Source organism: Cupressus sempervirens, chromosome 2 (genome assembly GCF_028749045.1).
Source record: "Cupressus sempervirens isolate cs-2001-9-10 chromosome 2, ASM2874904v1, whole genome shotgun sequence".
Taxonomy (NCBI): domain Eukaryota; kingdom Viridiplantae; phylum Streptophyta; class Pinopsida; order Cupressales; family Cupressaceae; genus Cupressus; species Cupressus sempervirens.
Window position 1 is genome coordinate 583,869,474 of NC_143119.1, and position 72,089 is coordinate 583,941,562.

Consider the following 72,089-nt stretch of genomic DNA (forward strand, 5'->3'; position numbering starts at 1 on the left):
AAGGAAGTCTTTGCATGAAGGTAGAGTAAGAAGACATAAAGTATCCTGCTGCACTGATTCTGAAGCATCTATGGCAGAAATAGGATCAGTAGGAGCAACAAGAGGTGGAGGTGTGATCTGTTAGAATTATGTAGAATAATTGAGAGGGAGGGTGAATAAGTTATCCAAGGTCCAATGATATCCAATAAAACTTTTTTTACAAATCCTTAATCGTAAATAACTGAAATTATCATGCATGCAATTAAACATTAAAAAACCATGAAAAGTAAACATGCATCACACGATAACACTAAGGATTTGATAACCCATAGACCCTCCAAGAATAAGAAGGTAAAACTGGAGTGGGGATGATACCCACAAAATAACTACACAATTGATTTCAACCACTGCTAATGGTCTGCCCTGTTAAAGTCCTACCTTGTTAAAGGCTACATCACATTGTTAAATGTGACCTTGTTAAAGGATTTAAGAACATTTAACTTGGAATGTCACCCTGTTAAAGGATTTACATAGAGCTATTAGGCTAACCCAAGTCCATGGGATTTTCAATCAACTTCTCAAAAGAATCTTTCATCCTTCTCTAAGGATCTCCTATCCTCCTCGTAAGGATCTCTTATCCTTCTCCTAAAGATCTCTTTATCCTTCTCCTGAGGATCTCTTTATCCTTCTACTAGGGATCTTCTATTCTTTTCCTAAGGCTTATCCACCTAGCTGTTAAGCTAACCTAGCAATTTAGGGTTTCAATATCTAATACAATGTTAAGAAAGTATTAGAAGGGTTTTGGCCTAATACAAATTTGAAACCCTCACTGTGCAGATTTCATATCACTTCTTTAGTTCTCTTCTTTGCTTGGCTTTCCTACTTTGTAGTGCAGATAGCTTGTTCACCCTTCAAGATCTGTCTCCTTCAGTTCTTCCACTCGTTATACCAATGCTCTCCCTAGTCACTCGATCATTTCAAAGTCTTGATGCTCTATTCTTACTCCTCTAGGATTCTTTGCATGATTACACTTATGACCAACTCCCTCTCATGCATGCACACTTGATCAATGACCTATAACTCCTTATATAGAAGTTCTATTCTTAGTTTCCACTCAAATCTGCCTTTCCAACTTTATAGTTTCAATGGATTAGGTAGGATACAATGTATCTATCCCATATCTTGTTTCTATCTAGAAACTTCATAATAAATCCATTAGCATTCGCCAAAATTTTTTTTTACATAGTGTTCTATGCCACCAGCTCATCATTCTCATCTACTATTTGGTTCACAAAATTCTAGATAACTACCATGTTAGCTTAGATCTAGTGAATCTTTGACTTTTCAAAATAATGCAACAACTCGGCATCATTGATTTACTAATGCTCAACACCTTCTATGTTACTTAGCTTCTTAATGTTATTTACTAGTGCTTGACACATGTATCTTGCTTGGCACTTGAATCTTTCTTGGCACCTGAATCTTTATTGGCACTTGATATTCACTCAACACCTAAAGATTGCTCGACACTTGATATTCACTCAGCACCTAAAGACTACTCGACACTTGATATTCACTCAGCACTTGAAGACTACTTGGCACTTGATATTCACTCGGCACCTGAAGATCACTTAGTGCATAGTAAGTTGAACTTGTTCAACTTCAACTAAGAATCTTTTCAGCATTGACTAGAACTTAGTTAATCCTTACATCATATGTCTTAGTGTGTCCATCCTTTGTGTCTTAGAGTATGTCATCCATATACTATTTCATCAATGGCTTAGCTGATCCTTGTACTTCATTACAACATCATAACTTCAACCTTTCTCTAGGTACTCTAGTTACATCTTATTGATTGCCACCTCCTTGTCAATCAACCAATTGATAGTATTTGGATCACTAAAGCAATTGTCATTCTTGCAAGTAGCAAGTTTGACATCAATAACAAAACAATGATTGAAATGCTCTTTACCATTTCCATTTCTCTTCAATCATTTCCAACAATCTCCATCTTTGGCATTGATGGAAAACCAAACTTATTAAATGATTAAGCTAATCAACTTAGTTACCACCAAAATTTGAATCCTTTGTTTTGCTTCTCCCTTTGAGCTGTTGCATCCTTACTTTGTATTCTTGATCCTTTATATATATCTCCATATATATCTCTCTCTTACTTTGTATTGATTAGTATTGATCAGTTTCTCCTATATCTCCCTCTTTGACATAAATGCCAAAGATGTAGCATCTTTAACATGTTAAATAGAGGCTCTGTATCTTCATGTTTTTCTCCCTCTATCACCATGCTTGTGACTGATCTAGAGTTTATGCTTCTATTGTCATCCTCTGCATCATACTTCTAATATTTCAATGATCTATTCATGTTGATGCAAGACAACTTCTATGTTGCTTTAGATTGCTTGGATTAGGGGCATTACCCCCCACTTGCCTCTAAGCTATTCATAAGCATCCTTGGGCAATGGTTTGGTGAAGATATCTACAATTTGTTTCTTTGTGTGAATGTATTACATCTTTACTTATTTGTCTTCCACCAATTCTCTGACATAGTGAAACTTGATTGCAATATGCTTGATTTTTGCATGCATTATTGGATTCTTGGATATGTTTATAGCACTTGTATTATCACAATACAATATCACAAGTTTGGTTACCTCTTCTTTCATTCCTTTCAATAGATGTTTAAGCCACACAATGTTTGTGCAATTGATTGCTTTTGCCACATATTCTACTTCTATAGTGGACTGAGATGTGCATGTTTGTTTCTTACTAGTCCAAGTAACTATCATTTTTCCTAAGAATAATGCTCCTCCACTTGTGCTTTTTTTGTCATCAATGTTTCCTCCCCAATCTGTGTCTATGTATGCATTGAGCTCAAACTTCTCATTCTTTTTGTAATATAGGCCAAAATCATTAGTTCCTTTGAGATACCTCACTATCCCTTTTACTGCCATGAGATGATTTTCTCTAGGATTGGTAGAGAATCTAGCCACTATACCAACTGCTAGTGCTATGTCTGATCTACTATGTACAAGATATTTTAGTTTTCCAATCATGGATCTGTACATTGTTTGATTAACTTTAGTTGATTCATCATTTTTAGATAGCTTATGTCCAGTTGCCATTGGTGTGCTGACTAGTTTGGAGTCTTCCAATCCAACTTCTTGAGTATCTCCTTGATTTATTTTGATTGTGTCACAAATATACCATGTTTTAGTTGATGTACTTGCAATCCTACAAAGAATTTGATTTTTTCAAACATAGACATTTCATACTCATGTTTCATTTTGTCAACAAAGCTTTTGCACAGTACTTCCTTTCCTCCAAAAACTATATCATCCAAAAATATTTCAAATACAAGAATATCCTTACCTTCTTCTAATTTGATGTACATGTTGTTGTTATCATCAGTTTCTTCAAATCCTGTTTGCACCAAATACTTGTGAAGTCTCTCATACCAAGCTCTAGGGGCTTGCTTTTGTCCATATAGAGCTATATGTAGTTTACATACCTTATTTTTGTTCTTTTCATCAAAAAAAACCTTCTGGTTACTCTATGTAGAGTTCCTCTTCAAGTATACCATTCAGAAATGTAGACTTAATATCCATTTGATAAACTTTAAATCCTTTGAAGGCTGCATATGCCAGTAAGGTCCTTACTCCTTCCATTTTGGCAATTGGAGAAAAAGTTTCTCCATAATCTAGTCCTTCTTCTTGTGCATACCCTTTACAAACTAGCCTTGCCTTGTTCCTTGCGATTTCACCATTTTCATCTAATTTGTTTCTGAACACCCACTTGGTTCCAATCACATTCTTGTCAGCTGATCTTGAGACTAAGGTCCATGTCTTGTTCTTCTCAATTTGTTCTATTTCTTCTTTCATAGCATTATACTAGTCATCATCTATTATGGCTTCACTTAATATTTTTGGTTCCATTTTTCTAAGCAGACATGTTTCATTTCTAAGTCTATTCCTCATCATTGGTCTTGCCTCTTTGTTTCCAATAATTTGATCTGTAGGATGATTTCTTCTTACATACTTTACCAATACTGGTTCTTTCCTTGTTTGCATATTGTCTCTTTCAGAATCTAAATCTTTATGCATATTTTCATCAGGTATTTGTCCATTTTCTTCATGTTGGCTATTCTCAAAGTCTGAATGAACATTTTCTGTGTTTTGTAGCTCAGCTTCTAAATGTGTCTATTATTTAGCATTTACTATCTATGACTTGGCAGATACTGGATTCTGTTGCTGATTATCATTCTGAGTTGCAACTTCACCATCATTAGGTATACCTTCATAAAAGTATACAAAGGTCTTGTATTCCTTTGCTTTCTTTGTGTTTTCATTACTTTGAACTTTTTCAAGCTCATCAAATTTCACATTTGTGCTTTCTACTACTTTGTTAGTGTTACCATTCAAGCACTTATAAGCTTTGCTTCTAGTAGAATAACCAAGAAATGTGCCTTCCTCACTCTTTGCATCAACCTTTCCATTTCTAGATTCTTTATATATATAGCATTTGCATCCAAATATTTTGAAATGTTTTACATTAAGAGAATGCCCATACCATAATTCAAAAGGTGTTGTATTTGTACCTTTCTTGACTTGAACTCTATTGAGTGTGTAGACTGCAGTACTTACAACTTCTCTACAATACTTGAGTGCAACATTTTTCTCCATCATTAAGGTCCAAGAATAGTCAATAAATGATCTATTCCTTCTCTCTGCTATACCATTCTGAGGTGGAGTTCTAGGTGCTGATGTCTACCTTTTGATTCCTTTTTCATTGCAGAACTCTTCAAATTCTCTTGATGTGAATTCACCTCCTCTATTAGATCTGAGACATTTTAGGCTCTTTCCAATTTCTTTCTCAACTTTGTCCAAGTACCATTTGAACATTTGGAATGCATCTAATTTTTGTTTCAAGAACATGACTGTCATCATCCTTGAATAGTCATCTACAAATAGCATTATGTATCTATCACCTTTGTAGCTTTGTACTTCTATAGGACCACACAAGTTAGTATGAACTAGCTCTAATACTTCATTAGAAGTATAAGTCTTGCTTTTGAAAGTTGACTTGGTCATTTTCCTTAGTTGGCATTGTTTACACATGATGTTATCATGTTTCTTCAACCTTGGTAGTCCTCTGACTTTCTTCATTTTGCTGATGCTTATCAGATTGTCAAAATTTACATGACATAGCCTCTTATGCCATAACCATACATCATCAGTTTGAAAAAAAAGACAAGAAGCATCTTCCATGTCAAGGTAAAAAAAATTACTCTTAGTCTAATCACCTTTTCCTAATAGTCTTCCTTGAGAATCATAAATCTTAGCAACTCCTTTTTCAAATTCAACCTTATACCCTATGTTGCCTAACTATGAGACACTTAACAAGTTATAATTTAAGCCTTCAACATAGTATGCATTGTCACATGATATCTTTTCATTAAGCTTGATACTACCTTTCCCTTTGATCTGACATGGTGCATTGTTACCAAATCTAACACTATTTCCTTCATATTGAGTAAAGGAAATGAACTTACTTTTATCTCAAGTCATGTGATGAGAGCATCCACTGTCTATGATCCATCTATCATTCTTTTTCATGTAGGTTACCAAGGCAGTTGCTTCTTCTTCATTTGATTCATCCTTCATAGCCACATATACTACTTCATCATCATTTTCATTAGTCTTCTTCAACAATATAGCATCTTTTTCCTTTACCTTTGTAGTCCTTGTTTTCCTCTTTCTTGTTCTTGAAGTTTCCTCCATCCTTGTAATTTTTCTTTTGTCTGTATCTGGCTGCAATGTGACCAACTTCATTACAATTGAAACAAATGATTGGTAGCTTACCTTTGAATTTTCCTCTTCCTCTATGAAATCTTCTTTCTAGTAATGCCTCCAATTGGTCTACATCATCTTCATCAATGCTGCTATCACTGGCTGCATACTTTTCTTTTCCATTCTTTTTCTTTGTTTGCACCTCATCATTGTCTTTCACTTACATCTTAGCTTTAAATGTAGATTCAAAATTTTCTAGCTTGTAGTTGTCAAAGTTGGATAGCTCAAAGGTAGTGAGTCTTCCAATTATTCCTTCAAATGTCACTGTGTTTCCTGGTACACACCTTAGCTCTTGGATGGCTAATACTCTTATAGCATAGATAGGAAGCAAAGTTCTCAAGCATTTTTTGCATACTGTTTCTTCTGCTAACTGTCCTCCTAGAATTTTTATGGCACTGACTACTTCCTTCATTCTTGCACCATATTGAGTAGCATTCTCTCTTTCTTCCATTTTCATATCATCGAATTTTCCTCTTAGGCTTTCTCTTTTGGCTCTCTTGACATTTTCATCTCCTCGATAGATTCTTGATAATGTATTCCACATATGATGTGAAGTATCACATCCTTTGATGTCATCATACTCAGCATAGCTTAGTGCTGAAGCAATATCTAACATTGCTTGATTGTGCTCCTTCTTCTTGCTCATGTCATCTGTAGTGAGGGGTCCTGCAGGGTCTACATGATCAACTGTGATTAAGGTCTATGCATAGTTTCCTATTGATCCAAGGTGTAGCTTCATCAGACTTTTCCATGCAATGAAGTTGTATTTGTTTAGCTTGGGAACTTCTCTCTTGGATATCTTGATCTTCCTACTACTAGTACCTTGAAACAAGTTAGCAGACGGCTCGAATACCAATTGTTAGAATTATTTAGAATAACTGGGGGGGGGGGGGGGGGGGGGGGGCGGGGGGTGAATCAGTTATCCAAGGCCAAATGATGTCCAATAAAACTTTTTCTACAAATCCTTAATGGCACATAACTGAAATTATCATGCATGCAATTAAACATTAAACAACCATGAAAAGTAAATATGCATCACACCATAAAACTAAGGATTTGATAACCCAGAAACCCTCCAAGAATAAGAAGGTAAAACTGGAGTGGGGATGATACCCACAAAATAACTGTGTAATTGATTTCAACCACTTCTAATGGTCTGCCCTGTTAAAGGCCTACCCTGTTAAAGGATACAACACATTGTTAAATGTGACCTTGTTAAAGGATTTAAGAACATTCAACTTGGAATGTCACCCTATTAAAGGATTTACATAGAGTTGTTAGGCTCACCCAAGTCCATGGGATTTTTAGTCACCTTCTTAAAAGACTCTTTCATCCCTCTCTAAGGATCTCCTATCCTCCTCCTAAGGATCTCTTATCCTTCTCCTATGGATCTCTTTATCCTTCTCCTGAGGATATCTTTATCCTTCTCCTAGGGATCTTCTATTCTTTTCCTAAGGCTTATCCACCTAGCTATTAAGCTAACCTAGCAATATAGGGTTTCAATATCTAATACAATGGTAAGAAAGCATTAGAAGGGTTTTGACCTGATAAAAATTTGCAACCCTCACTGTGCAAATTTTAGGTCACTTCTTTAGTTCTCTTCTTTGCTTCGCTTTCCTCCTTTGTAGTGCAGACACTTGTTATGCCAATGCTCTCCTTGGTCACTCGATCATTTTAGAGTCTTGATGCTTTGTTCTTACTCCTCTAGGATTCTTCACATGATTACACTTATGATCAACTCCCTCTCATGCATGCACACTTGATCTCTGACCTATAACTCCTTATATAGAAGTTTTGTTCTTGAGTTCCCACTCAAATCTCCCTTTCCAACTTTAGGGTTTCAATGGATTAGGAAGGATACGATGTATCTATCCCATATCTTATTTCTATCTAGAAAATTCATGATAAATCCATTAGCATTCACCAAAAAAAAATTTACATAGTGTTCTGTGCGGCCAGCTCATCATTCTCATCTTCTATCTGGTTCACAAAATTCTACATAGCTACCATGTCGGCTTAGATCTAGCGAATCTTCAACTTTTCAAAATAATGCAGCAACTTGACATCATTGATTTGTTGATGCTTGAAACCTTTTGTGCTACTCAGCTTCTTAATGTTATTTACTGGTGCTCGACACATGTATCTTGCTCAGCACTTGAATCTTGCTCGGCACCTGATATTCACTCAGCACCTAAAGACTGCTCGGCACTTGATATTCACTCAGCACCTAAAGACTGGTCAGCACTTGATATTCACTCGGCACCTTAAGACTACTCACCACTTGATATTCACTCAGCACCTAAAGATCAGTCAGCACACACTAAGTTGAACTTGCTTGGCTTCAACTGAGAATCTATTTGGCATTGACTAGAACTAAGTTAATCCTTACATCATGTGTCTCAGTGTGTCCATCCTCTGTGTCTTAGAGTATGTCATCCATACACTATTTTATCAATGGCATAGCTGATCCTTGTACTTCATTACAACATCATAACTTCAACCTTTCTCTAGGTACTCTAGTTACATCTTATTGATTGCCACCTCCATGTCAATCAGCCAATTGATAGTATTTGGATCACTAAAGCAATTATCATTCCTGCAAGTGGAAATTTTGACATCAATGACAAAAAAATGATTGAAACGTTCTTTACCAATTCTATTTCTCTTCAGTCATTTCCAACATGATCTCATCGAAAGAGGAGTCAGCTATAATTGGAGGAAGAAGATCTTTTGGGAATAGAGGAATAGCTGGATCTCCATAATGCTCCCAAAGATACATCCATAAAACATATGGATCAGATGAATTAATTTTGAATGTCTTTTTTAGAACTTTATACTCCATATAGCAATAAAGAGTAGGAATAAGGAGGTCAACTTGATCAACAGTATACTCAAGATCTGGCACATATGGCAATACATTATGCTGAAAGAGATATCTAACCATAAATTGACTCCATTCCTTATAGTTATCTAGTGTCAAGTAGATCAAATCTGACTCTTCCATGATGGACCAATCAAAGAAACCTCCAAAAAAATCAAGGAACCCCCCTAAAAAAGATATTGTTGGCACTTGAAAGCCACTTGCCAATTTAGGGCCTATTTCTAAAAGTAGTATTTTTGTCTACAAAACCTATAATGTGATTACAGATCTAGAAAGTAGAAAAAAAAATATGCACTTTCAAAAAAAATGAAACCTTATTTGAAGTCCAGATGAGCCCGTACCAAGCATTTTAAGTGGCAAAATTTGAGATTTTAGAGTTGTAAAAAAAATCAAAAATAGAGATCTCAAACCACCTCCACCAATGTGTAGATCACAAAATCCTACCCCAAAACAAAAAAAAGTTCTTGCAAAAAGGATTCTGTATGAGGAAGATATCATTGTTTGAAAATCGTTGCTGCTATTATTTTTTCTGAATCGCCACCGCGCCTCTGAAAAATAAATCACTCCAAATTTTGCCTCAGATGTCTGATTTGAATGAAACAAAATCTAATCTGGAGGTTTTTGGACCTTCTAAATGTGACGCAAATATCAGATTTGCACTAGAAAGATTCAATCTTCACATGCAAAAAATCTCTCCTATGGCCGTATGGCCAAACAAAATTCAAAAATTAATGCAGATCTGAAAAAAAATAGTAGAGATGCAGATGAAAAAAAAGTAGATCTGAGAATTAAATGTACAGATCTAAAAAGATCCTACCAATTTTGCAAATTAGTCCTTCAAGTGCCAATTTACAAAAAGAATTTGTCTCACAATCGACTTTGACCTAGGGTAGGCAACTTTGTAGCCAATTTTCACCGATTTAGCATTCTGGATGCAATGGTGAGGTCAGATCTGATGTTGGACACTCCCAATTTTTGCAGAACTCCAAATTCGGGCTAAGGTGATGAAGAAAATGTGGTCTCGAATGGCTATGTGATGAGAAAGTCTCCAAGTTGCTCTGATACCATGTAAGAATTTTCCTAAGGAAAAAATTCACCCAGGAACTAAGAACTCAAACACAAGCACACAGTAGACCATAAATGGATATGATTGATTAATCAGAGTATGTCTGAATACATTGCTTTGTTCAGAATGTGATGTTCAAAACACTAGGAGCACCTGTATATAAAGGCCTCTTAAGAAGCATCTAGAATGTCTCTAGAAACAACCAAGAGCTAAGACAACTAAGCACCTTATCCAACATTCTAGATGAATGGATAAGAATGACAAAGTGTCATATGTGTGTAGAAGATTCATGTGTTGTAGACAACATGTGCTTAAAAGAGGTGCGGACCCCTGTGATGTCATCAAGACAACTCACAAGAGTGCACAAACTCCTAAGTGTCTCACTAATAAGATAATGCAAAATAATTAAATAATGCATTAACCTAAGTAAACTTAAGTAAGTGTAAATAGTAAATTCTTATTTACACCAACAGATTCAATATCCTTAAGCAATATCATAAATCTGTTTAACTTGAGAGTGAACTTCTTCTCATTTTGCTTCGAGAATTCCTTCACTTCCTGCTCACTGAGACTCGGCATGAGTTGCTTCAAAGTTTTTTCAAAGATTTCCTAGATAGTCTTCTTTACATTTTTCCATCTAGGTTTTACTACCTTCATAACTTCATTAGAAATTTGTTGTGAAAGCTCATCTAGTGAGTACTTCCATTTTCCCAATCTAGTCACAAGAGTATCCTCAATCTGCCTTTTTTCTTATTCATTCCTTGTTTCATTCTTGAGAAACTTAAAACATGCCATGTGAGTTCCTTCTTCCATCTGCTTCAATCTTTCTTGGAGTGTAGTTGTAGATATATTGAAGATAATCTATTTGGCTTCATCTTCACCTAACTTCAACTTCCTTTTGGATTTAGCTACCCTTCTTGTAAATACAATAGGGGAGGATTTGGTAGGTCTAGTTATAATGACCTTCCCCATCTTATTGGGAGGTTCTTCCCTCTTAGATTCAAATTCCTTTGCTTTATCCTCTTCATCATCATCTTGTACATCATCTCCTTTTCCTTCTATCAGCTTGAGAGGAGAACTTTCTTGCTCTATGTTTTTCATTAACTGTTCTATCCTCTTCCTTTCTTTGTTCATTGCTTAAGGTAGCTAGATCTCAAACTCAATTCTTTCCTTTGCTTCATCATATATTCTAAAATAGGTAGCTTTTGGATCCATAGGCTCATTCAACAAAGCTTCGACGATATCCTTAGTGTCATCAATGTTAACCTCATAGTCTAGAAATTTAACCCATGCCACTCTAGGTTTGACTGCTTGAATATAAATTTTGTCATAGTCAACCATGAAATAGATATCTTGCTCATAGTCTTTGACAAGATTCTTGGGTATCCTAAACCTATTTTGCATCTTTTCTTTGAATGTTTCAAAATAATTATCTATGATGCTATCAAAATTTCACCCATTTTTGCTATATATTCATTGATTTGATATAAAACTAGAACACTCTTCCTCCATACTATAGAACCATCAGAAGGGAAAAAATTTTCAACAAAGAAGAATAGACATATCAAAAGGGGACTGAGCTTACATGGGTTGTTCTTTGACACTCTAATGCTCCCCATGTTCTTATTGAATTGGTTCAACAACAACTCAGCAAGGTTGAAGGATAGATTATTCTTTACTACCTTGTATGCAAGATTAATAGCTTCACATGAAATGATGTTCAACTGACTAGAGCTGCAAATTTTGTGAGCAATCACATGTATGTTGAACTTCATCTCCATGTCTATTATGCCACTCAACTTCATGCCTCTTCTATCTCACTTGGCAAGATTTTGCTTAGCCAATTCAACCCAACCTAGGGTTATGGTCATCTTGTATTTGTTTAACATTGGTAGTCCAGTGATTCTACGAATCATTTTCTTCGTTAACTGAATGGGTTGATCCAACCATAATTTCTCATTATGAACATAGCTTCTAGGATAAGTCTAACCCTTTTAAATCCCTTGGCATATGTGAAATATGTATGAAACCCTTAATTTCCAAATGTTAATGTTTGGGCTTCAATACACCACCCACACATAATTCATTGAACGACTCATTCATTTCTAGAGTACCAAGTTCATGAATAGAATAGTGGTAAAATGAAAGGATATTGTGGATGAGTAATACCTTGCGTGGAATTTGAGACTAAGAACCAATTGGGTCAAGTGTATCTACAATCTCCAAATAACTTAAATGTAGATGTTTGGCACTCGACTCCTTAGATTAACATTTCAGAACCTTCCTTGACTTTTCTGCTAGATGATGCCATGCTCAGTATGGTTTCTAAAAATACAAGAAATCTTCAACAAAAAATACTCAAATCACTAGAGACCTCTAAATTCTCTCTTTATAGATATCTCTTAAAATTTGTAGTGAAATAATGTAATTGAGTTCTTTCTTTTAATGAATTTCTTCTTTTCAATCACCATTAATGCTTCCTACTTCATACGTGCTTGGTGATAGCCTTTCCTCCACTCTATTTATTCTTTAATGCTTAGGAGACATTCATATCTCAATAGAGTCACCAACAACTCAGTGTTTGCATCTAGTGTTTTAGTGTATCCCGACCTTTGTTGGTAAGGTCTTATGACCCAACCTAGTTTAGTAAGGTCTTGAATTTACCATCATTATTTGATGATACTTGTACATCTTGAATGTCAATTGGATCATTCTTCTTGCTATCTAGAACTGATGTTAGATGAATTCTTCTAAGTCATAGTTCTACTAATCTCCATAGGGAACTAAGTTGAAATGATTGTGTCACCAAACTCATTAACTTAGTTGTCATTCACTTGATAATTTTGGCTTGCATTTTTTGGAGATTTTGGTACCCATTGCTACCTTATTTATTTTTTGATATTTTTAGCTTTGGCTTTCTTTTCATCTCCAATTTTTTCTATGTTCATACAATTCTTAGCAAGATGTCCAAGTTCTATACAAATAAAACATCTCTTTGTAGTATCTCTTTTCCTCATACGATGTTTCACACAGTTTTCTTCAATGTGTCCAAAATCACCATAGTAGTGATATCTACACCATGTGTTGTTAATGTTTGGGCTTCAATACACCATCCACACATAATTCATTTAATGCCTCATTAATTTCTAGAGTACCAAGTTCATGAATAGAATAGTGGCAAAATGAAAGGATATCATGGATGAGTAATACCTTGTGTGGCATTTGAGACTGAGAACCAGTTGGGTCGAGTGCCTCTACGATCTCTAGAATTAACTTAAATGTAGGTGCTTGGCACTCGACTCCTCATATTAACATTTTAGAATCTTTCTTGACTTTGCTGCTAGATGATGCCATGCTCAGTAGGGTTTCTAAAAATACAAGAAAAATTCTACAAAAAATACTCAAATTGTTTGAGGGCTCTGAATTCTCACTTTACAAATATCTCTTAAAATTTGCAGTGAAATAGTGCAATTAAGTTCTTTCTTTTAATGAATTTCTTCTTTTCTATCACCATTAATGCTTCATACTTCATACTCCCCTGGTGATAGCCTTTCCTCCACTCTATTTATTCTTTAATGCTCGAGAGACATTCATATCTCGATAGAGTCACCAACAACTCAAATTTTGCATCCTGTATTTTAGTGTATTCCAACATCACTTGGTAAGGTCTTGCAACCCAACCTAGCTTAATAAGGTCTTGAATTTACCATCATTATTTGATGATACTTGTACATCTTGAATGTTGATTGGATTATTCTTCTTTCTATTTGGAACTAATGTTAGATGACTTCTTCTAAATCATAGTTCCACTAATCTCCATAGAGAACTAAGTTGAAATGGTTGTGCCACCCAACTCATTGACTTAGGTGTCATTCAATTCATGATTTTGGCTTGCATTCTTTGGAGATTTTGGTACCCATTGCTACCTTATTTGTTTTCTAATATTGTTAGCTTTGGCTTTCTTTTCATCTCCAATTTTTTCTGTTCAAATAATTCTTAGCAAGATGTCCAAGTTCTATAAAAATAAAACATCTCTTTGTAGTATATTTTTTCCTCATATGATGTTTCATATAGTTTTATCCAATGTGTCCAAACTCACCATAGTAGTGACATCCACACCATGTGTTGTAATCTCATCCAAATATTGCTTTCATATTTATTTTTTCTTGGTTCCACTTCTTGGTTTTGCACTCTGAAGATTTGCATCCTTATTTCTTGCAATTGTGACACTTTCCTTCAAAATTAGGTTTATTTGCGCATTCACTTTCTCTATGACCATGCTTGTTGCAACTATAACACTTTCCATTGAAATTTTCTTTACCATTGCTCCAACATTTGTTTTATGTATGACCTATATTAACAAACTGATTGCAAGTAGGCCTTTTGTTCTTTTAAGCTCCTTCCTGAGATGATTCACCTTCTTCTATATATCCTAATCCATCTTTGCCTTTGTGTCCATACTAACTTTTCTTATTCAATTGATTCATGCTTTCTTGATATTTCATCATTATTTCATTGGTTTTCTTTTTAGCATTGATATCATTCTATAGTCTTTCATCCTCTATCCTTAGATTGATAAACTCTTGATTTGCCTCACTGAGTTGATCAATAAAGTCTTCTTATCGAAGGGATAGTTGTTGAATTTCATTTTCATTTTCTTCTATCACTTCTTTGGCCTTTTTTTTATTCCATGACTTGACATAATATGAATGATTGGATACATTTCTCTCTTTTTCAATTTTTTAACTTTTTCTTGAAGATAGTATTTTTTCTCAACTAGGTCTTTGATCGTTGCATCATCTTCGTTTGAATTTGTTTCTAGACGTATATCTTCAATTTTACTTTCAATGTAGATAGTATCACCTATTTGTACTACAAGATCTTTCCTTCTTTTTAATGATTGAGAGAGTTGTAAGGAAACTTGGCAATAAAGAATATAACCGTTTCCACATAACCCATAATAGATCTTAAATAAACACGGAATTAAAATCCACATGCAAGAGAATAGACAACATACCCATAAAATGTGACACAAGATATACCCTGGGAAACCCTCATTGAGGGAAAAAACCCAGCCTCCAAAAGCATCCATCATCATGTATTATTCAGCAAAAATACCATTGCCATACAACCATGGAAGCCTTCATGGCCATAGCCACAACCGAGCAAACTATGTGAACAAGCATGAATCCACACATCCCATGCCATGCTTTCAACCTTCACAAATGCTCCCTTGGCTAACCTGTCAAGCCTTGTCCCGCTTGACTCTTGCCTTTTGTCTTCTCTTTGTCACTCTCACTCTCTCTACAACAACTACCCTTGTGGCTGCTTATATAGTAGCAAGTCCCACAAAACCACTAAGTGGTATTACATAAACCATGTGCTAAAACCATGTGCTACCTAACCCACTGAACCCACATTTAATATTGGGCATTTAATTCTTTTCCCCAATATTAAATAATTACATCAAATATTATCACAATGTTACAAAACAACTCATCAAAAATATTCCATGGGAATCTTTACATGTTGCACGTCCATCTAGGCACAACATCACATAATAAAATAAAATAATAAAATAACAATATTATGCAATGTGTGCAACACCCATTATCTCAACAATCTCCCACTTGTTGTATACATTGCATAGGGTCAATCCGTAGCCACATAAATGAACAAGGGAACAATCCCTCCCAGCACATCCACCATCATGGATCAAAATACACCAAGTGCTCCATCCTTGTACCCGCAACAAAATCAAAGTATCCAGCATATCGAACATGAATGATCTCACCTCCTATTATGCCACTTCCACTAGACATACATAGAAGCCATCCAAAGAGAAAACCACCCAACCTGTCACATTAGAAGATCATAAAATCCTGTACCAACTAAAATTCCAAGCACAAAAAACCTGATCCAAAGGTAATCACATGTATCTGTAGTTGTCAAAATATTCATAGCTGAAATAGCACCCACAGCAAGTGCCAAACCCATCCAACTATCCATACCTCAAAGGTATAACAAGTGAATCTCATATTACTGACATATCCAATCTGCAACCTGCAATCACAAGCCTCAAGAGCAATACCTGCCACATATATACCAAGAAGCTCCCACTACAAAAGATAATGTCAAATCTATAACCAATCCACTCAACACATCTCAAAGAAGTGAATCCATGTAGTATCAAGGACATCCACAATACATAATCTAATATTCTGCAAGAACAATTCTCATAACAAGTCTCCAATAGTCTCCCAAATTCTCCGCAACCAACAGAGGAAAGAGAAAGAAATAACCATGTCATCTCTCACATGAAATACATGAGCACAAACCAGTGATCACAATCTCCAACCAATCTCAAATCCAATGTAAGAAAAACTCAACATCCAGGAAGATAACCAAGACCAGAGAAACCATGCAAATCATAACCTGTATCATGTCCTTCTATACACACCTCTAGATGTAAATTGTGCAAGTATGATCTCCTCCATTAAACCCCAACAAGAAGCCTCAACAACACCCAAACCATACCATATAGCTAATCATGGATGTAAGCCTCTCACAAGAAGATCAAACTCAATAAAACCATTCCTAAACCAAGGAATAACCATTCCTAATCAAATGAAAATGCCCAATATAAAACCATCTCCAAAACTCAACCAGCATAACAACATATGCACAATGAGATAACCAATGCTAAACCATCTCTCAAATGAACCCTCCAGAACTAACTCATGTACCATAGCTCAAGATCCATATCCATGAAAGACAAGCATAAATATAATGCAACTGAGAGAAAACAATGGGCTATACCTCTCAAGTAGCAAACCGCCGAGTAGACCAAGAGTGGGGAATGAGAATGCTCATCAAGATACCCAAGTCTCCAACCAAGACTCATCTAAGAACAATCTCCTCTCAAGTCCATATCAGGTGACTGCCCCTCGAACTTCCTGCTGAAACCATCAACTGTCCCAACAAATACTTCTCTAATCCAAGAGAAATCAGCGTCACCACCATCTCTAAGTATCCATGAGCACCTGTAACCAATCAATCCATGCCAACTCCAAATGCAACATATCAATATCATGAAGTATCCAGCTTATGATTAGTGTACTCAATACCAAGAAACTAAACCAAGATCAATGTCAAAGTTCCAACCATGGCCTTAGGAACATAAACATGACACCATGATCTTACCATCTCAACTAAAGAGATAATATGCTCCATATGAACACACCATAACATGTCACAACTCTAAACGCGTATCAAGAGTATACCATGACATAATAATGAAACCATCCTCACACCAAGGATAACATGCCAAATAAAAGCATAAACCACACCTTTGCCAAGAACCCTGTGAGTCCTCAAGATGCAACCATCTCCACACACCATGAAGAAAACCATCTCCACATACCAGGAAGAACCATCTCCACATACCATGAAGATAACCAAGAACTCCATGAGTCCTCAAGATCTAACCATCTTCAAACACCATGAAGATAACCAAGAACTCCATGAGTCCTCAAGATCTAACCATCTTCACACACCATGAAGATAACAAGTGCACCATGCAAATGTCAAAGACGCTTCTGCAGCAACAGGATCTAAGACAAACCTCTAACATTTGCAAACACTCAATAAATATATCAATGCCAAAAACTCCCACTCAATCGTGGTACCAAGTCACCTATGGCATCATAAAATCCATCTCCTATATGAAGATCCAAACCAAACCAGGAACTAATCCTGCACTGTCACCCCATCACTGTCACAAGCTCCCACTAAACCATGTATCCAAGCTATCCATGACATCATGATGAAAAACCATCCTCTAACCATGAGAATCAACCAAGGCATCAAACCATCAAGGAACTCAAAGTGCACATCATGAGCTCCTCAAAAGAAACTAAATAACCATGATCCTCAACCAAGAAGATATACCACCATAACTATATCAGAAATTCAAGCTAATGAACATCAAGGATGTACCTATATAACCAATCATGTCATGCCAAAATCCATGACACCATGATCACATCCATGAACCGAGCATCTGGCTCTCAAAGTATGTCCAACCTGTTAGCATAGTCAACCATAATCCTCTGCCATGACTGTCCCTGGTAACAACATCTCATCCCTTCTACATGAAGATAAAATCATGTGACTTAGGGCATAGACAACCCAAATCCAAGCCACCAATCTGAATATGCATCAATAATGAAAGATCAATGGGCAAAGACAACCCATAATCAAGCTATAAATGCAACCTGTAAGTATAGACCGCTTACAACACTGCACAACTTGTAGACCCAACAAGTCATCATGCATATCCAAACCAAACACTGATAACCATATCATCATGAGACCAAACTTGAGTATACAATGACATCAAATCTTAAATTTCCAATGCCATAAACTCACAATGTTACCATAGTCAAAATATACCTATAAATTGTTTAGATCAATATATCACCAAATAAATCATGCCAAACCTGCACCAAATCTGAACCAATGTGTAGAGCTCTCCAAGAGCTTTCCGTTGACTACTCGAAGTCCAAAATCCGACTCCGTATGCCCAAGTTATGCCCTAATCCGTGCTCAAAATAAACAACATCTAACTTTAGGGCTCTGAAAACCTAACAAAATTTTAAAATCATAGAACCAAACCTACACCATCTTGTAGTGCTCTGAATTAGCTTTCCAACGCCTGTAAGAACTCTGAAATCTGATATTCTGAGAGAAAGTTATGGCCGTTTTACTAAGACAGTCTTTTTACCATTTTCAGTACGATTTTTTCATTTTTTTTATTTTTTTTTTCAGTGACGAAAATTCCGACGGGATTAAATTTGACGGCCATCATGGGCTGAAACCAAAAAACTCTTTCATTTCCTCTAAACATGGCCAAACTAGGGCATATTATAGATCAAAATTTATGGAAATGTTGACCCGGATCCAATGGTGAGGTCTGTTTTTACCCAGGAGGTCATTTTTGCAAGCTACCCCCCAAAACTCTCATTTAAATGAAGACATCCGAAAAACTTTTTTATCCAACAATTTCCCATGCCCAAATCTTTTAACATCCCATCATAACAGCAAATCCAAAACCCTCAGATCTGCAATCATTCATATATCTTGCCCTTTTCTTTTATCCTCTCATGCATTCCCATGGATTCAATCTAGGGTTACAATAATAAAACCATAGCTCTAATACCACTTGTAAGGCCCACTTGCCGTTGCACCAAAAGCCATGACTGTTAGTGAACATGGAACACCACATAATTAACCACCTGTGGGCAGGGGAGCGTGTCGCATCACCCAACAAGAGTTGCTCCTTTTCTTTCTTGAATTATCTAATGATTGATTCCTAATCCAACTTTCTATTCTCAATAGCCTTATCTAGCCTATATACCTCCATTGCCACTGATCTTATCTCAAGCTATTAAAATTTTGATGTGATAACCTATAGCTCTAATACCAATTGTTGGAAATATAAGGTAGGTAAGAATACTGAGAGGGGAGGGGTGAATAAAGAACCAATAAAACTTTATCTTACTTCACAAATCAATCCTTCATATAATATTCTGATCTAATTGAATGCATAAAAGAATGAAAGTAATAAAAGATTCAAAACACTTTGACACAAGATATGGTAAGCTATAAACCTTCCAAATAGAAATTAAAACTAGGTTGGGGATGATACTCACAAGCCTTAGTATTGTAGTATAAAGTTAACCTATTAAGGCTTACAATTAACCACTTTTGGTGATCTACCTTGTTAGGAGCAATAAAGGCTGTGAGATCCACTTCGTTAAAGGATTTACAAAGATACAATGAAGTATGCTTTTATTTTAGTGATTTAGCAAAAGACTATTATGTCTACCCTATTAAAGGATTTGACTAATGTACCTATTAGGATGAATTAGTGGCTAATATTTGATATATAACTCTGACTTGCTAAATGAGATTCCTTGTATGAAAATGATCACCTAACTATGATAGATAAATATTTGTTGTCCCTTATATTTCTTGTAGCCTTCTTCAATTCACACTAATGAACTTCATAATCTTCTTCAATCACATGTTTAGTTATGATACAATGCATTACATATATACTAATTCAAATAACAAATTACTAGAGTCAACCACAATACCAATCTCATTATAATTCACAAAGTTAGCCCAACTATTGTAATTTGGGATCACAAGACAAACTCAATGATGTTTCGATACACAACAAACACTCTCAATGCTCCACAAAATTTTGGCACTTAGTTGAATTTGAAGCTCATTCTATATTGATCACTTCCAAGTAGCTCAAACTTGGTCAACACTATGTTACTCAATGAAAACTATGTTAGTCAGTGAACACTATGTTACTCAATGAGAAATATGTTATGTAGTGAACAATGAGAAACTCAATAGCTACTAGTTCACTCAATTGACACTACATGACTTGGTCAACACTAGATTCACATTGTTAACACTTTGAGCTTGGTAGACATAGTAGAACTTGGTGAACACTATGATCTTCTTCACTTCTAGTGAATAGATTGGTAGCCTCTGCTACACTTAGTTTGCACTGTACATAGTCTTTGAAGCTTGGTAAACATTGTGTGGCTTGGAAAAAACTATAAACTAACTCAAGTGCTCAAGAGAACTACATTATGACTACTTGGCTTGGGAGAAACTAAAATACTTGGTTAACACTTTAGGATGAATGATAAGTTTGGTAGCAACTGTAGAGCTTGGTAGAAATGTAACCATTTGACTAAGTGTTGTGTCACTGATAGAAAAATTGACATAAATATCAACATAAGGATTTAGAAAATTCTTATACAATTTTGTAGGAATAGTATTTTGATGTAGTTGATGAGAAATTGAGTAAAAAATTTGTTCATAAACCATCCTATTTGAATTAATCATTTTTAGTAGAGGTAGAGAGTAAGTTGGTTTGAATTGATGGTGGAAAGAGAATTGGAAGTTATGTAGTTAAAAAAAGGTAGAGGACATAGAGAGTAAGCTATGGTCAAGTACGCAAGCATTTGTGTGATGGCAGTAAGCCATATGGAAGAAAACAAGTTTACTCATAAGCAGTGACAACTTTTTGAAGTAGAAGCAGATGCACATTTAATCCAAAGAAAGGTTTGAAATGATTTAAGGAGTGAGAGCAAGATTTTGAGTACCATTTGATCATGCAAATAGTTTAGAGTGATTTAAGAAAGATTTGAAAATGAATTCAAGTGTAAAGAAAGGCATTTGAGGTACAAATTGTAGAAGCCCTACAACGTGACATTTATGGCATTTTATAGAGCTCAAATTTGAACTTTTTAGTGTATACAACTAAGAATTATGGCAAGTCAAATAATATATAATGTAAGTGAGAGACTAAGGTATAACTTCAAGAAACATCAATTTTTCTTTCTTATATAATTTTTGCTAGGATCATATTCCCAAATCCTGTCGAATGTGCTTCATGTAGAAGATGTTCAAAGCTACATTCATTGTAAATTTGAGAGCATTGGAAATGAAGGCATATGTAAGGATTTAGGAGTTATTTTTAATAATGACCTAACCCTTAAATTTGAGTATGCACACCTAAATGACTTGAATTTAATTAAGTATATGTTCAACATGAATTTTGATGATCATGAGTGGACTAGGATTATCCAAAGTATAGTTTATGATGAGATATTTTTGATAGTTGATGTACCAATTAAAATTGACAATGATCTAATTCACAAGGTCATAGATCTAAGCAATGAGGGATGCAATCCTATGAATGATAGGAATGTAAGGAAGATAGTTAAGACAAACCTATATACTCAGTTTGATTGAAGAATCATGAAGGTAGACATGATTCATGAAAAATGAGTTAAGATGTTAAGTAAGATCTTAGGGTACAAGTTTAACCACAATTCTAGGGTAAGCTCAATGCTAGCAAGATTTATCCATGCAACATATGTTATGGAAATACAGAGAAGGAAAGTAATCTTATGTGAGATAGTCAGACACAACTATTGGACAATATTGCAAAGTTGAAGAAGACCAAGAATGCATTCTTTAGATTTGAGTCTTTGTTAACTCATATATTCCTCTATGCAACTATGTAGTTCCCTGGTATGACTAGTTGGGAAAGTGATGAATGTTATATGAAGTTGGCAACACAATGTTTGATTAGAATTGAACATGCATATTATATTAAATGAAATTTTATTAATTCTAATGACTTTTCAATTTGGAATTGTCCATTCAATTTCTAATGAAGATGTAGATAAAGTGACCTTTCAACTTTCATGAAGATGTATAAAGAGGCTCAAGTTGAATTCAATAATTTAGAAGGATATGGACATACATCTTGATTGCTAAGATTGCCAGTTTATATTAGATCTTATATACAAAGTTCATGGGTAGAAATCTCAACAATGGTACTGCGCAACTCCTATAGAGTTCATGGGCATACATCTCATTCATGGGATAGCCCAACTTTTATGAGCTCAATGGAAACACAAATCCTCCACAAGTTTATCCAAATTTGATTGATTTGTAGGCATACATCTCACTTATGAGATTGTCCACAATTGTATGAAATTTTACTTAATATTATGAATAAATTGAGTTCTTTATATTGTTTATTATGTGTTTACAATACTATTATTTCTTCCTTTGGTATTGTCCCCTAAATTGACAATATCAAGAACTCAATTTATTCATAATATTAAATAAAATTTTTTACAATTGTGGAGAATCTCATAAGTGAGATGTATGACTACAAATCAATCAAATTTGGACAAACTCATGGAGGAGTTGTGTGTCTGAGCTCATAAAAGGGTCAACCAAACCTCCAAGAAAAGGGTCAAGCAAACTACCAGTGGATCCAAGAAAAGAAGAAAGATATTACAAATTAGTAATTTTGAGGAATCTGAGGAGAGACTAATTGAGAAAGTAGCAGAAGAAGGAAGGACTTTAACAAGAAAGAAAGTATGGAAACCAAAGCTAGAGTGATACAGGAGAATCTTGGGTGTAAGAACAATCTTGCATCACCCAAAAATATTTTATTTTTAGTCTTTTATATTTTAATAAGAACTAGTAGACAGGGTGGTTACTATTTGTGGGAACTTGCTATTTTTAGTAAGTTTTTCATATGAGCTTAGAATGTTCTCATTTTCTACATGAAGGTTCATTTTATAGTTATAAGGTTACCATAAAAATCTTACTACTCCAACTTAAGTATCAGAGAAGTTATTGTAGATTTTTGGTAGAAAAATTGTAGAAAAATCTTTAGGTTCACCATTGGAGGCCTTAGAGTGTTTGGATGAGGTCCTAAAACTTGATAAAAGGGCACTTGCGCAGTTTCAAGCCTATAGATTAGGAGCTAGAATTTTTGAAAATTTGTTATAATAGCCAAATAGAGAAATGCTTCAAGAGTTATAGCCTTCCAAAGTTGGGCTACTTAAAATATCTAAAATAATTTGTTAAAGATGTATTTAGCCAACTCTATATGTATTGTTAGGGTTTGTTGGCTCTAGGTATTAAATTTGAGCATCTAGAACCTTCTTGGGTAGCATAAAACTACCTATTTAAGAAAGACTAGAACATTGTCTAGAATAGCTTTGGGTGGTAGTTCACAGCTTAGTCTCACAAGTTATTGTAATGAAGGTGCCCATGTGGGTTAGCATATCATACTTGTGAATTTTGATAATTCTACATTTGCGGCACAAATAAGAAGTCCATATTTTATTCTTGCATTTGCTATTGCTTCTTTGTTTCTGTTATGGTTTATGGTATTAAGGGGAGCACCCTTTATTAAGTGGTATCAGAGCTAGAGTTCTTGAGTGTGTGGACAGATTGCCAACTATGAGGCAGTTCACACCAAGACCATGGTTTGGGTTAAACCTATAGAAAGATCACCAATTGAGAGGTAGTTTGCACTAGGGTTTTAATGGAAGCACAAAAATGACTCCATGAAGAGAGTGTGGTAGAAAAGCTATAGGTGTTACACCTGAGGGTTTTGGAGCCCTCTAATGACAAATGCAAGCATTGGAAGAATAAATGCACAAAGGAATAAATATTCCCATAAGAGATGAAAGTAAGGATGAGGGTGAAGTAGAATAAAATACCAAAGCATAGGCAATTCTAAACCCAAAGGAAGAGAGACTTTTTAGGGCTATCTCCAAGATTGGAAAAGACCTAAGTTTGAGGTTCCCACATTTTCAAGAAATCTTAACCTAGAGGAGCTAATCAATTGGGTCAATGAATTGGAGGAGTACTTTGAGTATAAAGATATTGATGATCCTAATAGGGTCAAGTTTGCTAAAGAAAAACTAAAGGGAGATGAATCTAGTGGTAGGAGGTTTAGTTGGAGAAAAATAGAAAGGGAAAGGGAAAAAATCACCAAATGGGATCAGATGATAGCTAAACTGAAGAAAAAATTCATTCCCATGGATTATGAGCTTGATTTATGGAAGAAAATGCAAGGGTTGAAGCAAATAGGAAAATCAATTCAAGAGGATACCAAAGAGTTCTATCGAGTTCTCATTAGAACCAGCCATGTAGAAGCTAATACAAAGAAAGTGGCTTGTTATCTTAATGGGTTAAGGTCAAGTATTTAGGATGAGTTAGGTCTGGTTCAAATGACCAATATTGAGGAGGCATACTAATTTTATCTAAGAATTAAGGAGAAACTAAGAAAGAAGTTTTACAAGAAGAATAGTGAAAGAGGTTGTGGTTAAAGATCTGGCAAATGATCTTGTGGAGGTTGTAATGATGATTAGAAGAAAAAGGATGAGGTTGGAAGTGGTAGTTAGAACTAGAGGGGAAACAATTCCAATCGATTCCATGATCACAATAATAGAGATTAGAGAGGAAGAGGCAGAGGACAAGGATCTAGAAGAGGAGGCTTACGTGAGAAATGTTTTCACTATGGAGAAGAAGGGCATAGAGAATTTGAATGTTCCCAACACCAAAGAAGGATAGATCAAAGAACACAAGGCTAGGCTAGAGTTGAACATGTTGATGAAGATGCCAGATCATCACATTTTGAAGATACTAAAAGAGGAGAAGTCATAGTTAACAGAAGAGTCTTGTTGAGTGGTGAGAATGAACTTGATCAAACAAGGAACTTGTTTTGTACAAGGTGTAGATGTGAAGATAAGTGCTATGATGTAACCATTGATGGTGGAAGAACTAAAAATCTTGTTGACAATTGGCTATATGTAGTGATTTAATTTTTGTCATTAATGGAAACACATAATGTACTTACTTGTAGAAAACATTGGTAATAAAGATACTTATCTTTTGGTACTCAAAAAATTGTCTAAGTATGAAATTGGTTTACAATAGTACATTTTTTTATATGTGAAATACTTCTAATGTCATATTATGACTAGCAAAGTTAGATGGACATAGTATATAGGTTGATGATGATGTGTATAACCTTAGACATTAGTACAAACAATATGGAAAAGAGATTTTCATAATTTACCAGTGAAACAAAACAACAGATTAAAGGTAAAGGAATTATTTTGTTTAAAAATTAATTACTTGACCAATTAGGGCCAACATCCTAGATGTTTACTCTAAGTTGGAAAAGTATATTGTGGTCTTAGCCAACCTAGCAGCAATTTTTTAAAATGCACAATATTTATATAAAGGATTTCTTGCGAGATGAAGTGTGCAATTGTATTGTGATAAATAATATTTGAACTTTCTATGAAGTGTTATATTGAAAGTTTTTGATAACCTAGTTTCATGATCCAAGATTGAGCCGAAGTCACAAATCAATCAAGAAAGAGAATACAACATCTATATAACTAAGGACTAATTACTTGTAATTTGAAGTACATGTTTTGGTAGTGACCTCTTCATGCATCCACTATACTACAACTCCTAACAAGGTTGTAATTTCCTAACAGGGACTCTCTATACTAAATTTTTTCATTGACTCCTAGTAGGGTCCATCCTCTAACAAGTAACATAAATATCAATATATTAACTAGTGGGTATCATCCCAACAAGGGTTTTCCCTTGGCCAAGGTTTTGCTAGTTAACTAAATATGGTGTTATGAGTTATCTTTATGCATGGTTATTATTTTAGTTAAACATAACTTGTCTACTTTATTATGCATGGTTCAGAGTAATCAATAATATCCAATTGGAAAAAAAAAGTTTGTAGAGTACTGATTCACCCCCTCCCCCCCCCCCCCCCCCCCCCCTCTTAGTATTCCCTATTTCTAACAATTGGTATAAGAGCAAAATTACTCTCAAGAGGCTTAAAAACTTGAGTAAGATCCCTATGGATATGGAAAAGTTGATGAAGAACCTTGATGAGGAACTTGAACAAATTGATCTCCTTATTGAAGAAGGAGATAAGCTGAAGGATAGATACGAAGACTCCAAAGCATACATTGGACAACTAAAGGACAAGATTGAACATCTCAAATCCAAGCCTAAATCTACCAAATCTATTGGTGATGATGAATATTCCAAACTGAAAATAGAGTACAAGATCTTGAAGTATGAATTGAAGATTACCAATTTAAATTTGAGTTTGAAGAATGATCCTAGCAAAATTGAATCTGATTTGAAGATTGACAATTCAAATCTTAGAATGAGTCGAGGGAAGAAGACATCTAAATTTAAAACATTGAAAGAAAATCATGAAGAACTTCATAAGTACAACACTATTGTGAAAGGTGAAGTAACTCAGTGCAAGAAACAACTTGAAAAGCTTTACACTAGCAAAGAAAAGCTTAATGAATCTATGTCAATACAAAGACCTACCTATGATAAGACTAGTCTTGGTTATCTATTTAACATGTCTACAAAGAAAGCTAAAAATAAATTAGATCTGAAAGAGAAAGAAAAATATGATGATAAGATTGAATCCAGTTAATCTTCTAATAGATACAAAGAAGTTGGGCAAGAGAAAAATAACTAAGAAATTGGACGATCCTAAGAAAGTGGAATCTCCTAAGGAATCCAAGTATGAATTTAGAGGTAAATTTTTTTCAAGTAATGAGATAGGTCATATGAAAAGAGATTGTACAAATAAATCATTTAATCATGTTATGATTTTTTTCTATCATAATTTTCATGGTATTGGTCATAATGTAATTGGTTGTAGGAAACCTAAATATGATAATGATAGAAGAAATAGTAGAATGTCTAAAAATACTAACCCTACAAATAGAAGAAGATCTAATGAAAGAACATCAAGAGAAAGTAGACCTTATGAAGAAAGGAAGTAGATCATATGTTATAAGTGTAACAACTTTGGCCACATAGCCCAAAATTGTCGAGCACCTATTGATTAACAAAATCCTAGAAGCAAAACCCCAATATGGTAGTTATGCAACAACTTCAAACATGCAACAAATTACTATATAATAGACATAAGAAATAATGGAAGAAACTTTAGAAATGACAAAATGAACAATGAAAAAAACTTCGAAAATAGAAGCAAAAATGGAAGGAACTTCAGAAATGACAGAAAGAATCATGAAAGTAACTATAGAACTAAGAAAGACAATGAAGAACAAGCAAATATAGTTAGTGAACTTTAGAAAAACTTAATGAGGCATTTATAAGGGGATTATATATTTCAGAAGGAAATTTAGATGATTCTAATATAGGAAAATTGAAGTCAGTAATTGAGTTTGATTCAACCAAGTTGAATTAAGCTTGTTCATAGCACCAAAATTGGAAACTTCATTTAGAGATAAATCTATGAATAGTGAGGTTGAGAGAAGATGTATCTTAATGATTTTGGGCTCTAGTTAATCTCATTTCTAATTTGGAGCTTACTGAAACAAGTTATGAAGGAAATATGTGTTATTGTTATAATAGAGAAAGTTCACTCTATGAAAGAAAATAAAATCTATGTTTCTATATCAATATTGTGGAGCAAAGTTTTGTGGACTATTTTCATGATGAAAGGAAGATATGGTGAACCTCAAATAACATACAAAGATTGGAAAATTGATCTTGAGCAGATATTTGATTTCAGAGCAAAATAAACATCTTTTCTGATTGAGTGAAGTATGCAAATAATGCAAGTTCCAAATGAATAAAAGGAGTATGAACTTGATTATTTCTAATTGAAATAATCTTAGAAGCTTAGAGCACCCAAAAGAAATTTGGAAAAATTGATTTCATGCAAAACCCTACTCCAAAAAAAAGGTATTTTATTGTTCTCTACATAGAAATTATTTGATAAATTTATATTTGATGTAATCATGGATATGTCAATCGTTTTGAATGTTGAAAATGTCAAGAGATCCAAATTAAAGGTTGTTCATATGAAACTCCTAGATGAAAACCCTAATTAAGCCTTATCAAATACTCTAAACAACATAGTGTTATTGGAAAATGTAGAGAGCTATGCAATGAGTTTGAAACTATTGGAAGTGAGTTTATGAACAAGGATATAGAAATTGTTTTCAATCATGATATGACTATTAAGTCTAGATATGAGCATCTGAATGACTTAGACTTATTTAGATATCATTTTTAACATGAACTTGATACAGAAGAATGGACACATATCATATTAAGAAAAAATTAATAATGAAAAGATTTGGATGGGAGACAATATAGTCAACATATTTGCTGACCTTATTCATGAAGTCACTGGTCTTAGTAAACAAGGTAGTGTACCTATTGGTGAGAAATTAGTTAAGGAAAAGGTTGAAAGTTAGGAAGTTTACAATGGGAAAGCAATGTTTATCAACACCATCAAACAACATGATGTAAGATTCTTGAGAAAAATCTTTGAATATTATATATGTGCAAGTTCCAAGAATGATGAGTTGTCAGTAGGCTTCATTTATCCAACTTATAAGATATGTGTTGAGAAACAACAAGTGAATCTAAGTGAGATTCTTAGAATACAACTTCTTTATAACTTAGAGAAGATTAAGAGAGCTAGGAATGGTATATTTATATTCTAGTCTTTGATTAATCATATTTTCTTTCATGTACTTAAAAGATTTCCATTTTTATTAGTTACTGATATTACAAGCAACGAAAGATGCACTATGAATAAGTTAACAAATGTGTGCAGAAGGCATCCAAAAGAGAAAATCTTGGACAATGAAAATTTGACTATGAGGACATTTTAGAATGATTCTAAATTGCCATGTAATTGTTGATAGATTTAAGAATGATATATATTTTATGGTCAACACTAACCTAACATATATTGAAGTAGTATAACCTTAAGAAACATTTATTGAGCCCCTAGGTTATGAATTGAGTGATGATTAGCTATCAGTTATATTGATTTAATGTTGAAATATAATATTGATCAAGCATCGTGTAGATTTGGAACATATAAAGAGATAACCCATCTAGTGTACCAGGCACCATTAGTAAAGGCATCTCATAAGAAGATCGCATCTATAATAAAGAAAGTATTATTTGAGGCCAGTATGTCAAAAGAAGAGTCTAAATGGGTGAAACAAATGATCTCCAAACTGTAATAAACTAGTGAATAAGATGTGTTGTATGTGACACCTCTATTAGTTGGCCAAGCATCCAAGGTATCCATTGTAGAAATACCTATAGAATAAAGCATCCCATATGTTTTTGTATTAGCTAAGCAACCAAGTGAACCTAAGAGGAAATCTGAAAGGCTAGTAGAGACTCATAAGTCTAAAAAGAGTTAAGTAGAAAACTACTAGACCAGGAAAGAGGAAAAAGACAATTTTAACAATTGAAGACTCTAGTAATGAAGAGGAAGAAGAGGATCAAGAAGGTAAGAAGAAAGATAAAAGTCACTATTTTCAAGTAGTCAGCAAGTAAAACAAGGCAACCCTAGAAAACAAAGATAGAGAAGATTAACATAGCTATTGTTAATGAAGGGAACTGTTGGTCATATTTTCACTTTGTGCCTTTTTGAATATATGTTGAAGTGAATATTCTAGTTTTTCTTTGTAAAATTAGGGTTTGATGTTCTTAATTTTCTTAACCCTAGAAAACCCTATTTTCTATTTAAATTTGAAATGTGTTGTCGTAGAAAAACTTTTAAATTAAATGCCTCTTCTAGTGTAAATAATTATTATTTACACTTTACTTAAGTTTACTTAGGATAAATGCATTATTTTATTATTTATTAGGTTAGACATCTAGGAGTTTGCATACTCATATGAGCTTTTATAATGATAACACAGGAGTAAGCAACTCTATTTTAGCACATGGTTTCTACAACATAAATTTACGTGACACACCTTTGTAGGCCTATCCTCTCATCATTGCACTAACTCATATGCTTAATGGAGGATAACCCATTCCTAGTAGACATGTACTTAGTTGTGAGGCTTATCATATTGCTAACTCCTAAGCATTCTAGATGCATCTGAAAGTCCTTTATATATAGGCACCTCTAGTGTACTATACATCAATTACAATCAATTGAATATCATATTGTTAGTTTGATCATACTCTGTTGGTCTATTTGTGCTAGTTATTGTGCTTCTTGGTCTTGCATGAATTTTACCCTAAGGAAAATTCTTACATGGTATCAAATCCATATGAGCATCATTTCATAGCCATTGGAGACTGATCTTGCTTCACCTCTCTAAGGACACCTTCACGTAGATCTAGATTATCTACAATTATTGGGAGCATGTAGAGCCAAAGTAAACCTCAACATTGTGTTTAGAACATCAATTCAATGAAAGTTGACTATAAATTTGCCTATATTGGGCTATAGTCAAATTTGAGGAAATTTTGTTTGCAAACTAGCACCCAAAGGTCCAATTTGCAAATTTGGTATGATCACTCTAAATTTAATTTTCAAATCTGCATGTTTTATTATTTTGGTCTCTACAATTTCTCTACATTATTTTTTGGATCTAAGTAGTTTTTCTAGAAAAATTTTAGCCATTAGGCCATTAGGAGAGATTTTATACAGGTGAAGATTAGAGCTTGCTAGTGCCAATCAAATATTGGCATCATATTCAAAAGGTTAAAAAACCCCCCAACCCAATTTTTTTCACCAAAATTGGACATTTGAGGTGAAAATTAGAGTCATTTGATTTTTGGAGGTGCGATGGTGGCGATTCAAGAAAAATAATTAAAGAAGTGATTTCAAAATAGCGATATCTCCCTCATACAAACTCTTTTTTTCTAGCAATTTTTTGTTTTGTTTTGGGTTAGAATTTCATAATTTACACATTGATGTAGGATGTTTGAGCTCTCTATTCTTGAATTATTTTGCAAATCACAAATCCTAATTTTTGTAACTTGAAATGCTTAGTATGGGCTCATCTGGACACATAATCAGGTTCCATTTTTTTGAAAGTGCTTAATTTTTGATCTACTTTCTAGATCTACAATAAAATCATAGGCTTGTGTGGATAGAAATATCAATTTTAGAAAGATTTCTTTTCTTTGCATTGTCTTGCTTGAAAATTTTTTTATTTATGAGCTACATTGTTAAGGTCTAGATTTGAACTATAAAAGGAGGTTGTAAACAACACAATTAGAAGCCCACTAAGGCCTAAATTAGCAAGTGGCTATTGTAAATGCACTACCTATAAAGCTCCAAATCATACATTATGGGGAGTTGATTGATTATTTTTGTATTTTGGGGGATGCATTGGTTAATCTCATGGAGTCTTATCACATATGTCAATCTAGTTTAAGATCAAAGTTGACAATGAGGAACTATCCCAAATGGAGCACTTTGATGCTTGATCATCTAAGAGAACATCCAAAAATGTTTTCTTATCTCTCCTTGAAGATATTACCATGTAATCCTACTTGGAGACATCTTTCTACACTTCTTTTCTTTCTGTATCGAAGTATGATTGTGGAAACTTTTGCTCCTCTTAGTATGTCAAGTTTTCCTCATGAAATTTGGATGGCTCTTTGGGAAGCATATGAAGATCCTTGAGTCCCTCCATTTCTAAAGGAAATTCTATCTTTAGTCACTCTAGTTATGATACCTCCAACTCCAAATGAGATCCCACATCCTATTGCTCATGTTGCTACCACTGATCTAGTTCTAGCCATAGATGCTCCCAATTTAGTGTAGCAAGATATGCCATGTCTTCCTACTTTAGCTTCATGGTATGACTTCTTTCTAGACATTGTATGGTTGTTCATGGAGTCTCACATTGAAGATGTGGGAGACATCATTGATGACATCAATCTTCTCTTTGTTGAGGAGATTCCTTCTTCACTTATTGTGAGGGATCACTCTGACCTTCAACCACTTGAGTTGTGTTTTGAGACTGACATGATTGTGGATACTTATTTACAATAGATGGAGAAGGACTCTTTCACTTATGAGGAGTCATATCAGTCTTTGGATATTGTATTCTAGTTTCCTCAGACATCATATTTTCTGAAGGATTATTCCTACTAGTTGGGGAGTGTTCTCTACTACACCTATGGCACCATTTTTTCCTACATGGAGGAATAACATTCAGCTTTCATGGTACAACTTCTTTAATCATCAAGGACCTTCTTTCACAAGCCGACATTGCTTCTCTTCCTACATTTTCCTATCTGAATGCTTCATCATCTTTGGAGTTTGATTTAGTTTCATTTATTGACACAATACCTTGTTTTCCACCTTATTTTGGGCATCCACTAGATTGGTTCATGGTATCTACATTCATCAAGGACTTGTCAACATTTGAGCAACCTTTAGAGGCAACATCCACCACACATTATGTCTAAATCCCTCTTCCATCCCCCTATCAACAATGTGAAGCATATTTGCACCTCTATTTGGTGTATCTTCTTCCTAAAGGGAGAAATGTTGTTTGTCAACATTGGATTTTCTTCTATCTTCAGAGACTCATTATTACAAGATCCTTCTCTAAGGTGGGGATTTCATGGAGGGATTATCTATTGTATATGTTTGATGTATGTCATAATGGGGGGGTCTTTATTACTCCATCCATACATGCATCCTTATTTATTATACATAAATCTCTTTTTGGAGGAGGGTTTTTCCCATGAGATTTTCCCTCTTTCTCCATTTGTAGAGAGATTTCATTGCATTTCAGCATTGCATTTGTACTTGGGTACCTAACATGGTCTAGTAATTAGGACCCAGTATGCATTTCATCATAGATTTTGTGAGCTTAAGTACATTCCCCTAAGTTGCACTTAAGGGGGGTGTTAGTGTAAATAATTATTATTTACACTTTACTTAAGTTTACTTAGGATAAATGCATTATTTTATTATTTAGTAGGTTAGACACCTAGAATTTTGCATACTCATATGAGTTGTCATGTTGACAACACAATTTTTTGCACTCTTAATTAAGAGCATGGTGTCTACAACATAAATTTACATGACACACCTTTGTAGGCCTATCCTCTCATCATCGCACTAACTCCTGTGCTTAATGAAGGATAACCCACTCCTAGTGGACATGAGCTTAGTTGTGAGCCTTATCATATTGCTAACTCCTAGAAATTCTAAATGCATCTTAGAGGCCTTTATATACAGGCACCTCTAGTGTACTATACATCAATTACAACCAATTGAATACCATATTTTTATTCTGATCATACACAGTTGGTCTATTTGTGCTAGTTATTATGCTTCTTGGTCTTTGGTGAATTTTTCCCTAAGGAAAATTCTTACATGGTATTAGAGCTATACCAAATTCTTATAGCCTCTTCATATTATTTTCTAGCCAGAGAAATCATTTTAGTTTCCCCTTTATATTCCGAAGAATATTTTTAAGGTGAGTTGCATTAATTCCTAAAGTTTGCAAAATAATCTTTACCTTTAGATCTCTCCAAGATCGACGATGGTTACCTTGTCTCTATGAGAAATATTGTACGTTCTACTACTAGTGACATGGAAACCAAAGGATAGTTACAAGTGGGGCCCAGTTGGTGAGTCAACAGTGATTTCAAGATGAGTTGTATATGCCATCATATCTCCTTGAAATCAATGGTGGTCACATTGTCACTACTAGAAATTATAGGAACTTTATTGATTGTAACATAGTGACTATTCGTGAAAAGAGAATATAGTGGGTCGAAGCTTAAAAGGAGTGTTGTAAAGATTACATGTCATTAATGGCCATGTCATCATATCAAAATGAAGTGATGTAATGTGATACTATAGATCCATACTCAAGGAAATGTACTTGCTAATTTGTACCATTAGATCTCTCCAAGATCGATGGTAGAAAACTTGTCACTATGAAAATTTTCTTGAACTTTAATGTTAGTGACATGGTGACCAAAGGTAAGTTATGTGGACCCATCACATTTAAAAAAAAATTATCATAGATTGTTTATCTTTAGATCAAGGCATCATCAATGATGGTTTCTATGTAGCCATGAGAAATTGCTTGATGTTTATGCTTAGTGACATAGCGAGAGCATGAGACATGTCCAAAATCACAAGTAGGTCCAGTGTAATGTGCTAGTAGTGAAAAGAAAGGCTTGTGTAGATGGATTTAATTGGTTTGACTGCCAACATGGAAGGAAGAAGCTTAGTCATCAAAGTTTTAATACCTCAATCATCATATTTTTCACAAATTAATGACTTATTTTTAAATTTGGAAGGTGATTCCACCCTATTTTTTTCTTATGATCCATTTATGATAATTAAATCTCCCCATGCAAAGTAAAACTAGAGATATATTATAGGATTTCATAAATTCTTCTCCCCACAAATGAATTTCTAAATTTTAGTGAGCCAAGAACCTATTGAATAATTGTTCCCACCTGGTTGAATTGCAAAAGAATTTTCTACATCCAAAATTTATTATGGTATTGAGAAATAAGATGACAGAGAGCCAAGTAAGTATCTTAATCTATCATGCAATTCAAAGCATTTTGGTATTCTATATTACCATCAAATATGTCTCCAAAGAAGGGTTTCTCCAAAAAAGTAGAATATGCTCGTAAGAATATACATGATGATTTTTTGGAATAGTTAACTAAGTCCAAAAATGAGTCAACTCAAATTAAAAATATAATCCCTATGAACCTAGGATAAATATTACAGATGGTTTATATGATAAAGGGAATTGTGTTGAGGATGCTATTACCTCAAAATTAGGACTCCAAATTTTTAGGAAATGGTTCTTAGAAAGGAAGTTTTCTTCCTCCATGGAAATATTTGGAATTTTGAGTTGGGTAAATTAGTAGTCCATGGGATCTTCATGGATTCAAAACTTCTTACAACCATTGCCCAAAATTATGACCCCATAGATAGTATAGTAAGGAGAGTAGATGGGGAACCTCTGATAAGGATTAATGCTAAAGAAATCTAAGAGGTTTTTGGTTTAGAGCTAGTCATACAATAGCATGAACCCATTTATTTTTAGGGTTTGGAAAAAGAACATTTTTCTAAAAGGGATCATGGTCAGGCAAGGTGCATTGAGAGAACACCTAGCCACAATTGCAAATTTGACCTTTGTTACAACCTCAATTGAAGAGCCTTTTAAGAAGGAATTTTTACTACTATGACCATAGATATATACATGACTTTTTGTAGGATTTTTGTTGAAGATGAAAAAAAATTATGCCAATAAAGTTCATGTATATGATGACACAGATCTCTTCTTTTGGTGTGGATAGTATCTTTTATTTTGCATTTTATATAGTAGAGGAGATTCATATAGGATTACATGGGATTTCAAAGAGCAAGGTGGAGAAAACATTTGGCCATTATTCATTGTTGATGTACATGTTCTTATATAAGGGGTTACCTACTTTGAAAAAGAGATGATTCTAAATAGAGAATATGAGGGAGAAGCTCTACTAGTCCAATTGTGGAGTGTAGATATGACCTAGGATGCAGATGAGGCTAGCTTTGTTAGATATGATAGATACTTTACATCTAGATTGAGAAACCTCATATTAAGGGACAATTCTAGAATTCCCAAGGCATTGCTAGATTTTATCAGGCCTATGGGCAATCCTTTTGGTCTGAAGGTATCCCACAATTGGGTAGATATTATACCCTACCCTATTTCTACAATTTTTATAGTATATGGTTTCTAAGGGACTCCCCAAGTACTTTCTTACCAAGTGACTTTAAAATGCTATAGGAAATAGGTGGATTGGAGGAAGCACAATTGGCAAGTAGGTCTAGGGGCTCAAATTTCCCCACTTGTATTATTGCTCACCAATTCATAATCACTAAGGGTGGTTGGGTCCTCCTGTATAAATTTTTGGACTAGTATAAAATGGTTGTCTCCCATGCCCATTTTTGTGATAGTGAGGGATTTTTTGATGTATTTAGATGAAGTGCTAAGATTGGTGCAAAGGATCATCAAACCTACTTCCTTGAAGACATAATAATGAATGAGTTATCTTTGCAAGAGAAATGGATCAAAAAGGAGAAGTGAAGAGTTTACTCTAGGGTTTTAGAATTCATTAATTGTTTTGATAAGAATTATGAGCCTCTAGATGATGCAAAAATAGAGGCATATAAATTAAATAAATTGATGATTACTTGTCTGAGATTATGGAACTTATAAATGAGAAGAAATTAATATTTATTAATTCTTATCCTGATAAGGCTCGAGAGTTCATGAGAAGGTTGTCTTTCACCCTTATAGTAGGATCAGGGAAATTAGTTGTTCAAAGAAGACTTAGCTACAATATAATTTAGAATAAAAGACCCACATTGGATAAAGGGAAAAAAATAATAGGGTCAACCAATGTTATTCTAGAGGAGAGGCCTAATGAGCCTATGCCAAAGAGGTATAATGTAGAAAAGAAACAAGTGTCTCAAATAGAGGAGTATTCACCCACTCAATCCCCATTACACATAGGAGATGAATAGCTCACTAAGAAGCAAGTGGAATAGTTTAGATACCAAGGGAAATTTTTCATTACTAAATCAAAATTTGAAGAGGAAAATCCTCAGAAACCTCCTATGCCAAGCCTTGATTTGACTATTGCTAATTACAAGGGAAGGGAGTTGGACCCTATTGTGGGACAAGCTAGCCATGAATTTATTTCTAATGACAATTTTGTTGAGTCTAGAGCCTTCTATCAATTTTCTTGAAGGACAAACATTGGAATTTTTGAAGAGAGATGTAGTAAAAAGAAAATAGAGCATTCTAAAATGGAGGAGGTAGATCTATAGAATCAAATAAAGGAGGAAATTGTGTAGGAATTTAAGAGCTTAACCCTAGAAGAAGGAAGGAGAATGATAAAATCATCTAGTAATGGGGACACAACCCAAGCACAGAATGGACACAACAAAAAAGGGGAAATTATATTAACTAAGAAAATAAGCTAGTACAAATAGTACAGGGAAAATAAACTTCAAAACATGCCCTAAGGACTTACAATAGCATAAATCTGGAGACAATTTCTCCTTTCAATACCTCCTCTCAAACTCCACTCCGAACTGCCTTTTACAATGCCAAAAATCTCCTTAAATAGACCCCGGAGGGTTAAGGACTAGGATTACATTCTAGAAAGTGCTAGTAGGCATCCACCAACCAAATAGAAGGTTCCAAAAGCTGCATTAGAAGTTGACGCAAATCTAGAAGAATCTAGAAATGGTAACCGAACTTCCAGGAGGCATAACTTTTGAACTGTAGCTCCGATTGACAAACCGTTTACATTTTTGGAAAGCTCTCAAAGTGCTCTATAGCCCTAAGGAAAAGCTTCACTTGTCCCCCATTTTTCAGCCCTATTTGAGGTCATTTAATGCCCCTAACTTGACTTTGAAGCATTCTTAGGAGGTCTCCACAACCAGAAAATAACTGCAATAACTTCAAACCGTGGGGCCTTTTGACCTGATTCTTTTTCTAGAATTCTCTAAATTACCATTACATTCATTTAGCCAATTTACACCTCCTAGTTCACCAAAATGATGGCTCAATGACATACTCCTATTTTTTCAAGATTTACACAAACACTGATAGTGGAACTGTGAGAGTTGGAACCTTTATTTGACCCAAATGGGTATCCAAAAATGAAAACACATGAAACAAAAACTAAGTCTAAGTATTTTTTTTTTGGGTGACATAGGATTGCCCTTATACCTCTGGATGCTCCTACATCAGACACCCAGAGTAGATTGAAAAGTGACCCTGTCAGTTTATGAATGGTAGAGGAAATCCCAAATGGGAAACTTCAGCTGCTAAAATCCAAGTTGAGTCCTCGATCGGCTGTCCTTTCCACTTCACCAAATACTCTTCATACTACCTATTTCTAGTACTCCTACCCACATGATGATCTAGAATGTCTTCTATCTCCTCCTTCTTAGAAGCAAGAATTAGACATGGCTCTAACACTGGCTCGTCATCTGCACCATCATCATTATACTCTGTTAAGTCTGCAATGTTGAAAATAGGAGAAATGTGAATACCATCTGGCAGCTCCACCTCATATGCATTTCTTGAGTCATGTTTCTTCAAAATTTTGCAGGGGCCAAATTTCTTCATTTTTAGCTTGTTGTAAGTACCGACTGGAAATCTCTCTTTTCTTAAGTGCACCATGACTAAATCTCCTACTTGGAATTCCTTATGTCTTCTCCTTTGATCAGCCCTAACTTTATACTCTTGATTCATCTTGGTAATGTGTGCTTGAACCTCCTCATGTAGACGCTTGATATGTTCAGCAAATTCCTCAACTTCAGCACTTGTCCTCTCCCCTTGTTCTATCTTCCTCAACTTTGGTACAGTCCTTGGGCTACTCCCATATACAATTTGGAATGGTGATTTTCTAGTACTCCTATTTACAGAGTTATTATAAGCAAACTCTGCCTGTGGTAGAATCAAATCCCATCCCTTGCACTTATCCCCAACTAAATATCTCAGCAAATTGCCCAGACTTCAATTTACCACTTCTGTTTGGCCGCCAGTCTGCGGGTGATGCGTGGAACTAAATTTTAGGTCTGTTCTCAACTTCTTCCACAATGTCCTCTAGAAATACCCCACAAATTTAGTATCTCTATCAGAAACTATACTCCTTGGGAGACCATGTAGTCTCACCACCTCTCTGAAGAACAAGTCTGCAATATGGACAACATCATGAGTTTTGTAGCATGGAATGAAATGTGCCATTTTGGAGAACCTATCAACCACCACAAATACTGAGTCATTATCCCTTCGTGTCCTTGGCAATCCAAGAACAAAATCCATACTTATGTCCTCCCATGGCTTTGATGGAATAGGCAATGGCTAATATAGTCCAGTATTGTGGCTAAATCCCTTAGCAACTTGACAAACTTGACAACTCTGTACAAACCTTTTTCACATCCTGTGACATTTGAGGCCAAAAATAAGGTTCTCTCAGAATGGAAATGGTCTTATCTTGACCAAAATGTTCTGCCATCCCTCCACTGTGTTTCTCCTTAATCAAATTTTCCCTCATGGAACTCCTTGGAATGCACAATTGACTACCCTTGAACAACATGCCATCTTAAATCAAATAGTCTAACCACTTGGTTCTATCTACAGCAACAAGCTCTTTACAAGCTTTCCATGCTTTAGCAAAATCAAGATCCTCAGGGTACAAATTCTTGAGTTCATCAAACCCAACTACTTCAACCTACATTACTGTAAGCAACAACTGTCTCCTACTTAGTGCATCTGCAACCCTGTTAGATTTTCCAGTTCTATGCTTCAACACAAATGTATAGCTCTGCAAGAACTCTACCCACTTCATATGCCTCTGATTCAATTTACCTTGGCTATTTAGGTACTGTAATGCCTGATGATCAGTATACAAAACAAATTCCTTTGGCAATAAATAATGCCTCCATTTCTTTAAGGCCTAAACTATTGCATAGAACTCTTGATCATAAATAGAATACTTCTTCTTTGCATCATTCAATTTTTCACTAAAATATGCAATAGGCTTACCTTCTTGGCTTAATACAGCCCCAATAGCACTGCCACTAGCATCATAATCCACCTGGAACATTTTTCTAAAATTTGGAAGTGCCAACATAGGCTGTTCTGTCACCTTCTTCTTCAGCAATTCAAAACTTCTCGTAGCTGCTACAGTCCATTTGAACTCTTTTCTATCCCCTCTTATTGTATCAGTTAGGGGTGCACATATGCCACTGAAATTCTTAATAGACTTCCTGTAAAGACTAACTAGACCATGAAATGATCTTACCTTAGTAGCAAACCTTGGAGTAGGCCATTCCAAGATGGCTTTTACCTTCTCTGGATCCATTTTGAGACCTTCAGGTGATATAACAAACCCCAAATAGACTAACTCCCTTTTTGCAAAGATACACTTCTTTAGATTAATTAATAGTTTCTCTTCCCTTAGCCTTTCAAGGACATTATGAATATGCAATAAATGTTCTTCCAAAGTCTTGCTGAAAATTAAAATATCATCCAAATAAACAATAACAAATTTTCCCAAGAACTTCTTAAGTACCTCATTCATGAGCCGCATGAAGGTGCTTGGGGCGTTCGTCAATCCAAAGGGCATGACTAACCACTCATAAAGACCCTCCTTGGTCTTGAAGGCTGTTTTCCACTCATCTCCTTCTTGAATCCATATCTGGTGATAACCACTCTTCAAATATATCTTTGTGAAGTATTGAGCTCCACTCAAGCAGTCGATAAGATCATCCATCCTTGGCAACAGAAACTGGTAGTTGATGATTATTATATTTATAGCTTGAGAATCTATACACATCCTCCACTCTCCATCCTTCTTTGGTGCAAGTACTATAGGTACTGTACATGGACTTAGGCTCTCCCGAATCAAGCCCTTCCTCAACAGCTCCTGAACTTGTCTGTTTAGCTCCTCTATTTTAGTAGGAGTCATCTTGTGAGCAGCCTTGTTAGGCAAACTAGCTCCTGGGATTAAATCTATTTGATGACTGATTTGCCTTACTGGTGGCAATCTATCTAGAAGATTATTAGAGATAATATTTCCAAACTCACCTAGTAAATCTAAAACTTCAAGTGGTATTTCACTACTACCTTCTTTATCTTTCCTAGGAATCAAAGCATAGCACATACATTGATGTTTCATGCCATCTAAAAACTTCCTTCCATCAATAAGACAAATCCTAGCACTGCTACATACCTTTTCGCCTTCCTTTTTCATGGGCTTCAATTTGTGGCAAACTCCATCCTTTGTTAGAGAGTATGTGTTTGCGTGAACATCATGTATTGCATGCCTATCAAACTGCCATGGTCTACCCGACAATAGATGGCAAACATCCATCAGAATAACATCACAGAGAACTTCATCATGGTAATCCCCAATTTTAAATTTTACTAAACATTGTTCTCTTACTAGGACCTTATGATCATCTTTTACCCAAGCAATCTGATAGGGCTGGGGATGTTTCTCACTCTTGAGCTTCAGCTTAGAGACCATCTCTTCTGATACCAAGTTATCAGTGCTACCACCATCAATGATCACCTCACAGCATTTATCCTCACACTTGCATCAGTATGGAACAAACTCCTCCATTGTCCTGGTTCAATCTCACCACTTAGTAGGATTCTTTCATTTACCAAGGTCTCTCCTCTTTTTGCATCCTCTGAATGTGATGATTGTTCATCCTCATCCACATGAGCAACCCTAGCTTGGCCCTCAGCTCTCCTATCTATCCTTCCTTGTTGTTGGGGGCATTCAAGGCACGATGACCTTCTTCATTGCAATGGAAATAGGTACCACAGAAGCCTCCTCTTCCTTTTCCACGTCCTCTACCTCTTCCTCTCTGATTTCCAAAGTCTTGGTCATGGGAGCGATTGAAAACCTCATTCCTCTAGTTCTAGCTAGTACCCTCATCTTCATTTTTCTTTTGGGTTTCATTATGGCCTCCAGATGACCTACCGCTTCCCCTTCCTCCTTGACCATGCCCTCTTTGTCTTCCTTCAAACCTTTTATTCAACTTCTCTTCAACTCATAGGGAAAATTGGTATGCCTCTTCAACGCTGGTCATTCTTACCAGACTTAATTCCTCCTAGATGTTAGGTCACAACCCACTGATATAATGAGCAACCTTCTCCTTATTTGCTTCTGCATGCCCTACTCTAATCAAGAGTCAGTAAAACTCCTCTGTATATTCTTGGACTGATCTTCCTACTTGCTTTAACCCATGCATCTTCTTAAACAAATCAAGCTTGTAGTCCATAGGAATGAACTACTTCTTCAATTTGTCCACCATGTGATCCCACCTTGTGATCTTCTCCTTTCCTCTTCTGTTTCTTTCCAATTTTACCTCTTGCCACCAGATTTTGGCATGTTCTTTTAGTTTGGCCTTTGCAAACTTAACCCTATCTGGGTCCCTGATATTCTCATACTCAAAGTATTCTTCCAGTTCATTGATCCAATTGATAAACTCATCTGATTTCAGATTTCCTGAAAATCCCACTTCAATTGTAGGTCTTTTCCAAAACTTAGTAATGGCCCTAAAAAGCCTTTGCTCTGCATGATTCAGAACTTCCCCATCAAATTCCCCTTCTGGTCCAATTTCATCTTCTTCATTGTCATCTTCACTTTCATCACTTGTGGCCACAATTGTTCCTCTACGGAGCTCCTCCTACAATGCTTGTACCTGCCTTTGGAGGGCTCTAACCTCCTCAGGATTAATAGCTCTAGCCCTTCCACCATGCTCTCTTCATGGAGGCATCTTCTTAACTCAAACCCACAACCACATAGTCTTGGTGCAAACTGCCTCACAGTCGGTGCTCTGTCTACACACTCAGGAAAACCAGCTCTGATACCACTTGATGGGGACACAATCCAAGCACAGAATGGACACAACAGAAAAGGGGAAATTATATTAACTAAGAAAATAAGCTAGTACAAATAGTACAAGGAAAATAAACTTCAAAACATTCCCTAAGGGCTTACAATAGCATTAATCTAGATATGATTTCTCCTTTCAGTACCTCCTCTCAAACTCCACTTTGAACTGCCTTTTACAATGCCAGAAATCTCCTTAAATAGACCCCGAAGGGTTAAGGACTAGGAGTACATTCTAGAAAGTGCTAGTAGGCATCCATCGACCAAATAGAAGGTTCCAAAAGCTGCGTTAGAAGTCAACGCAAATCTAGAAGAATCTAGAAATGGTAACCGAACTTTTGGGAGGCATAACTTTTGAACCGTAGCTCCGATTGAAAAACCATTTACATTTTTGGAAAGCTCTTGAAGCGCTCTATAGCCCTATGGATAGCTTCACTCATCCCCCATTTTTTGTCCCTATTCAAGGTCATTTGATGCCCCTAACCTAACTTTGAAGCATTCTTAGGAGGTCTCCACAACCCGAAAAAATTGTAATAACTTTCAAACTATGGGGCCTTTTGACCTAATTCCTTTTTTGGAATGCTCTAAATTACATTACATTCATCTAGCCAATTTACACCTCCTAGTTCATCAAAATGATGGCTCAATTACATACTCCTATTTTTTTGGGATTTACACAAACACTGATAGTGGAACTGTGAGAGTTGGAACCTTTATTTGACCCAAATGGGTATCCAAAAATAAAAACACATGAAACAGAAACTAAGTCTAAGTATTTTTTTTTTGGGTGACACAGGATTGCCCTTATACCTCTGGATGCTCCTGCATCATCTAGGGTTCTATTGCTATCCAACTGGGATATCATAGATACAATGGTCTTTAATTCTATTACCAAGAAATTAAGTGCAAATGAGAAGGAAAATAAAGAAATGAAAGGTGCTAAGTTTAGTGAGGATCATGCTACACTGGTAATCTAGTCAATGAGAAAAGGATCCAGAACTAGCTCTTCCTAACATAATGATATTAGCCTAATAGGAAATTTAATTGGAAGAGAGTTGAAGAAAGTACAAGTGAAGAGGTTGCAAAACTAGGTGTTGGATGAGCCAACTTTACCTTAACCACTACTCTAAGGGATAAAGGAGAAAGGTTAGAGTTGCAGAATAAATATGAGAAAGTTTTAGCTACCTATAATAAAGAAGTTTTAAAGAGAATTGAACTAGAAAATAAATTGATGGGACACCAAGGGAAATCTAGTAGGCCTAGGATCACTTATCCTTATCCACCAATGGAGCCTTTTAAATCCACTCCTCTTATTGAGATTCTAGACACACCATAGAGACATTAGTATTACATTGCAGATGATTTTGAAGAACAAAAGTGTAAACTGTGGGCATTACATGTAGAGTTAGATATCCAATATGAGGATAGGTTAAGGAAAGTCATCATATATTTAGTCAATAAGATTTATTGGTCAACTTTCTATGAGTAGCTAGCAAAGGTAATAAATATATGGGATGACCTGAAAGTAAATGATGATGCCCTAAAGCCAATTGTCAGCAAAGCGAGTAGAAAGAATAGAAGTGTTACTCTTCTATTTTTTTTGTTACCAAATTTTCCTATGAGTATATAGAAAAGACTTATAATTTGACCACTAATCTCTTAGAGTTTGATGATAAAATAATTGTACTACAAAAGAGGATCATAACTTATCTTGACAAGTATAAGAGTATTAATGTTGAACTCTTCCCACATGCCATAGATAAAAAGGATAAGTTGAAGAATAAGGAGGAATGGGCTCATGAATTGAATGACCTATTATGCCTTCAAATGAATAAAGTAATAAATGAAAAAGGAAATACATGGTGGGCAGCTACAACTAAAGAAGTTGTAAAGGTGCAATTATTTTATGATTCCTTGAAAATAGATTTTGTTGAGATTGACAAAATTGGAGAATATGTGATCAAAAAATAACATGATATTCTGAAATTTAATTAGCCAGATGATACACTTTTTGACAAGTGGATGGCAGGTTTTGTTCATGCAAAACAATTAGAATGTGGTGAAACTAATGATGATGAAATGGAACAAGATGAAGTACAAATAATTGACACATTAGTAAAATTAGAAGAGGTCAAGGGTAAGCAACCAATTGTAGCTACCAAAACAAAGGCCCAAAATAATTATTTGGCAATAGGACAACCAATGGTGACTATTAATCTGTCAGTGCAAGATGACATGGATGGAATACCTTGGGATTAACTCAGCTTGCAAGTACCAAAACAAGGCCCATCACATGCAAGAAAAATGATCACACACTCCAAGGAAGAACAACAACAATAAAGCCAATCATAAACTCCTCTTAGCAACAAATGATGTAGTAGAAAGTGGTCCCACCAAAGAATATTCATGATGATAGATATTTTACTGCATCATTTTTGTCTTTTGTGATAGTAACATTGTAAATATCTTTCTGTCTTAAGGACAATATTAGTATCCTCTATGCCTAAATCTTATTGCACCTCACACTATATAAGTGAGATTCCAAGGCTAGAGAAAGCCCCAAGTCATTGTATAACTTTAGTTTTATTAAGCTTTGTTTAGTCCAATCCTTGATATAAGTTTTATTATGTACTTTCTCTATAAAAATTTGACAATACATTAATGTTATAGGATCATAGTGTCTTATATTGAGGTTTTTTGAGTTCTATTTCAACATAATATTATTTTCAAATAGAATTAATCCAAAGATGAACTTTCCTCATATCTTTTCTCTCTAAATCTTTTCTCCATTTTTATTATCTTGCTATTGTGAGATTGTATGAGAAAAGCTCGTTCAATTGAATGCAACTAGGATAGGTTGTATATCAGTTCACTATTGTTGTTAATTCAATGAATCAAGTAAATTCTTTAGCGAACATAATAGGATCACTAGGTAGTAAGAAGGATACGTATAAGAATGAGTTTTAGTGAGAATTGCTAATAATGATTGTAATGTAGTTAATTAGTTCATGAAATTGAGTAGACTCTAAATCCCGATGGATGAGGCACTGATCAATTAGTTAAGTTTACATATGAATAAATCATGGATAAGCATCAAGCATAATTTTGAAAATCAAAATCAATTTTACTTTAAATGTATGAAGAATGTCATAGTTGGTCAGTACTTGTTTACATCTAAGCTTTGAGTCTTAGTTAATTACTATTGCCCAAAATTATTTGTAGATCTGAGAAGACTTATGACTAATGTACTATAGGGGGTGAGAATTTTAATAAAATTTCATAAAATAAATGAAATGTGAAAATAGTCCCAAGTTTTGCATCTCTTATTCCTCAGGTACACCTGCCTTGGTTTTGCAGAGCTAGAAGAGTAGAAAATCATTTATGATTTTGTCACAGTTGGGACCAAATATGGGGGTCATCTAGCTAACCCTTAGGTTATTTGATCTTTACCATCTAGGTATTAAGTATTTTTGTTGCTTAGTAGTGTAAAAACATCAACGAGAACTTTGTACAAATGAGTAAGTTTTGTGATTTGTACAATGATACAGAGAAAGAACGTATTGATATCTCTACCATAAGATATATGATTCTCAATAACTTAAAACTTGAGAGCATTAAAGGCATGATGAATCAAAAGGTCTATGAAAAACTTGTAGCTAAGAAGGCACTAGTTCATGAAGAAGACATGGGACTTTAGAAGTCAATGGTAAGAACTATGTGCAAGATAGATGATGACAATGAAATCAAGAAACTGGTGAAGAAACAAGCATCCTACTTGCAAAGTAAGACATGACCATTTCTATTCATGGGAGGAGAAAAGAATATTATTAGAATAAAAACTATAGAAACCATCAATCAAATGATGAGTTAGTTAAAGACAAAACCTTCAACTATAGAGAAAACTTTAGAAGTATTAGTAAGTGGTGATACTATGTAGATTGATTAGACAAATTTTACTTTTAACATTGATGAAGATTCCTTCAATCAGCCTGAGCCCCATTTTGAAGATATTCAAAATTAGTTGAGATTTATTGAAGAAGAGAAAAGACAACTTGAAGAAGAAAAGAAGAAGATTGAAGAAGCCAAGCTAAAACTAATTGAAGAGAAAAAGAAGAAGAAAGAAGATAAAACAAGGAAAGAGGAATAAAAAGAGAAGGAGGAAAGAGAAAAGAAAGAAAGAGAAGAGGTGGAAGAAGAAGAGAGAAATTCAAAGAAGGCAATAGAGAAGAAATTAATGGAATATGAGGTGAAAGCATCTAGCTCATCCTCTCCATGTATATCTCTTGCAAACCTTATAGGTGATGATGATGATCAATCTAACTTGATCTCATCCTTAACAAAATTATTTGAGAAGAACAAAAATGTCAAAAGTATACAAAGAGCACTAATGGAGGTGACTGATAAATTGCATAGCACCCTCTCAACCAAACACACTAAAGTAGACCCCAAATAGAGAGTTGAAGCAATTGTAAAATATTTTTGATGATGAATTGACAAATTTGTTGAATGTTGTTGAGTCTAAGGCTCAAATTTCACATCATGCTAATCTTTTTAGCACCATTTACCAGAATATTTAGAATGATTTGTTGAGTCTTGATACTTTTATCAAGGAACTCTCAAGATGTCAACAAGTTGTTAAGTTACTATACATCAATTTTACTTTATCTCATAATTTGACCAAAGAAGTGGATAGAAAGATTCAAGTGAAGTTGAGTAAGATGGAAGCTCTAACTAGTCAAATATGACAACCCTCTTGCAGAGTTGATGAATTGGAGGGTCAAGTTGTTGGTGTTCATATAGACAATAGGAAATTAGAACTTGAAAAGGAACTAATAGTGAGAAGACTATTAGAATTTAGAGAGTCTATTTCTCTAAAGATATCAGCTATGGACAGACAGTTGGAAGAATGTGTCAAATGAAAAGACACGTATGCAAACTTCACCTACTCCAACCTTAATGTAGTTGAGATTACATCATATGCCTTTGTGCAATACTCACTACTACTGAAGAAGCAAAGGAAACATGGGAGAAAGGTATGAACAATTTGAAGGAAAATTTTGATGATTGTATGAAGATTCTAATACCTGACAATATTTTGATAGTAGTCAAACAATTTTTTTGATAGTTTTTGGATTTTATGACCTTTTTTATTGATGTCAAAGGAGGATAAGTTGTAGAAGAAAATTTTGTAGTAAGTTATGTATATAGCAATCATATTCAAAGGGGGAACAATTTAGTAATTGAGCATTTGAAATGTTAATAGTATAAGTATTGTAAGTTTGTGTTCAGTTTTTGACAGTTAGTCAATTTTCCTTACTTTGTTGTCATTAATGCCAAAGGGGGAGATAGTTCACAATTTTCTATATGTAGTGATGTGATTGTTGTTATTAATGGAAACACATGATGGACCTACTTGCAAAAAACCTTGATGATAAAGATACTTAGCTTTTCGTGCTAAGAAAATTGTGTAAGTATGAAATTATATTACAACAGTACATTGTTTTATATGTGAAATGTTTCTAAAATCACATTTTGACAAGTGAAGTTAAATGGAGATAGTATACATGTTGATGATGATGTGTATAGCCTTAGACATAAGTACAGACGGTACAGAAAAGAGATATTCATGATTTACTAGTAAAATAAAACAACAAAATTAAAGGTAAAGGAATTATTTTGTTTATAAAATAATTACTTGACCGATTAGGGCCTACATCCTAGCATAAATTTTTGAAAAGACATGATATTTATACAAATGATATCTTGTAAGAAGAAGTGTGTAATTATATTGTGATAAATAATATGTGAACTTTCTATGAGGTGATATATGCAAAGTTTTTGATAACCTAATTTCATGATCTAAGATCAAGCTAAAGTCAGAGATTAATCAAGAAAGAGGATACACCATCTATATAACTAAGGACTAATTACTTTTTTAGGTGGTGAGCTCTTCTTGCATCCATTATACTACAACTCCTAACAGGGTTGGGATCTCCTAATAGGGATTCAAAGTCTCCTAATAGGGACTCTCTGTACTAAATTTTCTCATTGTCTCCTAACAGGGTCCATCCTCTAACAAGGAACATATATCAGTATACTATCTAGTGGGTATCATCCCCACCAAGGTTATCCCTTGGCTAAGGTTTCCCTAGTTAACAATATATGTGTTATGAGTTCTCTTTATACATGGTTATTATTATTTTTCAACATTACTAGTTTACTTTCTTCTACATGGTTCAAAGTAATTAATAATATCTAGTAGGTGAAAAAGTTTGTAGAATATTGATTCACCCCCCTCCCCTCAGTATTTGCTATTTATAAAAAATATGGTGTCAGAAACAATGGTCCCAAAGTTGAAGCTTAAGAGATATAAATACCCATGTCCATACTGTATTACTTGGGTATAAGATGACCACAAGGTCATAGTCAATGAGTAGTGCTTAGTGAAGTTCAAGATTGGAAAATACTAGGATGAGGTACTATGTGATATCATACCTATGGACATATGTCATATGTTTCTAGGTAGCCTATGGTAGTTTGAAAGATATGTTGTACATGATAGGTGACAAAATACATACACTCTAATCAAGGATGGATTAAAGCATAAGTTAAAGCCATTGAAGGAGAAAGAAGGAAAGTTATGTAGTGTTGTTAGAATATGTTTTGTTTATGAAAAATACTTTATCAAAGGTATGAAGCATGAGCATATGTGTTTTTCTATAATTCGAAAATATAGTAAAGAAGAAGTAGAGGAGGTACTTGTAGAAGTTGTAGATATGTTGGGAGAGTTTTCTAATATTGTATCAGATAATGTACCTAATGGATTTCCCCCAATGAGGAAGATCATCCACTAGATAGATTTGGTTTTAGGAGCTAGTTTTCCAAACAAGGCAGTGCATAGAATGACACCAGTAGAAAGTGAAGAGTTGAATAGACAAATTCACGAGTTGTTGTAGAAGGGGTTGATTTGAGAGAGTTTGAGTCCATGTGTTGTACTAGCCATACTAGCACCAAAGAATCATGGAGAATGGAGGATGTGCATAGATTCTCATGCTATCAACAAGATTGCAATCAAATATAGATTTCCATTGCCAAGGATGGATGATATTATGGACTATTTGAGTGGGGTTAAATATTTCAGTAAGATAGATCTAAAGAGTGGGTACCATCATATTCGTACCAAAGTAGGTGATGAGTGGAAGACTGATTTCAAGAGAAAATAAGGACTATAAAATTGGTTATTCATGCCTTTTGGGCTAACCAATGCACCAAAAACTTTCATGTGGCTCATGAATTAGGTAATGAAGGAGTTTCTGGGTAGGTTTTCCATTGTTTACCTAGAAGATATCTTTATCTTTAGTAAAACATTAGAGGAGCATTTGATCCATATTCACAAGGTGTTTGATAAGTTGAGGGAAGAAAATTTGTTGATAAATGTGAAGAAGAGCAATTTTTTAAAGAGGGAGTTGGTGTACTTGGGATTTGTAGTTTCAATAGAAGGTCTAGAAATGGACCTAAATAAAGTGAATGCTATCCTTGAATGGCCTACTTCAAAGAGTGCAACTGGGGTAAGATCTTTTCATGGACTAAATAGTTTTTTCAAAAAGTTCATAAGAGGTTTTAGCAATATTTGTGGACCCTTGGTTGAAACAATGAGAGGGGATAGGAAAGAATTTAAGTGGACTACAAGAGTAGATAAGACTTTTAATCTATTGAAATAGAAAGTTATTAAGTAGCTTTTTTTAGCACTTTATTATTTTAACAAGATGTTTCAAGTAGACTATGATGCTAGTGGTATTTCAATAGGAGCTATTTTGAGCCAAAAAGGTAGACTTGTTGCTTATTTTAGTGAGAAGATAAACGATGTTCTAAATTGAAGTGATGGACTTACAGAAGTTCTAAATTGTAGATTGGGAAACTTATTGAGATACTTGGTTGGTGATAAACAAAAGGACTAGGATCTAATCCTACCACAAGAAGAATTTTCTTATAATAATTCTATCAACAGGAGTATTGGTAAGTCAAAATTCTAGATTATATATGAGAGTAGTCTTAGAGATGCATTGGAATCATGGTAGTTGGATACAGGAGAAATATGTAGTGCTAAAGTAGAAGATTTTGCTAAAAATTTGAAGAACATCCATGAGGAGGTGAGGAAACACATTATAAAGATGAATACATATACAAGGCTAAAGAAGATGCGAAAACGAGGTATAAGAAATTTTATATTGGAGAAGAAGTCATGGTTCATTTGCAAAAGGAGAATGGGTACATATAATAAGCAGTGAAAGATAGTAAAAAGGCATGATTTTGGAAATGCCTATGAAGTGGAGTTGCCTACTAAATTTAATATTTCACTAGTATTTAACATTTAAGACTTGACAAAGTATTATAAAGGAGATGATGGAGATGAAGTTTCAGAAGCATAGTGGAGTATTCCTGCAGCTAGTTTGAGTACATAGGAGATTGAGGAGATACTAGACAATCATGTTGGAAAAATTACAAGGAACAGAATTTATGAAGAATACCTTGTTAAAGGGAAAGGAAGGCTAGTAGAGGCTTCATCATGGCTAGCAAGAGAGGAGGTTAACCATCTTGATTTTTCTCTAAACAACTGAGATGTGATGGAGTCACTTCTCAAATTAACCTGGGTGTCTAATGCAAGAGCATCTTGAGTGTAAGAGTAATCTTGCATCACCCAAAAGCATTTCCTTTTTAGTGTTTTCTATTTTAATAAGGACTAGTAGATAGGGTGGTTACTATTCATGAGAACTTTCCATTTTTAGTAAGTTTTTCATTTGAGCTCAGAATGTTCTCATTTTATACATGAAGGTTCATTTTGGTGGCCTTAGAGTCCCCAGATGAGGTCCAAAAACTAAGTAGAAGGGCACTTGCATAGTTTCAAGCCTATAGATCAAAAGCTGGCATTTCCTAAAAGCTGTTATAATAGCTTATTAGAGCAATGGTTTGAGAGTTATGGCCTTCCAAAGTTGGGCCACCTAAAATATCTAAAATAATTTATCAAACATGTATTTAGCTGACTCTATATTTACTCTTATGGTATGTTGGACCTAGGTATTAGGTTTGGGCATCTAGAACCTTCTTGGGCGACATGAAATTTCCTATTTAAAAAAGGCCTAAACATTGTCTCGAACAACTTTGGGTGGTAGTTCATAGCTTACTCTTGCAAATTACTGTAATGAAGGCACCCATATGGGTTAGCATATTGTACTTATTAATTTTGTAAGTCCATATTTTGTTCTCACATTTTTTGTTGTTTCTTTATTTTTGTTATGGTTTACGATATTAAGGTGAGCACCCTTCATCATAGAGAATATGACTATGGAGATTATTAATGATGATATTTTTGTACAATTGAATAAGTATTATAGCTTGGATAACAATAGGGATAGAAGAAAACTAGAGAATGCTATTGTAAGGAATATTATCTTGAGAAATAGAATATTTGATAACATACAAAGTAAGATCCCCAAAGATCTTCACAATAGGCTACTAGACAGAAATAGTGGAGTCATAGAAGAAGACACTAAGCTAAAAGAGATCATGATTAACAAATTGTGTGAAGTGAACACAAAGGAAGATTTGATTAGAATTTTGAAGGGCATTGAACCCTTGTTGAGGAACAAAAGAAGAGACATTCTTCTAATGGGATAAATTATGAAGAGGTTAGGAAAAAAATTGAGGAAGCCATAGTGAAATTCATGACTTCTATACCTCAACTCATAAAGGAGAGTGTGCATCCACAATCATACAGTCAAGTCTACATGGAAGCCAATACACCATCTTATGGCAAAGAATATGTTGAGTTGATACAACAAGCACACTCTCCTCCTCACATAGACATGGGTACTAAATCCATTCAAATGGATACTAAAGAGAACCCCTTTGCAACATATGAAACTTGTAATGCCCCACCCAAACATCCTTGGAAACAAGGATATAATTTTTTCTTGAACAAGTATGAATGCAAATAACATAAAACATACAAGGATCACAAAGATCACAATGAAAGACTAACCAAACATCTTGACATGAATGGATCTCCAAATGCTACTACTAACCAAAATGACTAGCAATAGAAGATGTAAAATTGAATTCAAATCAAAACATTTTGAATTCAAAATGTGACACCAAAGGATTGAAGAGCACATAAGAGGGTAGCCAAAAAACTTCTTGAAAAGTTTAGGTCAAACCGAAAAGTGCCCACTATCCACCCGGATAGGTTTTTTCAAATATTAGGTGATACCTTAAATCAACATTGAACAATACTTTCTAGTATCATAGGACTTTTCTCAAGAAGGGGTGCGACAATTTTAGGGTTTGGGTGACACTTCTCAAGAGGGAATGCAAAACTTTACTAGTATCATATGATGCTTCTTCAAAGGGGGTGTGATACTTTCTAGTATAACACAACATTTCTTCTTAAGATGTGTAATACTTTCTAGTATCACACAATAGATCTCCTTTGGGCATGCAAAACTTTATAGTGTCACCCCATGCTGAAACATAGTCACCTAGGAAATACAAGAAAACACTCTAAGGACAACCTAAAGAGATGAATAGAGTTTAGAACCTCCACATTGGGGAGTACTGGTTCCATAATTTGAGGCATAAACATTCAAACACAAAACTGGACCATCCAACAAGAAGAAAATGTAAAGTACAAAAGGTAACATCATAGTATACTTAAAACAATATTGCAATAACTAAAAACAACATCACAATGTGCGAAACAACCAAACTAAGGACGCAGTTCCTCCCAACTATAATAGCATCATAAGACCATCATGGTCCCTATCCATCTCCCATGCATAACATCCCAAGCTACAAAATAGATCGTCATTACTATCATAAGAAGGATGTCACTACTAAGACATTCTACAACATAAGCAAAAGGAAATCTAACATGCTACAAGTTAAGCATAAGATAATCCTACTAATTTAGATAAAATCATCTATCATATGCTAATCATCATAATAAGGAAATGAATCAATAAATAAAACCATCTAAACATGGTATACAAGCATACCAATGAAAGCATACTCCAGAACCCAAAGCACCAAGTGAAAATGTCCAGTAATGGTTGCACTAAGACAAGAGACTGACTCTATACACTGGTCCCTAGAAATGGTATAGGTAGCTACACCTCCCAACCATGTGGATCCCATAGGTCCACTCATTTCATACTAATGTAAATAATGATCCAACCATAAACACACCAAAGGAAACAACCATGGCTATTGCATACACCAAACAATAATGATGACAAAATCCAAGACCATGCAACAATGCAAGTACAATAGATCCTAGTCTGACAATCTATGGGTAACTATGTAGGGACTATGGTGGAGAGTCGGTAACTTAGAATTATTGAAGTTGTAGTACACAAGTAACCATTCTCCTCAATACACCCTGGGAGGCTAACATACTATAATAAATAACCATTCCCCTTAGCACCACCCTCAAGAGGTTGACCATAATTTCATATCTTCTTTATTATCTATCAATTAATTAAGTTATCACTTATTAGAAACTTCTACATGTACACCACATGGGGATATTGCACAAGTTATGAGAGAAGCCCCTCCATCACCTTACCCTACATACCAATGCTCATCACAAGATGAGTGCCCATAGACATGCATATTCCTAACCCAACCCCACATGAACATAACTCAACCAAAATACAATGGGAGGTCAAGCCTTGCAAGTCACTTAAAAAATGCACATGCATGTGCTCGTGTGTGGCACACCACCGTCATGAAGATTAAACACAAGGGTTGAATGAGAACACAAGCAAAAAAATAACACTAAACCAAATAACAAGCGCGACATGCATCCCAATGAAACATAAAAGTGCAATAGTGATCTAATTGACATCCAAACACATCATCTAGATCCACAACCAGCATCATGCCAAGAAAACCTAAGAAAATAAGGAAATACACAAAATGAGGTAAAAACCCCCAAAATTGGAAAACTTCAAAATTAAAACCCATTTGGTCCTTGGGCACAAAAACCCTAAAAGTCCAATAATATTTAGGTTTGGACACTTTATGCAAAAATGGCTAGCATAATGGTGTGAAACTCTAAATCCCATCCCAAAAAATGGAAAAATATTCATACGTAACTAACCAAGTAGAACTAGAAAATAGAAATAGAGGGGAACACTAGTTCTTAGCCTCCTAACAAAATGCTACCAAAAATAGTACCTGAAAAAAAATTGAAACAAGAAAATGGGAAAGCCCTACTTGACAAAAAAAAGGGGTAGAAACTAAAACCCACATAATAAAATAAAACACTTGCCAAAACTACCACAAATCACAGCACAACAAGGTCTACTTGAGCCAAATCCAATGAGAATAATCTCACAAAATTCCCATGCTCAAGTCTCTTAGAATGAGTAGAAAACCAATCCTTCAAAAGGAGGATTTAGAAAAGCTCTTCAATTTCTAAATTTCTAAATTGAAAATTGAAACTACAAATCCCTTTTACAATACTCATTCACTTTTCAAGTCAATAGTTGATTAGGGAAAATAGCTAGTTAGACTAGCTAGACTCCGAATTAACCTAGATGAAAATAGGTTATTCCTCATAATGGGAATTCACCTAAGGAAAAGCTACTAGAAATTAAATTTGAGAAGATTTAAAACCCAAAATCATAGAAAATCACTTAAGAACTTTCATGATAATGTGAACCTCTAAATGCATAGACAAGCTCACTGGTCAAATCACATAATGCAGATGATTTTGGATTTAATAATCACCAAAAGGTTTAATTTAAACAATTAATTAAGGATACGTCAACCATACAGGGATGAAATTAGTAAAATATGAATAGCTAAATCACTAACTCCATGTGCCACTACCAGGGATATAAATACCACACACTATAACACATGTTCAAGTGCACTTTCATATAATAACATAGCTGAAGCAATAATCCATTAAATGTCTAATTAAGCCATTTACACCACTCATGTTTGCATAAAGCATAAAGAGTCAAGAATGAAGTAAATCACCATACCATAAAATCCATCACATGACATAACCAGAAAACATGTATCCAAATACCAGATAATCAAATATCATCATAAATCTATTATCATCTCAAAATATTATCAACATGCAAACATAATAAACTAAACAAAATAGTAGTAAAGCATCTACGACACTAAATCAAAGTATAACATTTGACCCTTAGATCATCTCAAAATACAAATAATAAGAGTATCAAGTATCTCTCGAATCAAAATAACCAAGGTACAAATTGCAAACATGAGAGGCACAATAGAACTACCATTATTGGAAATATTACTACTTATACTAGTTATGATGAACAAGATGGAGAAGAAGAAGGAAAAAGGAATGAAGAAAAGAAAAGGTTAGAGGAAAGGAAGAAATGGAAAGAAGAAGAGAAGAGGAAAGAAGAGAAAAGGAAGAAATAGGAAAAAGTAAAGAGAGAAAAAGAGGAAAGAAAGAAGAAGTAAGTGGAAGAGGAAAGGAAGAAAGAAGAAGAAAATTATGAATTAAAGAAGAGATGGAAGATTGTGATGCAAGAGTCGACATTCTTTCCCAATCTAAAACATGTGCAAATAGAATTTGGGAAGATAAAATTTTAGCATGAAGTTGATATACCATATGTTGCACCAATAGTTGAAACTATTGTAACATCAACAGCTAGCCCATCATCAGTAGTCAAACTATTACTCATACTATTTGATGATGATGATGATGATGATAAAAGATTAATGAGCTCTTTGAGAAAATTATTTTAAAAGAACAACTCAATTAAGTCTTTGGAGAGAGTACTAAAAGAAGCCTTTGATAGGATGTAGAGGGTAGTTCAAACTACTCTTACAAATCTAGACTTGCAGACTAAGAAAAAAGAGTTGGAGTAGTCTTTTGATGAAGAATTCACAACCTTGTCTAAAATTTCTTTTGTACAAGCAAAAGCTAAGCATGATGCATCACTATTTGATATAGTATGCACTAATGTGAGAAATGATATGGGTAAGTGCACCAAGTTTTGGTGCCAAAAAGATGAGACTTTTTTTTTCTAGTTTTGAAAAGCATGTATGCACTATAGTGTGTATGCGCTATAGCATGTACATGCTTTTCAAAACAAATTTTTTTATAAAGTGTGAATGCACTATTAATACTTAAATTTAAAAAGCTTTAAATAGCATGTGCACACTATAGCACACATGCACTATTCAAAGCTTTTCATTCTACCAAGGCTAAGGTTTGGTTTTTCCTTAGGGATCCAACCCAAAGGTTTGGAGTCTGTAAACTAGTTTGAGACATGTTTTGTTGCAAACATACAAAAAATGATTTATTTTTCTTGTGTGCTCTCCTTCAAGTTTTCTCATGGTTTAGCATCAATAAAATCAGGTTACATGACATTGTAGGTCTTTGTGTTAGCTATATAATCATATAATTTATTTTTTATTTAAACTATTTCAAGCCTTTCATCTATAATTTCTTTTGAATGTATGTCCATTTTTTGTCAAAAACCAACATGTACTAATTGGGTTGTAGATTTTAGCTCATTCATCAAATTTTGCAACAACGAAGTTTTTTAGAAACTAGACTCCATTCTACACACTTTGAAAAAAAGAAGTTTTGATTTTAGATTAGTTTTCAATTATTTCTAGGGGGAGCATATAGATATTTCACATTTTTGGGATGCATCTAATTAAAAAATTCATTAAAAAAATACACATTATAAAATTAACCAAAAAATTTGGGATAAACTACGTAGTGTTAGGTAACTTTTGACTAGAGCGATTAAAGAATTTCAAAAAGAAAGTTAAAATTTTAGGGGGGCCACACTTTGTACTATGTTATATTTTTTTGGAATAAACAGTACCACTTTCTGTGGCCCCCTTGTTTGAGGACCTAAATCTAAACCATTTTGAAAAAAAATTAGTAGTTTAGAAACTAGATTCAAAGGACTGCTACTTTTATTTTTGTAATATCTTAAAATTTTGAGCATAACTATCTTCAAATTCTTGTTGAAGTTTAGAAATTGTTGATTTTAGAAAAAAAGCGTCCACTAATACCCCCCTTTTGGCACCACAACTTGGTGCACTTACCCATAAAAAACCACTACATGTATGCATCAAGGATTTGGGGAAGAACATTGATAAAGGTAAGAAGTTGTATGGACAGTGCACACTGTCATATAATTACCTATCAAATTTTGAGAATAAGATCAAGGGACAAATGAGTGAGCTTCATACACTCACAGCTAGATTGCAAAAAATTGAAGTGAGCATTGAAGATAGTGGAACATAAATGGAGAAGATTCACAATTCTATTAGAGGGATTGAAGGTGATAAGGAATAAGTAATCAAAATGTTCTCTAGTCATAAAGAAATCCTTTCATGCAAAATCAAAATTTTGTAAAGGAAATTGGAGGAGTGTCTTGTAGCTAAGGCCTCCTATTACAAGTTTTCCTATACTGATTTGAGAATGGTGGAAGTGGCATCCTATGAACTTTACACACTCATCATTATATATGACATTGTCAAGGAGAATTGCAAGAAAGATCTAGAGCGATTAAAAATTGGTTTTGCAAATTGTTTTTCTAGAATGACAAGCTGATCAGTGTAAGGCAACATAGTTTTATATACAATTTTTGACACCTTTTCCATTGATGTCAAAGAGAGAGATGTATATGTAAGAAAATTTTTATATGTTTTGTGTTTAAAGGAGAACAATATATGTATATGTAAGGAGGAGTAAAATTATAGATCATTGTAAGGAGTGATAAGGAATGTAATGATCCATAAAAATATGAATAAATTTTTTTTTTTTTAAAGGCAATTTTTGTATAGTTACTTTTTGTATAAATTTTTTTATGACATCATTTTGGGACAGCCAATTTTCCCAAATGTTGCCATTAATGCCAAAGGGGGACATTGTTGGAAATATGGCTAGATAGATGCTCGATGTATTGTCATTTATGACAATATGTATTTAGTATTTCATTTAAGCAATCAAAGATAGAAAATTGTCTAAGTGTTAGACAAATTGCAATAGTATAGAAAAAGATATGACATGTATGGACATTAGAGATAAAGTTAAGACGTGTAGGTGAGGATCAGTAGATAACAACATGGTGATGATGTATGTCAGTGCACAGATCTATATGGATGATACAACACAAGTTACAGCTGATTTATCAGTTCTGGTATTTAATATAATAGAATAGGGCATAATAGAGAATTTGATTTAATGACTTAAGAATGAAAATCCTAATATATGATCAGAGCAAGTGTGAGATATAGCAATAAGAGACTATTGTATGTATACCTACTCTTGTGAAGAAACTTAATTGTATAATTGCATTTTAGGACAGTGGGCTCTCCTTGCATATATTGTATTTGATCTACCAACTCCTAACAGGGTTGAAGAAACTCCTAATAGGCTTGAGGCTTTTAATAGGGCCTAGTCCTATAACAAGGACTTGAGAAACTATATGTATTTCATTGAATTTTAATAGGTTCAATATCATTAACAAGATTCTTTTTTTAGTGCATCATCTTGTGGGTACCATTCCCATCATGGTTTTCCCTTGGTTAGGGTTTCCCTAGTTAACGAATAATAGTGTTATGAGTTCTCTTTGTGTATGGCTATATTTATTGTTCAACAATGTTGATTTACTTTCATATGTAAGTTATAAATTATTAACAATATTTAGTGGTGGGAAAATTTTTGTAGAATATTTATTCACCCTACCCCCTCAGTAATATCTATTTCTAATAGGTGTGACATAAATGAGAACATCAAAATCATTCTAATTGTAGTTTCATACACAATCAAACTCTTATTTCAAAATTTCTTTCTTTCTTGTACCATAATCCATATTATTCTATCAACTCCTAACAGGCTTGAAGAAACTCCTAACAGGCTTGAGGCTTTTAACAGGGCCTAGTCCTATAACAAGGACTTGTGAAACTATATGTATTTCATATATTTTTAATAGGTTCAATATCCTTAACACGATTCTTTTTTTAGTAGATCATCTTGTGGGTACCATTCCCATCATGGTTTTCCCTTGGCTAGGGTTTCCCATCATGGCTATATTTATTGTTCAATAGCATTGATTTACTTTCATATGCTAGTTATAAAGTGTTAACAACATTCAGTGGTGGGAAAATTTTTGTAGAATACTGATTCACCCTACCCCCTCAATATTATCTATTTCTAATAGGTGTGACATAAAAGAGAACATAACAATCATTCCAACTATAGTTTCATACACAATCAAACTCTTATTTCAAAATACCTTTCTTTCTTGTACCATAATCCATATTATTCTATCCTTCTAAGATATCTCAATATTCTCTTTACTGCAGTGATGTGTGTCTCCTTAGGATTCGTTGAAAGTCTTTCTACTTGATGTAGGACACTACTATATTTAGGCTTAAATTATGATTATAGAATGTCACAATTGAGATAGCCACCCATTACCCAAGCACTAGTACCATGAATTGGCTCTTGTCAAATAGGCATTAGACTGTCTATCACAATTGTGATGGAAAAAGTTGTCATAAATTGGAAGATGGCAAGAGAAAGGGTTCAACTTCATGTCATCAAAATTGTGACATTATACTATTTCAAATATTACATCTTAAGATTTCAATCTACCATCCCAATTGTGATGATTGTGCTATAGGATCAATAGCTATCTATTGGAGTAGGTGATTAGAAGAGTGACGACTATGCAAAAATAGTGATATGGGAGTGATGGGTATACTGGATTATTAAAAAAAAATTGTGACAAATGTTGAATAAGTATTCCCCAATTCTCCACAAGGACATCACAAAGAGGCTCAAATTCAATATGATACTCTACAAAGTAAGAGAAGGATATTTTCTTGGACACAATATGTTTCTTCATTGCAAAAAGAAGTATGACCATTACAACATGTGACTCTGAGTTTTATGGAACACTTGGTTGGGGAACTCTTTTCAATAGATGTCTCATTGAGGAGGATGGAGATGGTCAGATAAGAATGCATGATCACTTGAGGGACATGGGGAGGGACATTGCAAATGGACAACTATTATACTGTCTTTTGTCTCCAAAGTATCTTATCGAGGTGAAGTCAATGCCTTCTTTTATGGATTTATTAGTCATGACATGGTTCCATCTTTAGTCTTGAGTTATTCCTCCTTAATAGATAAAGTCAATGCCTTCTTTTTATGGATTTAATAATCATGGATAAGGTACCCAACTTCTCCAGTTATAATGAGCTCTAAAATATTTCTTATGTTTACTTTGATAATTCAAAAAGCAATATGACTCTGAGGAATAACAATAGATTCACATAGTTAGTTGTCATATAATTATAGGCTAATGTTGAGCTTCACTTGGTTTTAAGAATAGTTTAATATTCACTATTAATCAGGGCCAACCATGTGAAGGCAGAAGCTCATTTGGCCCCACCCCCCTTAATATCTAAATTCCCCATTAACATCTAAAATTCATTAATTCATTCCATTAATAAATTCCTCATTAACATCATACCATTGATTTGATAAACTTGTAAATGCCACTCTAAATTGAGAATGGATGTGCAACTATGTTCTACATGCATGGAAAATAATGGGAGCTAAAAAACCCACCATGTTTACATTTATTTAATAGGTCTATGCAAACTTCTTAAAAAAATGGAAACTTGTTGGATTTTTTAGCTCCACCTGATGTCATATGCATATGAATTGAGATTGCATATTGAGCTGTGTTGTCCTTTTGCATTGTCTGAAACCAAGAGATTCATAGAGTTAGTTGTCATGCAATCATAGGTTAATATTGAACTTCACTTGGTTTCATGAATAATTTAATATTCTCTATTAATCACAACCAACCACATGAAGGTCAAAGCTCATTTGGACCCACCCCCCCAACATCTAAATTCCTTATTTACATCTAAAATCTTTCAGAAAGGATCAATAATTAAAGTACAGACCTACAAAAGTGACATCATTTTCCCAACTTCTAGTGCATATCATTTTTTATCACATCCAAAATAAGATTCTTCCACTTTGAATCAAGAATGCATGTGCAACTATGTTCTATATTCATGGACAAATGATGCAAGTAAAAAAGTGTAGCAAAATTACATTTATAGAATAGGTCTATGTATTTTTTATTATTATATACCTTCGTGAACATTAGAACTCTAGTTACTAGGGCCAAGAGAATGTCATGAGAAACCCAACACATAGAAAGTCTTCATTTGCTTGCATATTGAGGACATTAACCTTGCCTATAAGAGTCAAAGTTACAATGTTCATGATGGTATATAACTTAAAATACCTAATTAAAGATCTCTAGAAAAAATGCAAACACGTTTTATTTCTTAGGTGCACCTAATGTCATATGCATATTAATTAAGATTGTATATTGAACCATGGACTCTTTCTACATTTCTTGAAACCAAGAGATTCACACAATTACTTGTCATGCAATCATAGGTTAATTTTGATCTTCAATTGGCTTTGAGAATAGTTTAATATTCTCTAAGTATCAGGACCAACCTTGTGAATAGGGAAGCTTATTTGTCCCTACCACCCCCCCCCCCCCCCCAACATCTACAATATTTAACAAAGGATCAATCTTTAAAGTACCTAGAGTATCCTAATTTCCTCCTACTGCTCTCAGGAAAATTCCATCTTCTTTCCTCATGATAAATTCATCATAATCCTTTAGTGATTCTTGTACATCTAACATAGGTACATCTAGGAATGTCCTCATTGTGTCTTGCACAAAATGAATCTAATATTTCAAATTGCCCCCTAAGAAATAATAGTTCAAGTGAAATAAACACATGAAAAATGAAAGAGAAAAAGAGGAATCTACTTGCCAATAGCCATTTCCATCGCATCTGTGGCCATGCTATGTGTTGAGTAAGTTTTATTGTTTTTATATTGTGCCAAGATCTCTCTATTTATAAACATACATAGATACATACATAGACACATATATGTGTGTGTATGTATGCATATATACACATATATATACATATACATATGTATATACATACATACATCTACAAAGGTAACAAGGGCATAAAAACGAGATGTAGAGATCATAAGGGCACAACTATGAAATGTAGTGATCACAAGGGCATGACAACAAAATCTTAGATCTCCACTAATCTCCACAATCCACAATATCTCTCTATATATATACATATATACATACATTAATACATATGCACATGCACATACACATACATATACACATACGTACATACATCTGCATTTGCAATTTTATCACTTTCAAAATTTGTATTTGATCCTCCTAGTTGGGAACAATTGATTGTTGCTACTATGATATGTTTTTGTAAAAAAAATTGCAAACTCTATCCATTTTTCCTAGTCTACATTATTTTTGTGTAGTATCTTGAGGTAAGTCACTTAGCTCGGGTTGAGTGCATTTTATTATTTTATTATTTGAATTGTAGAATATGTATGCAACTGGATCAATTTTGTTGTTGTGTCAAGATCTCTCTATATATGCATACATAGACACACATATGTGTGGGTATACATATATACACACACATATACATACACACACACAGACACACATTCATACATACATACATATACATGAATAATAGTAATATATGTATTGCATTTGCATTTTCTTTTCCATTGCTTATAAGAGTGTTTCAAAGTTGGGAACCACTTCAACATCCTTTACATGGTTTAGAGGTAATTTCATTGTGGTAGTGAGAATAACTTCAACAAAGAGTTGGGTGTAAGGAGTTACTACCCTAAATCTATGCTACAAATTCCTGCGAGACAAGGGACCCTAAACTTATGCTACATTTTCTGGAGACATGGGATAAGTTACTACCAGCTTCAGTACTTCATAACATTCTAGATCATATAGTGATGCCCCAATTAATAGCATCAATAGATACTTGGGATCCTCACAGGAAGACTATGCTAATGCACGCATGGTTGCATCCTTGGCTTCTATTGTTGGGCTTGTGTATGGAGCCTTTAAATCCAACCATTCATTATAAATTGGGGAATACACTTCATTTCTGGCATGCAAGTGATGCATTTGCACATGCAATTTTATCACCTTGGAAAACTATATTTGAACTTGCTAGCTGGGAACAACTGCTTGTTCATTTCATTGTATCTAATATGTTGATAGTTTTACAAGAATTTTTAATCAACCCAGCTAATCAATAACTAGACCAATTTCACTTGGTTATGGATTAGGCATGTGTTATTCCCATTTATCATATGGTTACAATGTTGGAGGCAACATTTTTTCCAAAGTGACAGTATGTTTTGTATCTTTGGCTTTATTCAAGTCCTAATTTTAATGAAGTAACAAAGTAGTTTTTAGGGTGGAAAGGACTACTTTTACCTAAGCTTCTTACTAATGAGAGGATAAGAAGTTAGCTAAATGTATCCCTTGAGGCACTTCAGCAAAAACAATAGTAGTAGAATATGCTCAACAGTAAGCCTCAGCTTCCATGGGCATTTGGATTCACCTGAATAATTCCATGGGTGCACTTCAGTTGAGTTTGAAGGAAGTGTTTGAAATATATGCACAAGAACATGACATCCAATTTTCCCCTAAAGTGGGATGCACACATCATGGTCTTCAGGTTTATGACTTTGGAACTCTCAGTATCTATCTAGATTCTATAAAACAATAATTTCTTATATAATTTGGAGATAGATGAGTGATTGCATCATTGGAGTAGCTAGTTGAGATGCACTTTAATCAAACTATGGGAAATAATTGATAAACCAAACATATAATGAAGAGAAAACTTGAAAACTTGAATGCTAAAATGCTAAAATGCTAAAATGCTAAATGAAAGCTATCAAGGATCGAACACCTATGCTAGAGTTACAACAAAATGTGAAGTTAATTTTAGATATAAACAAAAAAAAAATCACATAAATTATTCTCCATTCTTTTTTATTATTGAGAGCTATGCATGAAAGAAGGTAGAGAAATCCAAAAAATGATGGAGAACTCTGAACATTGGTGGAGAGCTCTAAGCTCTAAATGTTGTTGCATTTTCATTTTTATGTACTTGTGATTTTTGTATTTCATTTCTATGCCCTTATGATCTTTGCATTTCATTTTCATTCCCTTGGCACAGATAAGTGGATATCCAGGATTTCATTATCATGCCCTTTTTATTGTTTCATTTCATTGTCATGCCCTTGTGATCTCTGCATTTCATTTTCATGCCCTTATGATCTTTGTGCCCTTGCCCTGCAATTTCATTTCTGTGTCATGCCCTTGTGATCTCTCTGCCCTTGCTCTATGATTTTCATTAAGGGAAGAAGAGGTACCTATGTAAAGATTCCTTTCTTTTCATTCTAAGCATGTATCTCTTTATATTTCCCCTAGTAGGTGATTAGAGAAGCCTCTCTTTATGTATATGTATGTGTGTATATACATAGAAACACATATGTGTGTATCTCTATATCTATTTTTTTTATATAGAGAATCTTTTCTTTATGTATATTTATGCATATCTATACATACATACACACATGTGTATGTCTATGTCTGTATGTATACATAGATCTCTCTATTTATATACATTTATACATATATAGAGACACACATGTGTGTGTGTATGTATGTATGTATACATATATACATATACATATGTATTTATATGTTTACACATGCATAAATATACAAAGACCACAAGGGCACAACAATAAGATGCAAATATCACAAGGGCATGACAATGAAATCCCAGATCTCCATTGATCTCCATAATCCACAAGATCTCATTGTATATATACATACATGCATAGACACACATATATATGTGTATGTATATATACACATATATACATATACATATGTATACATACTTACATACATATATATTTATATATACATACATATATACATACATACATACATCTACATATGCAATTTTACCATGGAAATCTGTATTTGATCTTTACTCAATCACCAAGATATAATATAGTCTATACTTGTACTAATTTTTCATACTTATTTTTGTATGAGTAGTTTTGATTGAATTCATCTAAGGAGAGTGAGTCTACTCATGATGATAATGGGTCTTTAGAGGAGAGAGATTTATAGAAGATTAGATGTTGTTTCTAGCTCAAATGTTCTCAATTTTATGTTCACAACTCAAATGCTCTCCCATGGCTTGAGCTAAAACCCTGATTATTGCATCCAAAATTAAAGAATAAAATATGATTATTTCCCAATGGAGAATTGAAATGCAATTTTTTCAAATTCCACTTAGCATTGTGTCGATAAATTCAAGAAATTCTGCTACCATGTAAATTAACTTACATTGATTCTGAAGCTTATGCCCTAACAATAGTTTAAAGGTAAATTGTTGTCAGAGAACATGCTAAAAAAAGAGAGAGTATACATTTAGAATGAACATAGATATTGACAACAATGAGGAAACATATAATCCTCTTATACATAATTAAAATTATGTTAGAGATGAACTCAAGAAATTGAGCAATTGAGCAATTCAAATATGATATTTTAATTACTACACTCTGTCTAGCATTATCATTTTATCTAACTACATAGCAATTCTAGAGATTTATCCAAATAGTAAATTATAGTCATATAGAAAGCTCATACCATGAGAGATATTCAAATTTTTGGACTATTTGTAATTAATACTACTTTACCAATAAGATGACACTATAATGGAGGCATAGAGATACACTTCTGCCTTGTGTGTCATTCTTGAGGACCAATTGATATCTCCACTATCAAAATTATAATATCCCTACTCAATTAAATGATAAAAGCTCAAGATGAGATTTGAATAAAATTATTGTGATGTTATTTTGCAAACAACTTATATGGATTCATATCTAATGATCATAGGCCAAAGGTATTCATGTGTATTATACACTTTTCATGAAAAAAGCCTTAGTTACAAAAGTTTTTTCTACTACTAGAGAAAATATTTTCCCTTGAGTGAGAAATTGTATGCCATCTATAAAAGCCCTTTACTTTTTTGGGACATCAAGCATATTTTATATTAGTAAAATTTAGGTCTACAATTTTTTTCATTTTTTTCAAAGATATGAATAGGGGTTGATTAGAATTTCTTGCATTTGTTTCTAGATATCACCCTCTATCATTTCCTTTTGTTGGAAATTATTGTCATCTTTAATTTCCTAAACCTATTTATACACACCTTCCTTCTACCACACCAGAGGTAGGGACTAGAGCTGCATGCAACCCTTGTTCTCTAACGTACATATGGTCAAATGTAGACATGAATTACATAGGCATTATTTGCTTACCTACATATGGTCTTTTATTTTATGTAGTCCTCCATATGGCCTATTACAAATATATAGTCTAATTTTAAGAAAAATAATAGTCTTAAATGTTTATGATTAAATAAAATAAACACAAATACTAGTTGTAGCTGTATAATTCTAGTATTACTAATTATGTTAAACAAAATGTTCAATAAAACAAGTATGAAGTAACATAAATGGATCATCTGCTTGATTCTATTATGACTTAATGTGAATGCATCTAATCATTACCTAGGAGATATTATGCATGCAATCTTTACTCAATCACCAATAGATAATATAATCTATAAGTACAAATTTTTCCATACTTAGGTTGGTATGAATAGTTTCAATTGAGTGCAAGAATAATTGCTTGTGTGAATTCAAGACATGAATGATTAATTTAATTAAGCACAAGTACTATGCAAGTATTTATGTATGTATGTAAAGTAGTTTGCATAGTGAACTGGTATACATACATACATGCACATATGCATATAATCATCATAATAAGTCATAATTGAATTTGACCAAAGCTATTATATATGAACAAGAGATACATGTTTAGAGGAAAAAAAAACATTTACATAGGTACCTCTTCTCCACTTTAAGACAATCGTAAAGCAAGGGCATAGAAATCACAAGGGCATGACATGGAAATGAAATGTAGTGATCACAAGAGAACAAAAAAAAAACTTAGATCTCCACTTATCTCCACCAACATTTAGAGATCTCCACCCTCTTTCATGGAAAACTCACCACAATCAATAAAAATAAATAGGAAATTATTAATGTCATATTTCCTTTTCTTTTTTGTTTATAATCCATAATCCACAATCCACAAGATCTCTTTGTATACATACATACATACATAGACACATATGTGTGTGTGTGTATGTATATATACACATATATACATATACAAATATATACATATAGACATATACATACATACATACATACATGTTAGAGTAAATAATTAATTACTTATTAATTATTTATTCTATTACTTAACCTTACCTAGGTTTATGCAATTATTTAATATTTAGTATTTAATAGTTGTAGTGATGAGTTGTTGACAACATGGGAGTTTTTTCCCTTCTAGCATGTTCCACCTTTTTGTGAAAGTATGCTTAGTTGCCAATCTTATCTTCTATCTCTTTCTAACTTGTTCTACATGCTTTCATCAGGCTTCTATATCCAGGCTCTCTCATTGTATTTTCTCATCGCATTCTCATTGTAAATACATTTTCATTTTTCTTTGCAATATGTTCTCTCTCAAGTCTATTTAGGGTTTTTCCAAGCTCCACCTCTTCCTTCTTGGTTTCCCTTTGACAGGTTATTTGCATGTAGGTGATCTTGGTGAGCTGTGGAGTTGGATTTCATCAACTCCTACATGGTATCAAAGCAGCCCTCCTGCTGCTTCATTCAAGGTTTTTTGAAGCCGTAATTTGGAGACACAAACCCCAGTTTGTTTGTGCTTTTTTATTCAATCCATGGGAAGAGCATTTTTTTGGAGCACTTTGGGCCTAAATGGATGCTTCCATTGGATCCAAAAGGTCGTTTGTAGTTAGGATTCATATAAAACATTTTGATTTTGGAGACAGAGCTTCGAGAGGCAAAAAAATTTTGGTTGCAAGGCTTTCCATACGGTTGTAAGGACATTTTTGGAAAAAAAATTATTTTTAAAAAAAAAATGTCATTCTACCAGATGATCACTAGCACTCATCTCACTAACCATCACAGTTGGCTAAGCTTCCGCAGAGTAGCTCCAGTCTGGCCATTGCCAGTGGACCACCCCAACACTGCCCTTCCTCAGCCTCCCCTAGTTCCTCCATTAGATTATGCCGCCTCCACCAGGTTCTTCAGCTTTGGCTTCACTATGCCTATACACTCTACTGATTGTGGACTCTGCCTATGTTTGATGCATGTCACTATCAGCTATTGTGTGGGGTACTTTTCCACACAATCAGTGACTATCCTACCCATGTGGACTTCCACATTTTTTTTTGCATGGAGACTATTCAATATAGTTGGCACAATCAATGTTTGTGCATGTGACATGTGGTAGGGGTGCCATGTGGCACTTTTCCATGTGGACCATGCCACGTTAGCCTGCTTGCTAGGTGACTACCATGCCACATGGCTGCCACGCCATGTGGCAACCTTTTTTTGTTGCAATGACCTCTAAGCTGTCAAGTTTTTTTGCATGAAATGTTGATGTCAGCATGATGTCAGCACTACATTAGGAGGCTTCTATGGTCATTTTTGGACCTACCTACTTTTTTTTTGTCCATATCTTGAGCATAAGGAGGTATTTTCTCGATCTGAAAGAAGCACCAAAAAGCTAGTTTCGAGATGGAGACATTGGTGTAGGTATTTTCAAGTTTTTATGTAGTTTTGTTGCTCATTTTTTTAGTTGAAGTCTAAAGTTCTATTTTTGACTTTGGCATGCATTTCTTTTGCGTCCCATGTTAGTTTTTTGAAAATATTATATTTTTGGAAAGCTAGTTTTGTCACCTTTTTAGAAATGTGGTCTTTTTCCTTAGATTCTAGCCCATGCTCTTTCTATCATGTTTTTGGCATTTTTTCTCTATGGTGGATATCTTGGGTGTTTTCAATCCAAGGATCATTTTCCTAGCATGCTTTTTTTTTGGCTATACTATCTTTTTTCTTAGCTTTTTTCCTTTTTTTTGTCATTGTAGACATCATTTGTAAGCACTTTTATGTATACGCACTGAGATAAAGTGTCACTTTTGCATTTCTAGTTCATGAACATTATTTTAAGATAGTTGTACTTGCACTATTTTTATAAAGCACCATGAGGGGATAGTTGTTTTTTATTTTAGGTCTTCTTCCTTTTGTTTTCCCATGTAGCATCAGTGTGACCATGTCTTTATAGGTGTTTGTAGCTCTTCCTCTCTCATTGTTCTTGGTTCTATCTGTAGAGCATTTTGGCCCACCTTCTCAGTTGTCTATCATCTCACCCCATCTACATTAAGGGGGGGTTATGCTATTGTTCTAATGCATCCTTGGTTTGATGGTTCAATAGTGTAAGCTATGTATTCAGTAGTTGATCCTATATACAAGGTGATTGTAGTGGCTAGCTACCTATGCATTTCGATGAGATGGATCATCTACCATATAGACACACTCAGTTCATGCCTTATTCTTCCATGGAGGTTCTTCAAATTAGTAGCTTCTTTCTAATGGAAAATTTTGCAGCTTCTTCATGCTTTAGTGATGCTCTTCATGGTCACTCTTTGTTCCTATTTTAGGGGACATTCCTCTAGTTGGGGGCTTTTTCAGTCCTTTACTAGGTTGTTACCTCTTTTGGGGGGAGAGTTTTTTCCATGTGGTTTTATCTCTTTCCCCAATTTTAGATGTTGTATTTCTTTGCATTGTACATGGGTACCTAACATGGCCTTGTTGCCAGGACCCATCTTGCATTTTCTCTTAGTTTTGTGAGCTTAAGGCATTCCCCTAAGTTGCACTTAAGGGTGGGTGTTAGAGTAAATAATTATTTATTTATTAATTATTTATTTATTAATTATTTATTCTATTACTTAAGCTTACTTAGGTTAATGCATTTATTTAATATTTAGTATTTAATAGTTGTAGTGATGAGTTGTTGACAACATGGGAGTTTTTTCCCCTTCTAGTATGTTCCACCTTTTTGTGGAAGTGTGCTTAGTTGTCAACCTTATCTTCCACCTCTTTCCAGTTTGTTCTACAAGCTTCCATAAGGCCTTTATATTTGGGCTCTCTCATTGTATTTTCTCATCTCTTTCTCATTGTAAATACATTTTCATTATTCTTTGCAATATGTTCTCTCTCAATTCTGTTTAGGGTTTTTCCAAGCACCACCTCTTCCTTCTTGGTTTCCCTTTGACAGGTTATTCACATGTAGGTGATCTTGGTGAGCTGTGGAGTTGGATTTCATCAACTCCTACAATACATACATATATACATATACATACATACATACATACATGAAAACAACAATGGAAATTGCAAAAAAAAATTGAAAATCATCACAAATTAGACCATTGTCGCAAATTGTCATCACAATTTGACCCCAAATGTTGTAGTGGGTATTGCTCCTTGACCCCTAGAGCCTGGGGACATTACCCCCAAAAGCCGATAGTAAAATCTGCAGGTGGGGGGACCACATTGAATAAATTGGTGAATAATTAACTACCGAGTCTAATTAGTCTCCACATCACAACATATTTCGCAAGGTATATCATTTTCCTCTCCTTTATTTCTATAGATTTTATCATTTTTTCATATCTTTATATCTTAGCTCTATATTACATATCTTATTGCTTAAACCCTCTTAAGGTGGAGGTAAGAGGGAAATTAATCTAAGATATTCATCCTCTTGCATTAGGGTTTGCATTGATACTTCATTTTGTATAAATCAAACCTAATCAAAGGGGTGGATTTTGGTCTTCCCCCTCTTAAATGTGTTAGGGTGGTTGCTTCCATTTTATCCCTACACATTTGGTAAGGCCTTGAATTTTAGTAAATTTTTGTATATCTGGAGGAAGCTTTGAAGAGGGTTTTTGGAAAGAAAGGTTAGTGGCTATATAACTAGACAAATGAGGTAGAAACCCATCAGTAAGGTTGTTGTTCCAATTCATCTTAAACCTTTGGTAATGGAGATGATGAATGCACTTTATAAGAGTTTACAATTGTTCAAAAAAATTAATGTTTTATAAGAAAATGCACCTAAAGAACTTTTAGCTTAGAAGCAAGAACATGGTGTTTAAATAGTATAGTAAGTGATTGACATGAGAGGTTCACAAGTGAGGGTGTTGACTAATCTTAAAAATTTGATTGTTGAAATGAAAGCTTTCAATGATCAAACACCTATGCCAAAGTTACAACATAATGTAAAGTTGATTTTAGATATGATAGAGGTATATATTCAAAAGTTTGATAATCAAAATTTAAGGCACGAGAGTTAAGGAGAAGGGGAAGCTTTAGAAAGAGAAAGAGAAGGAGAAGGAGCAGCTATAGAAAGATACTACATGGCAAGAACAATAGCTAAAAAACATAGAGGATATTATGGAGTCACTAGATAGAATCTAGGAAAGTTTTGTGGTAGGTACTATGACATTGGAATCACTTGTAAGTCTCTTTAAGAATTATAGTCCAAATATTGGGAGGACTAAAAGTTGTGTAATCTATCATGTATTGCATCTCCATTTTCTTATAAGAGTGTTTCAAGTATTGGCATAGTCTCCCTAC